The sequence below is a fragment of the Triticum aestivum genome, chromosome 5A, assembly GCF_018294505.1.
Source record: "Triticum aestivum cultivar Chinese Spring chromosome 5A, IWGSC CS RefSeq v2.1, whole genome shotgun sequence".
In the NCBI taxonomy this organism is placed as follows: Eukaryota; Viridiplantae; Streptophyta; class Magnoliopsida; order Poales; family Poaceae; genus Triticum; species Triticum aestivum.
Window position 1 is genome coordinate 330,949,025 of NC_057806.1, and position 72,089 is coordinate 331,021,113.

The following is a 72,089-nucleotide window of genomic DNA, read 5'->3' on the forward strand; positions in this document are numbered from 1 at the left end:
GAGGAGGAGTGGGACTCGGACGCCGCTGAGGATGATGATGATGATGATGACGATGATGACGATGATGATGATGATGGTGAGGACGAAGAAGAGGAGGAGGAGGAGGTCGCACCACCGCGCTCGGAAAGGCGGTCGAAGCTTGTCCATGACCCTGCGACTGAACGTGGCAAGGGGGTTGCGACTGTCACACAGTCGACCAAGCGCCCTCGGACCACCTCTCCGGCGCCGACTGAAAAGGCGTCGAAGCAGCCCAGGGCGGCCCCGTCAAAGCCGACCAAGCTCCTGCCGAAGATGAAGGTGTCCATCCCCACCATATCAGGGTAATCATGCTGCTTAAGTCTTCTTGTTTTGTATGAACTTTATCTCTGGTTGGCGCTGGAGTTAGTCGACTGATTCTTTGGAGTTGCAGTGCTGCTACTTCTGAGACCTCAGCCCGGGCTGACGACCATGAGATGGAGGATGCAGCAACCTCAAAACCTGGTACTATACTCTTAACACCGTTTCTAGTCGACTGACTCATGATCTCTGACTCTGATTCTTTTCTGTAGCTCCATCCAATGTTGTTATCACTCTCCCTGATGATGATGAAGATGAGGAACCGCTGAAGCACAGAAGGAGTAGGAAAGCGTCTGCCGGCAGGGTGCTCCAGGATGTGACGGTGCCTGAGACCCTGGTCGCGGAGGAAGAGAACACCACTCGACACACTGTGTCCTTCGCAGATCCGCTGACGAGTGCTCTGCAGCCCTCCCTCTTCACGACGCACCACGTCCCAGAGGACCAAGCTGGCGCCGCGAAGGAGGCGATACGCCAGGCAGGGATCATGATGGAGCAGTTGAAGACCATCCGGGATGCGAGCCAGGCAGCTTACGACGCCAGTTCCGCCCTTCAAAGCAATGTTCAGGTCAGTCGACCACCACTTGTTCTGTTAGGATATGCTATCAAAAACTTTTCTTTCCAGAATTTATAGTAATCACCCACTGGGTGTGTCGATTTAAACTCCGTGTTAGCGGGGGCACGCTGAGTGCACCCGCTGGGTGTAGTCCCCAAGGCTAAGGTCGACTGCTGGCAGTCGGCCTTAGGCTTTATAAGTTCAGTCTTTCCGTCATTCGACTATGGCGAATTGATTTCGCAAACCGGTGGGGGCACGCTGAGTGCACCCACTGGGTGTAGTCCCCAAGGCTAAGGTCGACTGCTGGCAGTCGGCCTTAGGCTTTATAAGTTCAGTCTCTCCGTCATTCGACTACGGCGAATGGATTTCGCAAACCGGTGGGGGCACGCTGAGTGCACCCACTGGGTGTAGTCCCCAAGGCTAAGGTCGACTGCTGGCAGTCGGCCTTAGGCTTTATAAGTTCAGTCTCTCCGTCATTCGACTACGGCGAATGGATTTCGCAAACCGGTGGGGGCACGCTGAGTGCACCCACTGGGTGTAGTCCCCGAGACTGTGGTCGACTGCTTGCAGTTGATTACAGTCTTAAAGAATACATCTTGTTTTTTTTTTGAGGTCGACTGGTCGATTCTGTCTTCAACAGGATTAGTGGGGGCACGCTGAGTGCACCCACTGGGTGTAGTCCCCGAGACTACGGTCGAATGCTTGTATTCGGCTGTAGTCTTAGAAACGCATGATTTTTCCTGTTCCACTCGGAAGTGAATTATCTTTGACATTTAGTCGATTGATTCTTCCCAGAGATCCTGTGACCTTGCGGCTCGCTACACTGAGCTGGAAAACAAGCACATTCAGCTCGAGCTGGATTTGAAGCTGGCTCAGGAGAATCTGACGAAGGCAAAGGAGGAGACCAAAGGTATGTTTGGTGAGACCTCGACGACTGCTTTTTCCCTTTATTTGTTTCAAAATCTGATCTTGCTGTAACTTGCAGGTAAGGTGAAGGAGGCCCAACAGAAAAAAGACCTTGAACTAGCTGAGAAGATCAAGCTTGCTGACGAGAAGTTAGCTTCAGTCACCAAGCTTGAACAAGAAAATACCAATCTGAAAGCTGCTCTTGAGAAGAAAAATGATCTGGAGGCCTTCCTGAATGGTCTTGCCAAGAAGCTGTTCCTTATGCTTGAAGGTAAACCTTTATGCTCAACAATCATTTTCAACTGTGATTTTTCCATTCGACCGTTGCCTTGACTCGGTGATCGCCCTTGCAGAATTTTGTCAAGACTTTGAAGAAGAGACTAGCCGGCTGGAACCAAACCTTGACCCCGTCAATTCTCCGGTGAACGACGAAGTTGCCATGAATGTTTTCCGACTGGAGTCCCGTGTCGCAGCTGTCGTGGACTATCTCGCAAGGCTGAAGGTCGCCACATCTCGCATCGACTCAACGCTCTGGCCCAGGGAGACACTCCAGCACGACCTCGAGTCGCTGATGGCTCGCTTGAACACAGTCCCTGGTCGAGTGCAGGAGTGGAAAAAGTCCTCGGCTCGGTGCGGTGCAGATGTTGCTCTGTGTCTGGCCCGAGTCCACTACAAAGATGCGCGAGAAGACAAGCTGGCGGCCCTCCGGGTGGCCAACACCAAGAAACACGACTTCAGGTCCTTTATGGAAACTTTCATTGCTGCTGCCACTCGGATCGCAGATGGAATTGATCTTGATGAGTTTGTTGCACCTTCCAGCCCTCCACAGGAGGGGTAAAAAACTTCTTTTAAGCTCGACGCTTTAAATTTGCCTCGGTATGCCGAGTGGAGTTGTAACCGATAAACCTTAACAGGCTTAGCGCCTGAGCACTTTCGGTTCCTTTAGGTATCGTTCCGAACTTGAATTTGATGTTTGAATATGATTGCTTTTGGCTTGAAATGTCTTTTGCAGGTTCAAAGCAAGACGCTCACTGCAGTCGACTTATTCCTTAATCCACTTAGGCGAGCACTGGGCTGCAGCTAAGCCCCCGAGTGAGAGGTTTGCTCTTCACTCGGTAGGATTTTTATATCTTAGGCGAGCACTGGGCTGCAGCTAAGCCCCCGAGTGAGAGGTTTGCTCTTCACTCGGTAGGATTTTTATATCTTAGGCGAGCACTGGGCTGCAGCTAAGCCCCCGAGTGAGAGGTTTGCTCTTCACTCGGTAGGATTTTTATATCTTAGGCGAGCACTGGGCTGCAGCTAAGCCCCCGAGTGAGAGGTTTGCTCTTCACTCGGTAGGATTTTTATATCTTAGGCGAGCACTGGGCTGCAGCTAAGCCCCCGAGTGAGAGGTTTGCTCTTCACTCGGTAGGATTTTTATATCTTAGGCGAGCACTGGGCTGCAGCTAAGCCCCCGAGTGAGAGGTTTGCTCTTCACTCGGTAGGATTTTTATATCTTAGGCGAGCACTGGGCTGCAGCTAAGCCCCTGAGTGAGAGGTTTGCGCTACATTCGGCAGGATTTTTATATCTTAGGCGAGAACTGGGCTGCAGCTAAGCCCCCGAGTGAGAGGTTTGCTCTTCACTCGGTAGGATTTTTATAACTTAGGCGAGTACTTGGACTGCAGCTAAGCCTCCGAGTGAGAGGTTTGCTCTTCACTCGGTAGGATTTTTATAACTTAGGCGAGTACTTGGACTGCAGCTAAGCCTCCGAGTGAGAGGTTTGGCTTACCACTCGGTAGGATTTTGATAACTTAGGCGAGCACTGGGCTGCAGCTAAGCCCCCGAGTGGAAGTCTGGCTTACCACTCGGTAGGATTTTGATAACTTAGGCGAGCACTGGGCTGCAGCTAAGCCCCGAGTGAGAGGTTTGCTCTTCACTCGGTAGGATTTTTATATCTTAGGCGAGCTGGACTGCAGCTAAGCCTCCGAGTGAGAGGTTTCTCTTCACTCGGTAGGATTTTATAACTTAGGCGAGTACTTGGACTGCAGCTAAGCTCCGAGTGGAGTTGCTTTCACTCGGTAGGATTTTTATAACTTAGGCGAGTACTTGGACTGCAGCTAAGCCTCCGAGTGAGAGGTTTCTCTTACTCGGTAGGATTTTATAACTTAGGCGAGTACTTGGACTGCAGCTAAGCCCCGAGTGGAAGTCTGGCTTACCACTCGGTAGGATTTTATAACTTAGGCGAGTACTTGGACTGCAGCTAAGCCTCCGAGTGGAAGTCTGGCTTACCACTCGGTAGGATTTTTATAACTTAGGCGAGTACTTGGACTGCAGCTAAGCCCCGAGTGGAAGTCTGGCTTACCACTCGGTAGGATTTTTATAACTTAGGCGAGTACTTGGACTGCAGCTAAGCCTCCGAGTGGAAGTCTGGCTTACCACTCGGTAGGATTTTTATAACTTAGGCGAGCACTGGGCTGCAGCTAAGCCCCCGAGTGAGAGGTTTGCTCTTCACTAGGTAGGATTTTTATATCTTAGGCGAAACGGATTCGCAGCTAAGCCTCCGAGTGGGAGTCTGGCTCACCACTCGGTAAGGATTTTTACAAACTTAGGCGAAACGGATTCGCGGCTAAGTCACCCACTGAGGGGAAAATTTTATTGGACAAAAATAAAAAGTGACAAAAATTATGGAGGAACTATGACACTATTATTTTGAAATCCATGAACTACAGGAGTACTTTATTGCAACTCATCCGAGTGATAAACTTAAGTGTAAAATGGGCGGAGTAATTCCGCGTTCCAAGCTCGGGGCTCGTCGATATTATGTTCGACGTTGTAAAGACGGTACGCCCCATTGTGGAGAACTTTGGTGACGATGAAGGGTCCTTCCCAAGAAGGAACAAGCTTGTGATGTTTCTTCTGATCCACTCGGAGAACTAAATCTCCTTGCTGGAAGGCTCGACCCCTCACATTTCTGGCGTGGAAACGACGCAAATCTTGTTGGTAGATGGTCGATCGGATCAGAGCCATCTCCCTTTCTTCCTCTAAAAGGTCGACTGCGTCCTGCCGCGCTTGTTCAGCTTCTGCTTCGTTGTAGATCTCAACTCGAGGAGCATTGTGGAGAAGATCACTCGGCAAGACTGCTTCAGCTCCGTAGACCAAGAAGAATGGAGTTCTTCCGGTCGACCGATTAGGTGTGGTCCGCAGTCCCCAAAGCACCGAGGGAAGTTCGTCGACCCACGCTCCAGCTGCATGCTTGAGATCACGCATCAGTCGGGGTTTCAATCCCTTGAGAATCAGGCCATTGGCTCGCTCTGCTTGTCCATTCGTCTGCGGATGGGCGACCGAAGCGTAGTCGACTCGTGTGCCTTGAGAGTTGCAGAAATCCCTGAATTCTTCCGAGTCAAAGTTCGACCCATTATCCGTAATGATGCTGTGCGGGACTCCATATCTGAATATCAGTTCCCTGATGAAGCTAACAGCAGCACCGGCGTCAAGGTTCTTGATTGGTTTAGCCTCAATCCACTTGGTGAACTTGTCGACTGCCACCAGTACATGCGTGAAGCCACTTCGCCCTGTTCTCAAAGGACCGACCATGTCCAACCCCCATACTGCGAAAGGCCAGACGAGTGGAATGGTCTTCAGAGCTGATGCAGGCTTGTGCGACATATTCGAGTAGAACTGACATCCCTCGCACTTATCCACTATTTCCTTTGCCATCTCATTCGCCTTTGGCCAGTAAAATCCGGCTCGGTATGCTTTGGCCACGATGGTCCGAGAGGACGCATGATGACCACAGGTTCCCGAGTGGATATCATTAAGGATGATTCGACCTTCTTCTGGTGTTATGCACTTCTGACCAACTCCAGTCGCGCTTTCTCTATATAACTGTCCTTTGATTACGGTAAAGGCTTTAGATCGACGGACGATCTGTCGAGCCTCTTCCTCATCCTCCGGAAGCTCTTTTCTCAGGATATACGCGATATACGGAACTGTCCAGTCGGGAATGACCACCAAGACCTCCATGACCAAGTCGACCACTGCTGGGACTTCAACCTCAGTCGGATCTGTGGCACTCTTGGGCTGTGGAGCTTCTTCGGTGAAAGGATCTTCTTTGACTGACGGAGTGTGTATATGCTCCAAGAACACACCACTCGGAATGGCTCCTCTCTTGGAACCTATCTTTGCTAGATCATCAGCTGCTTGATTTTTCAGTCGGGGTATATGATGGAGCTCCAACCCCTCGAACTTCTTTTCCAGCTTCCTCACTGCACTGCAGTATCCAGTCATGGCTGGGCTTCTCACGTCCCACTCCTTCATCACTTGGTTGACCACTAAATCTGAATCGCCATAGACCATCAGGCGACGGACGCCGAGTGAAATGGCCATGCGCAATCCGTATAAGAGGGCCTCATACTCTGCCTCATTGTTGGAGGAATCAAAGTGAATCTGGAGCACATATCTGAGCTTATCTCCTCTGGGGGAAACCAGGACAACCCCAGCACCGGAACCATTCAACATCTTAGAGCCATCAAAAAACATGGTCCAATGCTCCGAGTGAACTTCAGTCGGCTGCTGCTGTTCAATCCACTCGGCGAGGAAATCTGCTATTGCCTGGGACTTAATGGCTTTCTTTGCCTCAAACTTGATATCAAGGGGAAGAAGTTCAATCGCCCATTTCGCCACTCGACCAGTTGCATCTCTGTTGTGCAAAATCTCTGATAGTGGAGCGTCGCTGACGACTGTGATGGAATGATCAGAGAAATAATGAGCAACCTTCTTTGTGGTCATGTATATTCCATACACAAGCTTCTGATAATGAGGATATCTCTGCTTGGATGGAGTCAAGACTTCAGACAAATAATACACTGGGCGCTGAACTTTGAAAGCTTTTCCTTCCTCTTCCCGCTCGACCGTAAGCACTGTACTGACGACTTGTCCTGTGGCTGCGATATAAAGCAACAGAGGCTCTTTGCTGATTGGAGCAGCAAGCACCGGCTGGGTGGAGAGCAGAGCTTTTAGCTCGGCAAACGCTGCATCAGCTTCTGGAGTCCACTCGAACTTGTCTGCCTTCTTCATCAGTCGGTAAAGAGGCAATGCCTTTTCACCGAGTCGTGAGATGAATCGACTTAATGCGGCCAAGCATCCAGTAAGCTTCTGGACATCGTGCACTCGCACAGGGCGTTTCATTCGGAGAATAGTGCCGATCTTTTCTGGATTAGCGTCGATCCCTCGCTCGGAAACGAGAAAACCGAGTAACTTGCCACCAGGAACTCCGAATGTGCACTTTGATGGATTGAGCTTGATATCATACCTTCTGAGGTTGGCAAATGTTTCGGCGAGGTCAGCGAGCAGGTCGGAACCTTTTCGTGACTTGACGACGATATCATCCATATACGCTTCCACATTCCGACTGATTTGAGTGAGTAGACACTTCTGAATCATTCGCATAAATGTGGCTCCGGCATTCTTGAGGCCGAATGGCATGGTGATATAGCAGAAGCACCCGAATGGAGTGATGAAAGCTGTTTTTACCTCGTCGGGTCCGTACAGACGGATCTGGTGGTACCCGGAGTAGGCGTCTAGAAAAGACAATCTCTCGCATCCCGCGGTCGAGTCAACAATTTGATCTATGCGAGGGAGAGGAAAATGATCTTTCGGGCAGGCCCGGTTGATGTGCTTGAAATCAATGCACATTCGGAGCGATTTGTCCTTCTTAGGAACCATGACGACATTAGCGAGCCACTCGGAGTGGTATATCTCTCGGATAAATCCTGCCGCCAACAGTCGAGCCACTTCCTCACCAATGGCTTTTCTCTTCTGGACGGCGGACCGCCGAAGATGCTCTTTGACTGGTTTTGCTGATGAGTCGACTCTTAGGCGATGCTCAGCCAGTCCCCTGGGAACACCTGGCATGTCAGCGGGCTTCCATGCAAAAATGTCCCAGTTCTCACGGAGGAACTGGATGAGCGCTTCTTCCTATTTCGGGTCGAGTGTTGTGGAGATGTGGGTCGGAGCTGCATCGGGGTCGGTCGGGTGAATGTGAACAGGCTTCGTCTCACCGGACGACTGAAATGCAGATTCTGTGGCGGGTTTCTTGGATCGCAGCAAATCACTCGGATCTGCGTTTTGCTTGTATTCTTCGAACTCGACCGCTGTCACCTGGGAATCAGCAATCTTTGAGCCCTTCTGAAAGCACTCTTCTGCCTTTTTCCGATCACCGGTGACAGTGATCACTCCTTTGGGGCCGGGCATCTTCAATTTGAGGTACACGTAACATGGTCGAGCCATGAACCGTGCATAAGCTGGTCTCCCCAAAATGGCATGATATGCACTCCGAAAATCCACGACCTCAAACGTCAACTTCTCTTTGCGAAAATGTTTCGAATCACCAAACACCACGTCCAGAGCTATTTGGCCGAGTGACTCGGCTTTCTTCCCTGGTATAACTCCATGAAAGCTCATGTTACTGGTGCTCAGTCGGGACATCGGAATGCCCATTCCTTTCAGTGTGTCTGCATACAGCAAATTCAGCCCGCTACCACCGTCCATCAGCACTTTTGTCAGTCGAGTGCCTTCGACAACTGGATCGACCACCAAAGCTTGCCTCCCAGGGGTGGCAATATGAGTCGGGTGATCAGATTGGTCGAATGTGATGGGTGTTTGGGACCATTTCAGATAATTTGCTTTTGCTGGGGTAACCATGTTCACCTCGCGGTTAATGACTTTCAATCGACTCTTGCTTTCCACATCTGCAAAGATCATCAGAGTGGAGTTGACATGCGGATATCCTTCCTCACTGTCCTCCTTGTCTTCGGCCTTGTCTGACTCCTTTTCCTTGTCCTTAGACTGTTTTCCTTGAAACTGCTGGATCAGGAGTCGACATTGGCGAGTGGTATGCTTTGGGTAAATGATATTCCCTTCTTCGTCTTTCTTCGTGTGGATGTGACACGGCATATCCATCACGTCGTTCCCTTCTTTATCCTTTACCTTCTTAGGGTTCCAGGATCCTTTTGGTTTCCCTTTAAACTTTCCATGAACCACGGCCAGAGCCTCTCCAGGAGCTTCCGGTTCAGCCTTCCGCTTCTGTTTCCGACTGGTGTTTCCCTTCTCCGACTGGCTCGGCTTGTGCTTGCCGCTTCGGAGTCGGTCTTCTTCTTCACTGTTGGCGTACTTGGTAGCAATTTCCATCATCCGACTCAAGGTCATGTCACCGGTTCGACCAAATTTTAAACTCAATTCTCTGTTCTTGACGCCATCCTTGAAGGCGCAGACTGCCTGATGATCAAACACATTCTCCACAGTATGGTGCAAAGTGACCCATCTCTGAATATACTCCCTGAGAGTCTCATTGGTCTTCTGCACACAGACTTGCAGCTCCGTCAATCCAGCCGGTCGCTTGCAAGTTCCTTCAAACGTTCTGACAAACACTCGAGACAGATCTTCCCAAGTGTAAATACTGCTAGGAGGTAACTGATTCAACCACGCTCTGGCAGAACCTTCCAACATGAGGGGCAAATGCTTCATGGCCACCTCGTCATTCCCGCCACCAATCTGAACCGCCACTCGGTAGTCCTCAAGCCAAGTTTCAGGCTTAGACTCACCGGTGAACTTGCTGACTCCTGTTGCCAACCTGAAATTGGGAGGAATCACTGCGGCTCTGATAGCTCTGCTGAAACATTCCGGACCAGAAACGTGCACTCGACTGCTCGTGGGCGCATCTCTGTCGAGTCCACCTCGATGGGCTCTGTTCCGGTCGACCAAGCCTTTCACGATAATGGATCGCGCGTCGAAGCCTGGTTCCCTGGGGTCGACTGGAACTCTTCGCCCCGCACTGAGCTGACGTCTGTCATATTGCTGCCGAGGAGCGTAAGACCCACCCCTCGGAGGAGAAGTGGGCACTCGACGCCTATCATCTCGGTCGTGTCGGTCTCCATATTGGTCTCGCCGATTCTCGCGCCCCTCACGCCGCGGAGGCGATCTGGGACTGTGAGCCGACTGAACCGTATTCGCAGCAACGGGTCGACTGTGAATTCTGTTGCGTGACTGCGACACGGCTGAATTCTGATCTCCTGCTGCCCGGAGCAGATCCCTGATCTGCATCAAGCCTCTGCCAGCTTCCGACTGAGAGGGCTGGATGGACTCTGCAATACGGGTCGCAGCAGCTAAATTCTGGATTGGGGTTCGATATACCTGAGTCGGCGGGAAGAGTTGACGTCGACTGGCGTCAGGAACTCGTTGCCGCGCGCGCTCGTCGAGTGCTCGCTGAAGATTCTCCAGGCGAGCGCGTTCGGCCAAATTGGCCAAACGTGCCTCCTCCAAGGCGCGAGCCTCGGGGGTTTCTCCTGCGATGGGAGTATGCAGGGCATCCATGTTCCTGCGGCGAAGTTCCTCTCTTTGCAGAGAGTCGAGTGGCTCGGGCTGGTACTCTTTGTGGTCTCGTGCGGGGTCGCCTCCGTCGCCTGCCCCACCATCACGGGCGAAGCCAGGGGGGCTGCGAGGCCCGTCGACCATCAAGATTTCCGCTGCTGGATCACTGCTATCGCATTCGGATGCAGTCTCTACGGAGCCAGTCGACAGATCGAACAGGTCGTAGAGAGATTCATCGGGCTCGATTGCCGCAACTTGGGTGGTGGCCGTCTGGCGAGCCACCACGTGTCTCACCCACTGTTGAAGCCTCGACCGACCCGAGCGCTTGCGCTGGCGGGAGACCGGGAGGGTGGTCGATAGGGGAGTCAACCGATATGGGGTCGACGGTAGCCGCAGCAGAACGCCGCGGACACATGCACGAAAATGCGTCGCACCGCGGACGGGGAGCGCATCGACGTCGAGTGGAGCCTCCTGGAGCCAGGCGGAGTCATCGGCGACGAAGGTGAGAGCACCGAGATGAATCTCTCGACCCTCGACCAAAACTCCAGCAGCTACCATGATGAAAGTACTCGGAAGAATCGCAACTTCTCCACAAAATCGCTAAAACACCTGCCCCACGGTGGGCGCCAACTGTCGTGGATCTAAGTCTGACAGTAGAGTGGGGGGTAGGTATGGAGAGGCAAGGTCCTAGCTATGGAGAGGTTGTAAACACAAGAGATGTACGAGTTCAGGCCCTTCTCGGAGGAAGTAAAAGCCCTACGTCTCGGAGCCCGGAGGCGGTCGAGTGGATTACGTGTATATGAATTACAGGGTGCCGAACCCTTCTACCTGTGGAGGGGGGTGGCTTATATAGAGTGCGCCAGGACCCCAGCCAGCCCACGTAGGAGAGGGTTTAAGGTGCGTTAAGTCCGGGGCGTTACTGGTAACGCCCCACATAAAGTGTCTTTACTATCATAAAGTCTACTTAATTACAGACCGTTGCAGTGCAGAGTGCCTCTTGACCTTCTGGTGGTCGAGTGAGTCTTCGTGGTCGAGTCCTTCAAATCAGTCGAGTGAGTCCCTCGTAGGTCGACTGGAAGGTGATCTCTTCTAAGGATGTCCTTGGGCAGGGTACTTAGATCAGGTCTGTGACCCTACCCTAGGTACATGACTCCATCAGCGCCCCCTTCCTTCCTTCTCCTTTTCCCTTCCCTTTCCTTCTCTCCTACTCCTACTACTTGGAAGGGATCCTAGTTCTACTAGGACAGGGGGAATCCTACTCCCGGTGGGAGTAGGACTCCCCTAGGGCGCGCCATAGAGAGGGCCGGCCCCTCCCCTCCTCCACTCCTTTATATACGTGGCCAGGGAGCACCCCATAGACACAACAATTGATCTCTTGATCTCTTAGCCGTGTGCGGTGCCCCTCTACACCATAATCCACCTCGGTCATATCGTAGCGGTGCTTAGGCGAAGCCCTGCATCGGTAGAACATCATCATCGTCACCACACCGTCGTGCTGACGGAACTCTCCCTTAAAGCTCGGCTGGATTAGAGTTCGAGGGACGTCATCGAGTTGAACGTGTGCAGAACTCGGAGGTGCCGTGCGTTCGGTACTTGATCGGTCGGATCATGAAGACGTACGACTACATCAACCTCGTTGTGCTAACGCTTCCGCTTTCGGTCTACGAGGGTATGTAGACAACACTCTCCCCTCTCGTTGCTATGCATCACCATAATTTTGCGTGTGCGTAGGAAATTTTTGAAATTACTATGTTCCCCAACAGTGGCATCCGAGCCAGGTTTTATGCGTAGATGTCATATGCACGAGTAGAACACAAGTGAGTTGTGGGCGATATAAGTCATGATGCTTACCAGCATGTCATACTTTGGTTCGGCGGTATTGTTGGATGAAGTGGCCCGGACCGACATTACGCGTACGCTTACGCGAGACTGGTTTTACCGCCGTGCTATGCACACAGGTGACTAGCGGGTGTAAGTTTCTTCAACTTTAGTTGAACCGAGTGTGGCTACACTCGGTCCTTGCAAAGTTTAAAACAGCACCAACTTGACAAAGTATCGTTGTGGTTTTGATGCGTAGGTAAGAACGGTTCTTGCTAAGCCCGTAGCAGCCACGTAAAACTTGCAACAACAAAGTAGAGGACATCTAACTTGTTTTTGCAGGGCATGTTGTGATGTGATATGGTCAAGATGTGATGAGATATAAGTTGTTGTATAAGATGATCATGTTTTGTTGAAGTTATCGACAACTGGCAGAAGCCTTATGGTTGTCTCTTTATTGCATAAGATGCAAGCGCCAAATAATTGATTTACTTTATCACTATGCGATAGCAATAGTTGGCGAGACAACCATGTGACGAGACATTGATATAGATCAAGATGATGGAGATCATGGTGTCATGCCGGTGACGATGGAAATTATGACGATGCTTTGGAGATGGAGATCAAAGGCACAAGATGATGATGGCCATATCATGTCACATATTTTGATTGCATATGATGTTTGTCTTTTATACATCTTATTTTGCTTAGTTCGGCGGTAGCATTATAAGATGATCTTTCACTAAATTTCAAGATAAAAGTGTTCTCCTTGAGTACGCACCGTTGCCAAAGTTCGTTGTGCCTAGACACCACGTGATGATCGGGTGTGATAAGCTCTACGTCCATCTACAACGGGTGCAAGCCAGTTTTGCACACGCAGAATACTCAGGTTAAACTTGACGAGCCTAGCATATGCAGATATGGCCTCGGAACACTAAGACCGAAAGGTCGAGCGTGAATCATATAGTAGATATGATCAACATAATGATGTTCACCATTGAAAGCTACTCCATTTCACGTGATGATCGGTTATGGTTTAATTGATTTGGATCATGTGATCACTTAGATGATTAGAGGGATGTCTATCTAAGTGGGAGTTCTTAAGTAATATGATTAATTGAACTTTAATTTATCATGAACTTAGTCCTGGTAGTATTAGCATATCTATGTTGTAGATCAATAGCTCGCGATGTTGCTCCCCGTTTAATTTTTATATGTTCCTAGAGAAAACTAAGTTGAAAGATGTTAGTAGCAATGATGCGGATTGGATCCGTGATCTGAGGTTTATCCTCATTGCTGCACAGAAGGATTTTGTCCTTGATGCACCGCTAGGTGACAAACCTATTGCAGGAGCAGATGCAGATGTTATGAACGTTTGGCTAGCTCAATATGATGACTACTTGATAGTTTAGTGCACCATGCTTAAACGGCTTAGAATCGGGACTTCAAAGACGTTTTGAACGTCATGGACCATATGAGATGTTTCAGGAGTTGAAGTTAATATTTCAAGTAAATACCCGAGTTGAGAGATATGAAGTCTCCAACAAGTTCTATAGCTAAAAGATGGAGGAGAATAGCTCAAGCAGTGAGCATGTGCTCAGATTGTCTGGGTACTACAATTGCTTGAATCAAGTGGGAGTTAATCTTCCAGATAAAATAGTGATTGACAGAATTCTCTAGTCACCATCACCAAGTTAGTAAAACTTCGTGATGAACTATAATATGCAAGGGATAACGGAAACGATTCCCAAGCTCTTCGTGATGCTGAAATCGACGAAGGTAGAAATCAAGAAAAGCATCAAGTGTTGATGGTAAACAAAACCACTAGTTTCAAGTAAAGTGACAAAGGGAAGAAAGGGGAACTTCAAGAAGAACGGCGAGCAAGTTGCTGCTCAAGTGAAAAACCCGTCTGGACCTAAGCCTGAAATTGAGTGCTTCTACTGCAAAGGGACTGGTCACTGGAAGCGGAACTACCCCAAGAAATTGGCGGATAAGAAGGATGGAAAAGTGAACATAGGTATATTTGATATACATGTTATTGATGTGTACTTTACTAATGTTTATAGAAACCCTTTAGTATTTGATACTAGTTCAGTTGCTAAGAATAGTAACTCGAAACTGGAGTTGCAGAATGAACAGAGACTAGTTAAGGGTGAAGTGACGATGTGTATTGGAAATGGTTCCAAGATTGATATGATCATCATCGCACACTCCCTATACTTTCGGGATTAGTGTTAAACCTAAAATAAATGTTATTTAGTGTTTGCGTTGAGCATGAATATGATTGGATCATGTTTATTGCAATACAGTTATTCATGTAAGTTAGAGAATAATTGTTGTTCTGTTTATATGAATAAAACCTTCTATGGTCATACACCCAATGAAAATGGTTTGTTGGATCTCGATCGTGGTGATACACATTTTTATAATATTAAAGCCAAAAGATGCAAAGTTAATAATGATAGTGCAACTTATTTGTGGCACTGCCGTTTAGGTCATATTGGTATAAAGCGCATGAAGAAAATCCATGCTGATGGGCTTTTGGAATCACTTGATTATGAATCAGTTGATGCTTGCGAACCATGCCTCATGGGCAAGATGACTAAGACTCCGTTCTCTGAAACAATGGAGCGAGCAACCGATTTGTTGGAAATCATACATACTGATGTATGTGGTCCGATGAATATTGAGGCTCACGGCAGGTATCATTATTTTCTGATCTTCATAGATGATTTGAGTAGATATGAGTATATCTACTTGATGAAACACAAGTCTGAAACATTTGAAAAGTTCAAAGAATTTCAGAGTGAAGTGGAGAATCATCGTAACAAAAATAAAAGTTTCTACTATATGATCGCAGAAGTAAAATATTTGAGTTACGAGTTTGTGCTTCAGTTAAAACAATGTGAAATAGTTTCACTACTCATGCCACCTGGAACACCACAGTGTAATGGTGTGTCCGAACGTCGTAACTGTACTTTATTAGATATGGTGCGATTTATGATGTCTCTTACCGATTTACCACTATCGTTTTGGGTTATGCATTAGAGACAGCTACATTCACATTAAATAGGGCACCATCTAAATCCGTTGAGACGACACCGTATGAACTATGGTTTGGCAAGAAACCTAAGCTGTCGTTTCTTAAAGTTTGAGGTTGCAATGCTTATGTGAAAAAGTTTCGACCTGATAAGCTCAAACCCAAAATCGGAGAAGTGCATCTTCATAGGATACCCAAAAGAAAATGTTGGGTACACCTTCTATCACAGATCCGAAGGCAAGATATTCATTGCTGAGAATGGATCCTTTCTAGAGAAGGAGTTTCTCTCGAAAGAAGTGAGTGGGAGGAAAGTAGAACTTGATGAGGTAACTGTACCTGCTCCCTTATTGGAAAGTAGTTCATCACAGAAATCTGTTCCTGTGACTACTACACCAATTAGTGAGGAAGCTAATGATGATGATCATGTAACTTCAGATCAAGTTACTACCGAACCTCGTAGGTAAACCAGAGTGAGATCCACACCAGAGTGGTACGGTAATCCTGTTCTGGAGGTCATGTTACTTGACCATGACGAGCCTACGAACTATGAGGAAGCGATGATGAGCCCAGATTCCATGAAATGGCTTGATGCCATGAAATCTAAGATGAGATCCATGTATGAGAACAAAGTATGGACTTTGATTGACTTGCCCATTGATCGGCGAGCCATTAAGATTAAATGGATCTTCAAGAGGAAGACGGACGCTGATAGTAGTGTTACTATCTACAAAGCTAGAATTGTCGCAAAAAGGTTTTCGACAAGTTCAAGGTGTTGACTACGATGAGAGTTTCTCACTCGTATCTATGCTTAAGTCTGTCCGAATCATGTTAGCAATTGCCGCATTTTATGAAATCTGGCAAATGGATAAACAAAACTGCATTCCTTAATGGATTTATTAAAGAAGAGTTGTATATGATGCAACCAGAAGGTTTTGTCAATCCTAAAGGTACTAACAAAATATGCAAACTCCAGCGATCCATCTATGGACTGGTGCAAGCATCTCGGAGTTGGAATATACGCTTTGATAAGTTGATCAAAGCATATAGTTTTATACAGACTTGCGGTGAAGCATGTATTTACAAGAAAGTGAGTGGGAGCACTACAACATTTCTGATAAGTATATGTGAATGACATATTGTTGATCGAAGATAATGTAGAATTATTCTGCAAAGCATAAAGGAATGTTTGAAAGGAGTTTTTCAAAGAAAGACCTCGATGAAGCTGCTTACATATTGAGCATCAAGATCTACAGAGATAGATCAAGACACTTGATAAGTTTTTCAATGAGTACATACCTTGACAAGATTTTGAAGTAGTTCAAAGTGGAACAGTCAAAGAAGGAGTTCTTGCCTGTGTTACAAGGTGTGAAGTTGACTAAGACTCAAAGCCTGACCACGGCAGAAGATAGAAAGAGAATGAAAGTCATTCCCTATGCCTCAGCCATAGGTTCTATAAAGTGTGCCATGCTGTGTACCAGATCTATTGTATACCCTACACTGTTTTTTGGCAAGGGAGTACAATAGTGATCTAGGAGTAGATCACTGGACAGCGGTCAAAATTATCCTTAGAGGACTAAGGAAATATTTCTCAATTATGGAGGTGATAAAAGAGTTCATCGTAAAGAGTTACGTCGATGCAAGCTTTGACACCGATTTGGATGACTCTAAGTCTCGATCTAGATACATATTGAAAGTGGGAGCTATTAGCTAGAGTAGCTCCGTGCAGATCTTTGTAGACATAGAACTTTTCAAAATACTTACGGATCTGAATGTGACAGACCCATTAACTAAAATTATCTCACAAGAAAAACATGATCACACCTTAGTACTCTTTGGGTATTAATCACATAGCGATGTGAACTAGATTAATGACTCTAGTAAACCCTTTGGGTTTTGGTCACATGTCGATGTGAACTATGTGTGTTAACCACATAAAGATGTGAACTATTGATGTTAAATCACATGGCGATGTGATCTAGATTATTGACTCTAGTGCAAGTGGGAGACTGAAGGAAATATGCCCTAGAGGCAATAATAAAGTTATTATTTATTTCCTTATATCATGATAAATGTTTATTATTCATGCTAGAATTGTATTAACCGAAAACATGATACATGTGTGAATACATAGACAAACAGAGTGTCACTAGTATGCCTCTACTTGACTAGCTCGTTGATTAAAGATGGTTATGTTTCCTAGCCATAGACAAAGAGTTGTAATTTGATTAACGGGATCACATCATTAGGAGAATTATGTGATTGACTTGACCCATTCCGTTATCTTAGCACTTGATCGTTTAGTTTGTTGCTGTTGCTTTCTTCATGACTTATACATGTTCCTATGACTATGAGATTATGCAACTCCCGTTTACCGGAGGAACACTTTGTGTGCTACCAAACGTCACAACGTAACTGGGTGATTATAAAGGTGCTCTATAGGTGTCTCCAAAGGTACTTGTTGGGTTGGCGTATTTCGAGATTAGGATTTGTCACTCCGATTGTCGGAGAGGTATCTCTGGGCCCTCTCGGTAATGCACATCACTTAAGCCTTGCAAGCATTGCAACTAATGAGTTAGTTGCGGGATGATGTGTTACGGAACAAGTAAAGAGACTTGCCGGTAACGAGATTGAACTAGGTATTGAGATACCGACGATCGAATCTCGGGCAAGTAACATACCGATGACAAAGGGAACAACGTATGTAGTTATGCGGTCTGACCGATAAAGATCTTCGTAGAATATGTGGGAGCCAATATGAGCATCCAGGTTCCACTATTGGTTATTGATCGGAGACGTGTCTCGGTCATGTCTACATAGTTCTCGAACCCGTAGGGTCCGCATGCTTAAAGTTCGATGACGGTTATTGAGGGAGTCCTGGATTAGGGGGTGTTCGGATAGCCGGACTATACCTTCAGCCGGACTCCTGGACTATGAAGATACAAGATTGAAGACTCCGTCCCGTGTCCGGAAGGGACTTTCCTTGGCGTGGAAGGCAAGCTTGGCGATACGGATATGAAGATCTCCTACAATTGTAACTGACTTTGTGTAACCCTAACCCTCTCCGGTGTCTATATAAACTGGAGGGTTTTAGTCCGTAGGACAACGTACACATCAACAATCATACCATAGGCCAGCTTCTAGGGTTTAGCCTCCTCGATCTCATGGTAGATCTACTCTTGTACTACCCATATCATCAATATTAATCAAGCAGGACGTAGGGTTTTACCTCCATCGAGAGGGCCCGAACTTGGGTAAAACTTCGTGTCCCTTGCCTCCTGTTACCATCCGGCCTAGACGCACAGTTCAGGACCCCCTACCCGAGTTCTGTTGGTTTTGACACTAACATTGGTGCTTTCATTGAGAGTTCCTCTATGTCGTCGCCGTCAGGCTCGATGGCTCCTATGATCATCAATAGTGATGCAATCCAGGGTGAGACCTTCCTCCCCGGACAGATCTTCGTCTTTGGCGGCTTCGCACTGCGGGCCAATTCGCTTGGCCGTCTGGAGCAGATCGAAAGCTACGCCCCTGGCCGCCAGGTCAGATTTGGAAGTTTAAACTACACGGCGGACATCCGCGGGGACTTGATCTTCGACGGATTCGAGCCACTGCCGAGTGCGTCGCACTGTCACGACGAGCATGATCTAGCTCTACCACTGAACAGTGCCCTGGAGGCCGCACCCGCATCGGCTCTGACCCTTAATTCGGAGCCAACTGCGCCGATCGAGGATGGGCGGTTGGACGCCACCTCGGGGGCTGTGACCCCAACGGTGATTGAGCCGAACACCAGCCCCGTACTCTGCGAGACTCGTGACTCCAAGGAGCCGGACTCCTCTCCGGACTCCGAACCCTCCGTGCCCCTGCCGATCGAATCCGATTGGGCGCCAATCATGCAGCTCACTGCTGCGGACATCTTTCAGCACTCGCCTTTCGGCGATATCCTGAAGTCACTGAAGTCTCTCTCTTTATCAGGAGAGCCCTAGCCGGATTACGGTCAGCAAGGTTGGGGTACGGACGATAAAGAAATTCAAAGCCCACCCACCACCCACTTTGTAGCCACTGTCGACGACTTAACCGACATGCTCGACCTCGACTCCGAAGACATCGACAGTATGGACACAGATGAAGGAGACGATGAAGAACCAGCGCCTATTGGGCCCTGGAACGCCACCTCGTCACATGACGTATACATGGTGGACGCACCAAAATATGACGACGAGGAGCGGAAGGACGCACCGAAGGCTTGTTCCCTCGAAAAGCAGTCAAAGTGGCGATGCAAGCGCCGCCCCAAATCCCGCCCCGACAGAAATAGCGATCACACAGACCCAGCACTAGAGCAAGGCGAACCGCTGCCGGACAGCGGCAATCCGGATAATCAAACCAAACAAACAAATCCTATCAAGGATCATGGTCCGAACGACATAACGCCGGGCAGGCACCCGGAGCAGCAGACTGCCCGTAAAAGGCTTGTTGCCACCGCGAGGAGTCTGAGAAAGCAGAAGCAAAGGCTCAAGGCCGCGCAAGACACACTCCAAGTCAGATGGAGTAAAATACTTAACACGGCAGCAAGGTACGGCGACAATCGCCCCTACAAGAGCTACCCAAAGCGGAAGTTGCTACCCAAATTCGATGAGGAGGCCTCAGACCCCCCACAACCAAATATCAAAGCAGCCACCTGGTCGGATGGACGACCACTCTACCAACACAGAGCGGCATACAATGCCGCTCACCATACAACACGCAACCAATGCGAGGGCTCGCACCCAAAGAACGGTGCAACAAGATCAATCTATGGACCACGCAAGCGCGCCCCAGCATACAATGCAACACAACAAACATCCGAACAAGGCGGTACACCTAGCTACAGGGGTGCCGCACACCCCCTATGTTTCACCGATGAGGTGCTGGATCACGAATTTCCAGAGGGATTCAAGCCCGTAAACATAGATGCATACGACGGAACAACAGACCCTGGGGTCTGGATTGAGGACTACATCCTTCATATCCATATGGCTCGAGGAGATAATCTCCACGCCATCAAGTACCTACCCCTCAAGCTCAAAGGGCCAGCTCGTCACTGGCTCAAAGGCCTCCCCGAAAGCTCCATTGGAAGTTGGGAAGAGCTCGAAGACGCCTTTCGGGCAAATTTTCAAGGGACTTATGTCCGACCTCCGGATGCAGACGATTTGAGTCATATAACTCAATAGCTCGGAGAGTCAGCCCGAAAGCTTTGGAAAAGGTTTCTTACTAAAAAGAACCAGATTGTCGACTGTCCGGACGCCGAAGCCTTAGCAGCTTTCAAGCATAGCGTCCGTGACGAATGGCTCGCCAGACACCTCATCCAAAATAAGCCGAGAACGATGGCCGCATTAACAAACCTCATGACCCGCTTTTGCGCGGGAGAGGACAGCTGGCTAGCCAGATGCAGCACAAGTGACCCCAGTACATCTGAAGTTAGAGATGGAAACGGGAAATCACGGCGCAACAGCAATAACAAATGCCGGAATAAAGAAGACAACACGAAGGGCATGGTAGTAAATGTCGGATTCAAAAGCTCTCGGCCAGGACAAAAGCCGCCCCCTAAAGGCACCAGGGATGAATTGTCCAGCCTCAACAAAATTCTGGACCAAGTATGTCAGATTCATAGTACCCCTGGTAAACCTGCTAATCATACCTATAGGGAATGCTGGGTCTTCAAGCAGTCCGACAAGCTCAACGCCGTACATAAGGGGGAGGATATACCAAGTGAAGACGAGGACGAGCCCCCCAAGCAAGACCCGGGGGAGCAAAAGCAATTTCCACCAGAAGTCAAAACAGTAAACGTGTTACACGTAATCAAGGGAAAAAACAAGGCGGCACTCCCAGGAAAGTATACCCAAGTGCCTGTCACCACGAAGTCCTGCCACTGGTCATCTCAACCGATCACTTTCGACCATCGCGATTACTCAGCAAGTATCCAACACGCAGGATGGGCTGCCCTGGTATTAGACCCAGTAATTGGCGGATATCACTTCACAAGGGTCTTGATGGACGGCGGCAGTAGCCTAAACCTAATATATCAGGATACAATCCGCGGGATGGGGTTAGACCCAACGCAAATTCGCCATAGCAACACTACCTTTAAAGGAGTAACGCCAGGCCCAGGGGCTCGTTGTACGGGCTCCCTCCTACTACAAGTTACATTCGGCTCCTCCGATAACTTTCGTCGCGAGCATTTAACTTTCCACATCGCTCCGTTTCAAAGTGGTTATCAAGCACTGCTCGGACGCGAAGCTTTCGCTCGCTTTAACACAATACCACACTATGCCTCCCTCACACTCAAGATGCCTGGTCCACGTGGCATCATCACAGTGCACAGAAACATCTAGCGATCTCTACGCGCCGAAGAGAGTGAGGCTGCCTTGGCCGCCGCACACTAAAGGCGCCCGGACAAGCGAAAGCATCCAATAGGTCGTCAAGACCTCATATACAACTAATCAAGTCCGGCGCCGCTATTTATACGGAAATAAGTGGTCACACCCCTATTTGTCAATACAAGGGGCTCAACGCGCGCAGACAAGTGGCAATTTCTTATCATCTTGAATTATACATGGTTTCTTTGGAAACTATCCTTTTGCACGACAACTTTTTCACTTAACTTCCTTTCCTTTACAGACGATCATCGTGCTACACCCGTCCAGGATACGACACAATGGAGACACAGGCGCAGACGTGCAGCAGGGACCCGCTCCAAGGATTCTTTTTAGATTAAGACCCTGCGTAAACCTTTTTTTACTGTCTCTTGTTGATACATATCCACCGTTGAGAAGGATTCTGACGTCTTGGCATGTGGCCACGCCAGAACAATGCATGTACCTGGACACACGGGGCTTCTTACAAAGACCACTATTAAGGCCCGGTTTATACCACAAAGACCGAATATCTTAGGGAGTGTTCGGCGTCGCGAATTTGGCTCTATATGCATCAGCTCCGAATCATTGTCTTTGGTCAAATGTTGGGTTTGCCCGGCTCCTATGTTTTGGTGCCTTACGTTCCGCCTTGCTGTCTAAGGTAGCACCAGGAGACCTACTGCGATTGTGCCCTGGTTCATCCGGACGAGCACCTCAGTAGAGAAAGCCGAAAACTGACTGTCATGATATAGCGTGAGACTGGTCAACCACTCGATGACCTGTGGGAATGTTAGAATTCCTCCGCCTTAACGAAGGGCCATTTCCCAGCCAGGCATGTACGCACCCCGAGATCAGGAGAGTGCGGAGCCACCAGGGGCTATCTAGTAGCCCCACTGTCAAACTCCTATGGCTAAGTGAAAGTGCTAAAGCATTATAGTCCGGTTGCCTCGCTCGCTCCGCTATCACCTCCTTAATAGGACCAAGACGTTGGGTTAAGTGTGAATGCATGTTTTTGCGAACACCTCCGCATCATATGCATGAGGGTTGAAGCCGACGGCTGCAATCTTTCAGGTTATACACATGTATACATAAACAGCCGCCCAGGAGGCATCATATTACTTTTAGGCAAAAGTATAAAAATAGCCTCATAAAATTTTATAAAAGCATTTCGCTTACAATGAGATTACATATCACTCAAACATAATATTTTTTGAGCACTGGGTCTCTATCAAACGGGCACCCTCAAGAACTTCTTCAAAGTAGTGCTCGGCAGCCTTTCGACCTATAGCCGAATCCCGTGCTGCAACATTGGTAGCATCCATCTCCGCCCAATATTCCTTAACACGGGCAAAGGCCATCCGTGCGCCCTCTATGCACGCCGACCTCCTCATCGCATCAATGCGCGGCACCATGTCAAGGACCTGCTGCACCAAGCTGAAATAGCTGTTCGGTTTTGGCCTTCCCGGCCATAGCTGATCCACAACATACCTCATAGAGAGTCCGGACAACCTATTTAGTTCGGCCCATTCGGCTAATTGGTCAGTCAATGAAGGTGGACGCTCGGGAGAATGGAATTGTCTCCAAAACAGCTGGTCTACTCCATGGTCCGCCTGACCCTGGAAGTACTTGGCCGCATCGGCAGCGCACGCCGCCAAATCCATATACGCATCCTCCGAACTCCACAGCCGATCCAGAGGGGCATACCGTGGATCTCCGAATTTCCTCCGCAACATAAAGGATTTCCCAGCTACAATATCCCCGGCTTCCCACAGCTCCTCCTTCTTTGCCCTCATAGCAGAGCGGAGATCCTTTTTCGTCGCAGCAGCCTTCTCAAGGTCCGATGCCTTCGCTTGGTTTTCCTTTTCAAGAACCCGGCAACGGTCGGCGGTGGCTTTTAATTCTATAGCCATCTTGGCCATCTTGTCTCGGGTCTCGCCATGTGCGGCCTTCTCGGCTTGCAACTCTTCGTCCGCCTTCACAGCAGCCGCATTACCTAACCTCGCTTGTTCCTTGGCTCGGGCAAGTTCTGCCCGCAAGGCTTCAACAGTGGCAGCTCCATCTGTAGTCACAACATATTTAAGATACTGGCATCATGCTGCTCTTCCTATGTGGCGTTTACCAGATATTGACACTTACCGTGTGCCTCGTCAAGCCTTTTATTAACAAGCTCGATGTCGGCTTCTGCCCCATCCAACTGCCGTTCTAAATGGGCAAACTCACTAGTCCGGCTAGACACCGGAGCTTCCATCACCTGCACATAAAGGCAGTATGGTTATTTCCTGGAAATATGATCCTATGTTGGTCGTCATTTCTGACGACAACCAGAGTCTCAGGGGCTACTACCTACACAGGGCACACCTAGCATGTGCAGGATTATCATACATTCTTTTACGTACCTCAAAGCCTGTCAGTAGACTCATAAAAGCTTCATGCAATCCGCTTTCGGCGGACGATATTCTCTCCATCACCGTATTCATCATCACACGGTGTTCATCTGAGATGGCCGCTCGCCCCACCAACTCCCTCAGAACATCCGATCACACACTAGACGAGGCCGGACTCTTTTGTCTGCTCCTTTCGGGAGCCGGACACTGGGAGCTTCGGGGGTCAATGGGATTATCTTCTGGCCTCACCGGACTCGGAGAGGCCCTCCGCGACGACACTTCAGGGTCGCCCGCTGCTGGAGCGGAGGAGTCCGGAGGAGGCGTTTCGCTCTCCATCATCTCTGGAAGAAGATCCCCCGAAGATGAGCTCATTTGAGAAGGGCTAAGGCCCAAACTACAAAATATATGTGGTGGTTATCTTCTCAGAAGAAAAAAATGGCATATCTGTACTATTAAAGGTATTTTGGGTCACTTACGACTCGTGGGAGAATTGATCCCCCCACGGACTTTGTGCGGCAACAGCGCCCCCCAAGGTGGGACCCTCTGTGGGAGACTTCTTCTCCCGTTTGGAAGCTTCGGCTTTCGAATCCCCGGGCGCAGTCCTTTTCCTCTTCTGGTCGCCTTCCCTCATGGAGACGCTCGCTCCCTCGGCTAGAATGGGCAGCGTTGGGGGCCCGCGTCCACCCACATTATCCTCCACAGTATCTTCCTTCAAGGGCTCCGGGCAAGGTGCGGTCTGGAGCATCTTTTCCAATATCGGATTTTCCAAACCCTTAGGGAGGGAGGCCGAACACCGAATCAACTTCGCCTTTGTTAGCCAGTCCTGGTCAAAAAGCAAACTCTCAGAAATAACTTCATAACAAAGTAGAGAAAGTATGTTCGGCCGGAAGATGCCTTACCTGTTCGGCGGTGCGGTTACTACTTAGGCCCACGTCCTCGGTGATTTCCGGACACTCCTTCTGAGGTCCGAAGAATGACTTGTAAATCTCCTCGTGCGTCAGGCCGAGAAAATTTTGAATGGCACGCGGTCCCTCGGGGTTGAACTCCCACAGGCGAAGAGGCCGGTGTTTGCAAGGCTGGACTTGACGAACCAGCATAACCTGTATCACCGCAACCAAACTAAAATCTCCATTGAAGAGATCTCGAATGCGGCCTTGCGGTATAGGCACGTCCTTGACAGGACCCCAGCTCAGACCTCTGCTGATCCATGACATCAGCTGTGGTGGGGGGCCCGAGCGGAAAACAGGGGGGCCGCCCACTTGGCACTTCTAGGAGCCATGATGTAGAACCACTCCTGTTGCCAAAATTCAGACACCTCTGGGATGGAACCTTTAGGCCACGGAGCTCCCGTCATCTTGCATATTAAGGCACCTCCACACGCTGCATGTTGCCCCTCGACCAGCCTTGGCTTCACTTCAAAGGTCTTGAGCCATAGGCCAAAGTGAGGGGTAACCCGGAGGAAGGCCTCGCACACGATAATAAATGTCATGATATGAAGAAAGGAGTCCGGAGCTAGATCATGAAAATCTAGCCCGTAGTAAAACATCAAACCCCTGACGAAAGGATCCAGGGCAAGGCCTAGGCCTCGGAGGAAGTGGGAAACAAACACGACGCTCTCATTGGGTTCGGGGGTGGGGACGGCCTGCCCTCGGGGAGGCAGCCGATGCAAAATCTCGGCGGTCAGATATCTAGCCTCCCTCAACTTCTTGATGTCTTCTTCCGTGACGGTGGAAGGCATCCATCGGCCTTGAAGGCTAGATCCGGACATGACTGAAGGTTCGGGGCGCTTGACCTGAACTTCGGGCGTTTAGAGCTTGAGGTGGGGGAAGGATTCGATTGAGCACGGGGGGGGGGGGAATAAAAGCCTTGTCCCATTTATAAAGAGGGTGAATATCAAGCGTCCTCTCCGTGCCCGTTTGGACTTGCCTATAATCTAGGAGTCCTAGACGCGGTTGGGTTACCCACGCCCGTATTGATGAGAATCCCGGGATAAGGGGACACGATCTCTGCTTTAACAAGACATGCCAAGGAAATCTCCTCACATGACGCGCTGAGGTGGGATAATGAAACGACTCGGATAAAGGCTTGGCCGTGGTGTGACACGCTACGGAATACGTCAGCAGATTAGATGGGTGTAAATATTATTCTCTCTATGGCAATATGTGGAAACTTATTTTGTAGAGCCGGACGCTATCTTTGTGTTCACAATCTTCTACGAAGTACTTGGAGGAGGAACCCGCCTTGCAATGCCGAAGACAATCTGCGCGCTGGACTCGTCGTCATTGAAGCCTGGTTCAGGGGCTACTGAGGGAGTCCTGGATTAGGGGGTGTTCGGATAGCCGGACTATACCTTCAGCCGGACTCCTGGACTATGAAGATACAAGATTGAAGACTCCGTCCCGTGTCCGGAAGGGACTTTCCTTGGCGTGGAAGGCAAGCTTGGTGATACGGATATGAAGATCTCCTACCATTATAACCGACTTTGTGTAACCCTAACCCTCTCCGGTGTCTATATAAACCGGAGGGTTTTAGTCCGTAGGACAACGTACACATCAACAACCATACCATAGGCCAGCTTCTAGGGTTTAGCCTCCTCAATCTCGTGGTAGATCTACTCTTGTACTATCCATATCATCAATATTAATCAAGCAAGACGTAGGGTTTTACCTCCATCGAGAGGGCCTGAACCTGGGTAAAACTACGTGTCCCTTGCCTCCTGTTACCATCCGGCCTAGACGCACAGTTCGGGACCCCCTACTCGAGATCCGCTGGTTTTGACACCGATAGTTATATTATGAGTTTATGTGTTTTGATGTACCGAAGGAGTTCGGAGTCCCGGATGATATAGGGGACATGACGAGGAGTCTCGAAATGGTCAATACGTAAAGATCGATATATTGGACGACTATATTCGGACATCAGAAAGGTTCCGAGTGATTCGGGTATTTTCGGGAGTACCGGGGAGTTATGGGAATTCGTATTGGGCCTTAATGGGCCATACGGGAAAGGAGAGAAAGGCCTCAAAGGGTGGCCGCACCCCTCCCCATGGGCTGGTCCGAATTGGACTAGGGAGGGGGGGCGCCCCCTTCCCCCCTTCTCCTTTTCCCTTCCCTTTCCTTCTCTCCTACTCCTACTAATTGGAAGGGATCCTAGTTCTACTAGGAAAGGGGGAATCCTACTCCCGGTGGGTGTAGGACTCCCCTAGGGCGCGCCATAGAGAGGGCCGGCCCCTCCCCTCCTCCACTCCTTTATGTACGTGGCCAGGGGGCACCCCATAGACACAACAATTGATCTCTTGATCTCTTAGCCGTGTGCGGTGCCCCTCTCCACCATAATCCACCTCGGTCATATTGTAGCGGTGCTTAGGCGAAGCCCTACGTCGGTAGAACACCATCATCGTCACCACGCCGTCGTGCTGACGGAACTCTCCCTCAAAGCTCGGCTGGATCGAAGTTCAAGGGACGTCATCGACTTGAACGTGTGCAGAACTCGGAGGTGCCGTGCGTTCGGTACTTGATCGGTCGGATCGTGAAGACGTACGACTAGATCAACCGCATTATGCTAACGCTTCTGCTTTCGGTCTATGAGGGTACGTAGACAACACTCTCCCCTCTCGTTGCTATGCATCACCATGATCTTGCGTGTGCGTAGGAAATTTTTGAAATTACTACGTTCCCCAACACTAAGTTGGGACACCCCTGCAGGGATTTGAACTTTCAAAAGCCGTGCCCGCGGTTATGGGCAGATGGGAATTTATTAATGTCCGGTTGTAGAAAACATGACACTTTAATTTAATTAAAATGCATCAATCGCGTGTGTAACTGTGATGGTCTCTTCTCGGTGGAGTCCGGGAAGTGAACACGGTGTTGGAGTAATGCTTGATGTAGGTTGTTCTAGGATCACTTCTTGATCATAGTTGTTCGACCGTGCTTTGCCTTCTCTTCTCGCTCGCTTTTGCATATGTTAGCCACCATATATGCTAGTGCTTGCTGCAGCTCCACCTCACATACCTTTTACCTACCCATAAGCTTAAATAGTCTTGATCGCGAGGGTGTGAGATTGTTGAGTCCCCGTGACTCACAGATACTTCCAAAACCAGTTTGCAGGTGCCAAGGATACCGTGTAGGTGACGCAACCGAGCTCAAGGAGGAGCTCGATGAAGATCTCGTTCATTGGTTGTTTCGTTCTAGTTGATCAGTAGTGGAGCCCAGTTGGGGTCGATCGGGGATCTGTGTAGCATTTGGGATAGTCTTCTTTTATTTTGGGTTCCGTAGTCAGACCTTGATTGTATCTGGATGATGTAATGCTTTATTCATGTATTGTGTGAAGTGGCGATTGTAAGCCAACTATGTATCTCTTTCCCTTATGTATTACATGGGTTGTGTGAAGATTACCACACTTGCGACATTGCTTACAATGCGGTTATGCCTCTAAGTCGTGCTTCGACACGTGGGAGATATAGCCGCATCATGGGCGTTACACTTGGGGATGCTATGTTTGATGAAAATGACATGTTTGAGAATTTATTTGCTGCAATTAATGTTTGTCCCAAGCTTGGGGATGCTATGATTAATGAAGATGATATTTTTAGTCTCCCAAGTTTTGATGAGCAAATTTACTATGATGATAGCATGCCTCCTATTTATGATGGTTATATTGATGAAAGTGGGTATGGAAGAGTGTCAACTTTAGGAAGTAATGATCCCACTATTTTGGAGGGTGTTTAATCTTATTTTGACAATTATAAAAGTGGATTTGGAGAGGTTATGACTTTATTTAGTAATGATTCCACTATCTTGGAAGAGGTTTCTATCGATTATGATGAGAACAAAGTTGCTACTTATGATAATTATTGTGATGATACTTATGCTATAAAAAGTAGTGATGATTATATTTATAAAACTTGTCATGATTATGATTACCCTTTTTCTGAACATTACTCTTTTAATGTGGAAACAATTTATAGTATTTGAGTTTCTTATGATACTCCCACTATTCCGAACGAGAAGAATTTTGCTTATGTGGAGAGTATTAAAATTTCTATGTTTGTAGATCATGAAAAAAATGCTTTATGTGATGGTTATATTGTTGAATTCATTCATGATGCTACTTAAAATTATTATTAGGGAGGAATATATGCTTGTAGGAATTGCAATAATATCAAGTTTCCTCTCTATGTGCTTAAAGTTTTAAAGTTATGCTTGTTTTACCTTCCTATGCAAGTTGATTCTTGTTCCCACAAGTTGTTTGCTAAAAAAATCCCTATGCATAGGAAGTGGGTTATACTTAAATGTGCTAGTCATATTCTTCATGATGCTCTCTTTATGTTACAATTCTTATCTTTCATGTGAACATCATTGAAATTATCTTGCCTAGCTAGGGGCGTTAAACGATAGCGCTTGTTCGGAGGCAACCCAATTTTATTTTTGTTCCTTGCTTTTTGTTCCTGTTTAGTAATAAATAATTCATCTAGCCACTGTTTAGATGTGGTTTTATGTTTTAATTAGTGTTTGTGCCAAGTAGAACCTTTGGGAAGACTTGGGTGAAGTCTTTGTGATCTTGCTGTAAAAAACAGAAACTTTAGCGCTCACGAGATTAGCTACCATTTTTCACTGGAGAGTGCTATTAAGTTGATTCTTTTTGAAGATGATTAATAGACAAATTACTCACGTCCACCAATTTATTTCATAATTTTATGATTTCCATAAGTATATGTTTGATACAGATTACTACAGACTATTCTGTTTTTGACAGATTCTGTTTTCTATCTGTTGTTTGCTTATTTTGATGAATCTATGAGTAGTATCGGAGGGTATGAACCATAGAGAAGTTTTAATACAATATATATTATACTAATATGAATTTATAATGAGTTCACAACAATACCTAAGTGGCTATTTATTTTCTTATACTAACAGAGCTTACGAGTTTTCTGTTAGGTTTTGTGTTGTGAAGTTTTCAAGTTTTGGGTAAAAATTCGATGGACTATGGAATAAGGAGTAGCAAGAGCCTAAGTTTGGGGATTCCCAAGGCACCCCAAGGTAATATTCAAGGACAACCAAGATCCTAAGATTGGGGATGCCCCGGATGGCATCCCCTCTTTCGTCTTCGTTGATCGGTAACTTTACTTGGAGCTATATTTTTATTCACCACATGATATGTGTTTTGCATGGATCGTCATTTTATTTTCTTTTATTTTTCTTGCTGTTTGAATAAAATACCAAGATCTTAAATTATTAAATGTTATAGAGTCTTCACATAGTTGCATAATTATTCGACTACTCATTGATCTTCACTTGTATCTTTCGGAGTAGTTTGTCATTTGCTCTAGTGCTTCACTTATATCCTTTTAGAGCACGGCGGTGGTTTTATTTTGAAGAAATAGATGAACTCTCATGCTTCACTTATATTATTTTGAGAGTCTTTTAGAACATCATGGTAATTTGCTTTGGTTATGAATTTAGTCCTAATATGATGGGCATCCAAGAGGGGTATAATAAAAACTTTCATATAAGTGCATTGAATACTATGCAAAGTTAGATACTTGATGATTGTTTTGAGATATGAAGATGGTGATATTAGAGTTGTGATAGTTGAGTAGTTGTGAATTTGAGAAATACTTGTGTTGAAGATTGCAAGTCTCGTATCATGCACGTATGGTAACCGTTGTGTAACAAATTTGAAACATGAGGTGTTCTTTGATTGTCTTCCTTATGAGTGGCGGTCGGGGACGAGCGATGGTCTTTTCCTATCAATCTATCCCCCTAGGAGCATGCACGTAGTGCTTGGTTTTTGATGACTTGTAGATTTTTGCAATAAGTATGTGAGTTCTTTATGACTAATGTTGAGTCCATGGATTATACGCACTCTCACATTTCCATCATTGCTAGCCTCTTCGGTACCGTGCATTGCCCTTTCTCACCTCGAGAGTTGGTGCAAACTTCACCGGTGCATCCAAACCCCGTGATATGATACGCTCTGTCACACATAAACCTCCTTATATCTTCCTCAAAACAGCCACCATACCTACCTATTATGGCATTTGCATAGCCATTCCGAGATATATTGCCATGCAACTTTCCGCCGTTTCATTAATTATGACACGCTTCATCATTGTCATATTGCCTTGCATTATCATGTAGTTGACGTCGTATTTGTGGCAAGGCCACCATGCATAATTTATCATACATGTCACTCTTGATTCATTGACCATCCCGGTACACCGCCGGAGGCATTCATATAGAGTCATACTTTGTTCTAGTATCGAGTTGTAATATTTGAGTTGTAAATAAATAGAAGTGTGATGATCATCATTAATCGAGAATTGTCCCAAAAAAAGAGAAAGGCCAAATAAAAAAAGGCCCAAAAAAGAAAAAGAAATAAAAAGGGGGCAATGCTACTATAATTTTTCCACACTTGTGCTTCAAAGTAGCACCATGATCTTCATGATAGAGAGTCTCTTATATTGTCACTTTCATATACTAGTGAGAATTTTTCATTATAGAACTTGGCTTGTATATTCCAACAATGGGCCTCCTCAAGAGCCCTAGGTCCTCGTGAGCAAGCAAGTTGGATTCACACCCACTTAGTTTCTTTTGTTGAGCTTTCATACATTTATAGCTCTAGTGCATCCGTTGCATGGCAATTCCTACTCCTTGCATTGACATCAATTGATGGGCATCTCCCTAGCCCGTTGATTAGCCGCGTCAATTTGAGACTTTCTCATTTTTTGTCTTCTCCACACAACCCCAACATTATATTCTATTCCACCCATAGTGCTATATCCATGGCTCACGCTCATGTATTGCGTGAAAGTTGAAAAAAGTTTGAGATTACTAAAGTATGAAACAATTGCTTGGCTTGTCATCGGGGTTGTGCATGATGAGAGCATTTTTGTGTGACGAAATAGAGCATGACCAAACTATATGATTTTGTAGCGATGAATTTTCTTTGGCCATGTTATTTTGAGAAGACATGATTGCTTAGTTAGTATGCTTGAAGTATTATTATTTTTATGTAAATATTAAAATTTTGTCTTGAATCTTATGGATCTGAATATTATTTCCACAATAAAAAGAATTACATGGATAAATATGTTAGGTATCATTCCACATCAAAAATTATGTTTTTATCATTTACCTACTCGAGGACGAGCAGGAATTAAGCTTGGGCATGCTTGATACGTCTCCAACGTATCTATAATTTTTGATTATTCCATGCTATTATATTATCAACCTTGGATGTTTTATATGCATTTATATGCTATTTTATATGATTTTAGGGACTAACCTATTAACCTAGAGCCCAGTGCCAGTTTCTGTTTTTTCGTTGTTTCTGAGTATGGCAGAAAAGGAAAACAAAACGGAGTCCGATTGACCTGAAACTTCACGGAACTTATTTTTGGACTAGAAGAAGGCCATGGAGTAAAAGAGTTGGGCCAGAAGAGTCCCGGGCTGCCCATGAGGGTAGGGGGCGCGCCCACCCCCCTGGGCGTGCCTCCCTACCTCGTGGACAGCCCAGAAACCCCCTGACTTGTTCTCGACGCCAAAACCTCTTATATATACTGAAACTTCCAGAAAGAAACCTACAACGGGAGTTCCGCCACCAGAAGCCTCCGTAGCCACCGAAAACCAATCTAGACCCGTTCCGGCACCTTGCCGGAGGGCGGGCATCCCTCTCTGGTGGCCATCTTCATCATCTCGGTGCTCTCCATGACAAGGAGGGAGTAGTTCACCCTCGGGGCTGAGGGTATGTACCAATAGCTATGTGTTTGATCTCTCTCTCTCTCTCTCTCGTGTTCTTGATTCGGCACGATCTTGATGTATCGCGAGCTTTGCTATTATAGCTAGATCTTATGGTGTTTCTCCCCCTCTACTCTCTTGTAATGGATTGAGTTTTCCCTTTGAAGTTATCTTATCGGATTGAGTCTTTAAGGATTTGAGAACACTTGATGTATGTCTTGCATGTGCTTATCTGTGGTGACAATGGGATATCATGTGATCCACTTGATGTATGTTTTGGTGATCAACTTGCGAGTTCTATCACCTCGTGAACTTATGCATAGGGGTTGGCACACGTTTTCGTCTTGACTCTCCGGTAGAAACTTTGGGGCACTCTTTGAAGTTCTTTGTGTTGGTTGAATAGATGAATATGAGATTGTGTGATGCACATCGTATAATCATACCCACGGATACTTGAGGTGACATTGGAGTATCTAGCTGACATTAAGGTTTTCATTGATTTGTGTCTTAAGGTGTTATTCTAGTACGAAATCTATGATAGATTGAACGGAAAGAATAGCTTCGTGTTATTTTTACTACGGACTCTTGAATAGATCGATCAAAAAGGATAACTTTGAGGTGGTTTCGTACCCTACAATAATCTCTTTGTTTGTTCTCCTCTATTAGTGACTTTGGAGTGACTCTTTGTTGCATGTTGAGGGATAGTTATATGATCCAATTATTTTATTATTGTTGAGAGAACTTGCACTAGTGAAAGTATGAACCCTAGGCCTTGTTTCAACACATTGCAATACCGTTACGCTCACTTTTACCACTTGCTACCTTGCTGTTTTTATATTTTTAGATTAAAAAAACCTATATCTACCATCCATATTGCACTTGTATCACCATCTCTTCGCCGAACTAGTGCACCTATACAATTTACCATTGTATTGGGTGTGTTGGGAACACAAGAGACTCTTTGTTATTTGCTTGCAGGGTTGCTTGAGAGAGACCATGCTCATCCTATGCCTCCCACGGATTGATAAACCTTAGGTCATCCACTTGAGGGAAATTTGCTATTGTCCTACAAACCTCTGCACTTTGAGGCCCAACAACGTCTACAAGAAGAAGGTTGTGTAGTAGACATCACTATCGAAAGGACTATGATAGATCCCCTATACTTGTGGGTCATCAGCTTCCGCCCCACAAGCACCGACGAGGAGGAGCAGTGGCAGCTTGCGGCAATCGCTCATGAGTCCTGATGGCTCGAGAATTTGTGACTTTTTATAAGAGGCTTTGACTTGGTTTTCATTGGGTTTTCATTATTTTCGGTTATTTCTAATGCTAAACCTTCGTGAGAGAATAAAACTCGTTTTTTCATTGTTTGGCAGGAAAAATGATTTATGAAAGAAAACCAAGGAAAATTACACCAAATTAAACCAAATGGGGCAACTTCAATGTTGAGAATTTCACCACCAGGTGCACCAGAACAAAAAACGGCTAACCATATGAGCGCATGCGCCGTACCAGGCGCCAAGGATTTATTATCATCTATGGGAATTGGGAACAACTTCTATGAAGGCAACAGACGCATCAGAGAGATCTAGCCACCGCCACTTCATCCAGAACAAAGAGAGAAGCGATCCGGAGAAGAAGAACCGCCGAAGATTCTTCTTACTTTGTTCTTCCACCCTCATACTCAACTCCATTTCATCATCACCATTGTAAGAGTAATTCCAAGTTGTAAGATCAAGGTGTATAATTCTATTTATACTCATGTGGAGATTGAGACTTGTCGAATCAGGATCTTCACGGTATTATTGATATGGTTTTCATGGATTTATTCTATATGATGATCAGTTATTCTCTTCCGGTGTGTGAGTAATTCCCCTAGGCGTGGGAGATGTATGTGAATGGTAAGACTCATTTGTGTCTATTCAATATGTCGTCATTTGTGTTCATATTCTTATAATTTGTCTACTACGTTGTTATACTATGGTGAATGCTATGCATGTTGTCCAATTTAAGGGCCTAGACAACATGATCTAAAGACCTAAACAAGTAACACATATTGTTTAGGAAACATGCGACCTCTGACGTGATAGGTGGAGACATCTATGAGGATCGAAGAAAATATGAGATAACGTTGATCCATCAAACTTAATGCAGGGTTTCGGTTTAACAACCTTAATTGTGAAGGCGACCACGTTGTGGCAACGTCGAAGGAGGACCATGGTGTGGAATGTAATCCCGCGATGAGGAGTTCCATAAGCCAATGGTGATCCGCCTACCAAATAAGCAAATCAAATACTAAACTCATGGTACAAGGTAACTGGGATTACCGTCGCACTAACACATTTGAGGTATACCTTGATCCGAAGTTTCTCCACACCTAATCTCTCTATTACAGAAAAAACGCTTTTACTTTCCGTCTTTAATTTATGTTCTTTAAAGTCGTTATTATTCTCGATGCAACCATCTCATTATATTCACTACTCTGGTTCATTTGACTCTCAGAACACTAATAGCTTCTGCAGGATCACCAGCAGTTACTTCACATAAGAACTGTGACAACTTGTGTGTGACAGAAACTTTACTCATAAGTACTCTCCTCCGCTTTTTGTTGGGAGGATAACTATTTGGTATACTTAAATGAAAGTGCTACATTACCCTGTGTGTCTTGCAGGCCATTATGTCCAACCCCTACACCTTTTCCACAATCTCTCAGATGAGGAGGACGGCGACTAGATGGCGCCGACGCCGGCGGTACTGTAGGTAGTAGTACGTAGCTATGTCGAATAGCAACATTGCATATTTTTAAGATGTCGCTTAACGATGTTTTGAGTCGCAAAAAATACATAATGTGACGACTTTATCGTGTCTGATTATTTGAACTCGTTTGGTTTGATTAAATGTACCTTAAACTAAATATACAAAATTGAAGCAAACAAAAAAAAGGCATCAATATGGAGACCGCATTACAACCACTCTTCTTGTGTGCATCACCTCCGCAACCTAAAAATGCATTGCACATACGGCAATTCTATTAGAGTTACTCTTATAAGTGAAACGTCGTACATTTGGAGTTTAGGACATTAGAGACATTTGGTTAGAAAATTTACTTTCATGCATCTTTTCCTTTCCCTCACACATAGGCGCTAGGGCATAGTTCTCTTCCCCTCCAAGCTCCACTGACGAGCCTGTGGATTTTCCTTCCCTTTGCCCACTGTTCTGACGGATGGTGGCAGGGAGAGGAATTCTGGTGCCTTGTATCCGGTTAGTAGTTTTTTTTAAAAATAATTAGGGAACATCCCATGGCATCTGCATTGAGTGGTACACACAACCTTTTATTTATCATATCAAAGTTCATCATCCGACCATAATACAGCTCAGCAAATAAATTGTTGCACATGGCTACCCCAAATTAGACTTTTTTCAGTCCTCACAGGGACAATGCTTCATCTTCGAGCTGGTGTTTTAAACTTCGATTCTCCTCGGATTCGTACGTCAAGACAGAGTCGACGGAGCACTGACATAAATTCATTTTGTCTCCTTAGAGTTTTGAGGCTATGGTTTCTTGTTGTACGTGACGGTGACAAGATCTTGTGTCAGACACTTCAGTTCGATTCAGGGGTTCAACGACAACGCGGCTCTAGGGCACTGGTCCTTAGGGGCACGTGCACTAAGACTTCCCGGGTATCATCAAAAATGTCATGCTGACTCCGGTATGGCAGCGACGACAATTGCGTGTCGACATCGTTCTAGCCACGGCCGATGGTAGTGGTCATTCGGTGGTAAGGAATCTTGGTGTAATTTCTATTATGTTCGGTGTGCTTTGAACTTTCGATGCACTTTTCAATAGATCCGTGCTCTTTTGAAGAAAAAAAATACTCTTTGTTTGAGAATTCAAGAAAAATGCTAACTGGACAACGGTTGAAAAGAACTTGACTGCGGTTTCTTAAATGGGGCGGCTTTAAGAAGAATGAGAGTATGTGGTAAGGAACTCTGGCCTTTAACTTACAAACATGTTTTATTTTTCTGCGAATGAACTTGCACGCAAGTTGTATAAGTAGCCCATGTGTCTAGACGCAAGACCCTTCAAAATCATTGTTACGAATTAATGTCCAGGCCCAGCCTTGATTTTGATTAGAAAAAATAAAAAAAGAACAAAATTTATTTTCTTAACAACCTATCAAACCCAGCAAGGCACCTTCCATTTGGTACATATACAGCTATATACGCGTAGCACAATCCATGTACTTCAAGGACACCAAGCTTGGAGCAATGGCAGAAGCAGAGATGGAGAGCTCGCCGAGATCTCAGCCCAAGCCATCAGACCAAGAAGAAGAAAGGCAAGCGAAAGGAGAGGCGAAGCAAGGAGGATGGATCACCCTCCCCTTCATAGCTGGTTCGTGATCTCTCCCTCATTTCCTCTCTTCCCCACACAATTAACTCTCTCCCGAGGGGGAAAAAACATGTGTACATGCGTGTGTTTTGTGTGAGCATGCACGCAGGGAGCATGGTTGGGCTGGGGCTGGCCATCAACGGCACCACCAGCAACCTGCAGATTTACCTCATCAAGGAGTACAACGTGGAGAGCATCGACGCGGCGCAGATCGCCAACATCGTCCGCGGCTCGCTCAACCTCGTCCCCGTCGCCGGAGCCATCCTCTCCGACTCCTACTTGGGCTGCTTCCCGGTCATCCTCGCCGGCGCGGCCATCAACGTTCTGGTGCGTGCGTGCACGTGACGTGCTTCCTCTGTTCAAAGCTTGTGCAGACTGCAGTATACATTTTGGAATTTGAAGTAGTGCATAGGCTGGAGCAGATCCACTATAATCCTTTAGCAAATACTCCTCCCGTCTCATAATATAAGATGTTTTCACAGTTCAATATGAACTGAAAAACATCTTACATTATCGGACGTAGGTAGTGCGTAGCAAACTACCTGTATGGATTAGGTTTGATATCATTTTGTCTAGGTGATTTATCTCATTGTTGATCAAATGACTAACATGCCTAAAAAGTAGCCTCGGAAGCATGAAAGAAACTCTTTAGCTGAATGATAAAAGAGTGAAATATCTCATTAATCCATTAACTCAAAGTATTTGCACAATTTAAGCTAAAAACTCAAAAAAATGATCAGATTTAGACTATAAACTCATTTATGCAACAATGAGGCCAAAAATGGTTTAGGAGGGGGAAAAAAGTCCATCCACATGGCTGCCAGGTGAGCGTACCTTTTACCACTCGCACTAGAGTTCATGTTTATAGGACATGTGAAGAAACAAAGTAGCTCGTAGCGGGTTTCAAAAAATTGAGAGCCTTAAGGAAAGGACCATCATGTTGGCGGTAGAACGCGATGTGGTTTATTTGTAAAGCGGGTTACATAAATATTCTGGTGAGTAATAAAACTTCATGTTTGGAACTGCTTAACTTTCATTTCTCATGGTTTGAATGCACAATTCCAAAGCTCAACTTTTGTTTCTCATAAACGAGCAAAATTTGGTTGAGGGAGCAGGTTTTCATAATTTACGCCAATGCCAATATGGATGGGATTAGTTACGTGAAATCACCACTTCTGTTTTTAGAAGAAGTATAGATATAGAGTATTGTTTGATGTGCAACACACATAATTAAAGCTTGAAATCAATACCAGTAGACATTATAGACTTAGTAGTTGTCATGTCTCACTCTCTCCACAAAACAACCACACGTAATTATACAAACAAGACCACTTGACATTGATGCGATGACGTTGACAACTAACAATATCAATTATGTTTCTGGCAACAACGTCCATGGGTATGCTCCTTTCATTTCCAACAACCAATGATTTTTATTTATTTATTTTGCGGGGGAACAACCAACGATTTGTTACCAGTGCGACCATTTCAATCTAACACTAGTTAGTACGATGGATCACGTGCACCGTTGGATTGCATCATCTTTATTACGATGTGTCAAAAACAATTGGTACGGATTTCATCGTGTGGCTCACAGTGGTGTCGTATCAAAATCAGACTTCAAAACATCATATGCACATCAGTTTTGTTCTACATAAAACAATTCTTGAGCATTGCCATTTATAGCGGATATGACATGGAAACGAAGTTTTGATGGAAACCGGTGAAAACCACGTGAAAGTGATATTTTGAAGTTTCAAAAAAAATCTCAAAAAGGAAAAAGAAAAACAGAATGTTAAGAGCATGTGAAATTCCCGAACACATTATCATTTACATGGTACAAAAAAAACAGCATTGAATAGCGTCGTGCAACAATTAAACATCGATATTCATTGCTGAATTTGCTCTTTTCATAGCTCCAGTAATGTGTTTGAACTTGGAATTTCGCATGCAATAGAACATCCACAACATCCTTTTTTTTCAAAATTTTCCAAAACTTTCAAAGTGGTTTTCCACAAAATTTTATCTCAGCTTGGTTTCGATGTGATATTCTCTCTTGAACAATTGTTTATTCTTGCCGCAAAAAAAGAACAATTGTTTATTCAATTAGTGCTTGTTTTTTAGAGCACTGTTAATAATTAATTACGTGCCCATCCAATGTCATTTTCCAGTCCTTCGTGCTGTTCACTCTCTCAGCGGCCCTGCCGTCCCTGCGGCCGCCGTACTGCCCGGCGCCGTCCGCCGTGTGCCAGCGCGGAACGGCCGGGCAGCTCGCCGTGCTGTACGCCGCGGTGTCCCTTCTAGCCATCGGCACCGGCGGGACGCGTTTCAACGTGGCCACGATGGGCGCGGACCAGTTCGGCGGCGCGCGCGACCAGGACACCTTCTTCAACTGGTACTTCGTCTTCCTCTACGCTTCCTTCCTGATCGGCGACACGGCCATCGTCTACATCCAGGACGGCGTGTCCTGGGCCCTGGGCTTCGCCATCTGCCTCGCCGCGACGGCGTTCAGTCTGGTCCTGTTTCTCCTCGGCGCGCGGTACTACCGGATGCCCGCGCCAAACGGCAGCCCATACTCCGAGCTGGCCCGCGTCGTCGTGGCCGCCGTGCGCAAGGCTCGCGTCCATGTCGGCGCGCTAGGTCCCGTGCCGTACTACGTGGGAGACAATGCTGTCGTGGACTCGGCCGGCGAGGGCGCTCCAAGCAAACGATTAAGGTTGGCGGCATTCCCGTATTCCAATTTCTGGAAGAAAGATGAGTAGCGTTGGTACGTGCTGACCACTCGTGTTCATGGCATCTTGCTTGCAGCTTTCTTAATCGTGCCGCCATGATCACCGCCACCGAGGACCCCATTGATGATGCGTCTGGCGGCCGTTGTGCAAGCGGCTGGCGGCTGTGCAGGGTGCAGCAAGTGGAGGATCTCAAGTCTCTGCTCGGCGTCCTCCCGCTGTGGTCGTCTGGTATAATGCTCAGCGTGTCCATCGGGGTGATGATCGGCATGATCATCCTGCAGGCTCTCGCCATGGACCGCTCGCTCGGACCGCGCTTCAAGATCCCAGCAGGATCCATCACCGTCTGCTCGCTCGTGGCCTTCATCGCCGTGACCCCGGTCCTTGACCGTGCCGTCTTCCCGCTCTGGCGCAGGATCACCGGCATGCCGCCGTCGCCGCTGCAGCGCGTGGGGCTCGGCCACGTCGTGAACATTGCGGGCATGGTGGTCGCGGCTCTGGTGGAGCGCCGAAGACTGAGCGTCGTGCACGCGCACGGCGGCGCCGATGCGCCGGCCGGCTGGGTCACCCCCATGTCCGTACTGTGGCTCCTGCTCCCTCTTGGTGTCGTGGGGATCGGGGAGGCCCTCCACTTCCCCGGAAACATGGCCTTCTACTATCTGGAGTTCCCCAAGACGTTGCGGAGCTTGGCGACGGCCATGGCGCCGCTGCTCATCGCCATGGGGTTCTACCTCAGCACGGTGTTCGTCGACGTGGTGAGGCATGTCACGGCGTGGCTGCCGGGGAACGTAAACCAGGCGAGGCTGGACAACGTGTACTGGACCGTGGCTGTGGCAGTGACTGTGAACTTTGGCTATTTCCTCGTTTGTGCCAGCCGATATAAGTATCAAAACCAATCGACCACCGTGGTAATGTAAAAAAGGATTTGCAGGCTGAGTCTTGAGCTATTATTTTCATGATGAAGTGCCTGATTTCCTTTTTCCTTTTGAGAAATTATGAGGGCTTTTTTCTTTGAGAAATTATGAGGTGCCTGGTTAGATTTGGTTTGTCTTCTTCTTGTCTTAGCCTGATGGGCTTCGTTTGTGGCGAAACACAGGAATCCATTTTTGAGCCCGAGCTCATCTGAGTTTTTTTCTTTTTGCATGAAAAATGTTTGAATGCGTGAGGTCCATTTCAATTTTCAGCTTGTTCAGACATTTGCGTAGCTCTCAGTAAAAAAAGAACGGTGTTAGTGAGTAAGCAGACATGCAGCGAATAGCAACTGCTGAGTTGGTACCTGCAGGCTGTTCACTGACTGCTGGTTTGATCATGTTTTTGTGTGTAATGGCTTGAAACAAATGAAAAAAAAATTCCACATATGAGGTCGAAAATTGTGGCTAGAACATGCAGCAAAAAAATAATGGCCCATGAAGGTCTCGAACCTGCGACCTTCGCGTTATTAGCACGACGCTCTAACCAGCTGAGCTAATAGGCCAACGTGATAACGGAATGAAATTAGACTGGCTTTAGTAACGCAAGAACAGTCCTAACTACAAACTATGCAAGGTTTAAATTTGTTTTTAGAGAGAGATTACGCTCAAATTCAAATTAATAAAGCTCCAAACTGGTACGTACAAATTTGTGGCTGGATCTGGATGTAGTAAAAGTAAAAGATCTATCGGTCGCGCCAGATGATCCACGAAGACACAACCATGAAGTCCTGAACCATCGTCCGGTCAGCGCCGGCGGTCCCTCCTTCGTCTCAACCAGAGGAAGAAGAAGACAGAAGCGAAGAGGAGCGCAAAGACGACGACGAATAGCAGCAGCATGAGCTCCCCATGCGACTTGTAGCTCCTCTCATCGTCCACCATCTGCGGCAGCGTGCTGCCGTACTCTGCCGCCGGAGCAGACGACGGCGCCTGGGCCTGGCCACCGCCGGAGACCATGGCTTCTACGCTAGCTAGTGCTCCTGATCCTGTGATATGAACACATATCTTGTAAGTACATGAGCAGCTGGAGAGAGACCCATCACAAGTTGGACGGAGTTACGTGAACTGTTGGGATTGATGAGAGGAGAGCGAGTGAGTGGGCGACTGACCTGCGTGGTCGTTTCGTGTCGCCAAACACAGCCATATCTAGTCATCCATCTACATCAGGATGGCGACCCATCTCATGAGCCACTCCGCTCCATACAACATTAATTAATCTACTTTGTTTTGCGAATGAATTTACTATTAACCTTGGGCATTTTTATCTGGATCCGACCCACAAGCTAAAAAAGCATACGGGGTTTCAGTGATTAACACTATGAAAAGGCACATATATACATTAAGCTAGGCTATCGTTTTTTTCTTGACCCTGTGACCGTAGAACAATTGTTCTACGGTATTTTATATAATATAAACAAAGTACAAAGTACAAGACCACACAACAAATCACCCAATGCATGTTCTAGGTATCATAATAAAAAGAATTACAGAGTCTGTTCAATCCACTGGTCTATCTTTGCGGCCTTGGCTTCCTTTGATCTGAGTTTGATGTGTTGAATGCCTTCTTGAACATAGAATTTCCAGGAGTTCAAACTAGGAGGTGAAGATGTGAAAATCTTGACATTCCTGACCATCCAGATGGCCCAGCAGCCCATGATAATGATCTCCATAGCCAAATCCTGGGGAAGAAGCGTAATCATCATTCCAATCTCATCGTAGGTCGAAATACCACTCTGTTTGTTTGGGAGGATACAGTTCCAACAGTTTAATGCAAAGTGGCAGTCCCAGAACAGGTGAATTAAAGTTTCTTGTGTCCTGTCCAAGCAAAGAGCACAGTTGTAGTCTGGCAAATACATGTTTTTTCTGTGTAGCATGTTCCTTGTACTAACTCTGTCATAGAGTAGCATCCAGAAGAAAATCTTGTGTCTTAGTCTGCAATTCGATTTCCATAGCTGCCTGAAGATGAAGTGAGCCCCATTCTTGGCAAACAGATGTTTGTACATCTTCATTGCAGAGTAGTTTGGTGAGGCCCAAGTGTATGTCCACTTATCAGAGTCATCAGTGAGAGTCAGACCATGCAGTTGATCTTGAAGGATGTTGAATTGAGTAAACGCTTGTTGTGAGAGAGGTCGGTGGAAGCACTTCTCCAGTGCCTGGTGTTCATGCATCTGATTTCAGTGTGATATCTTTGTTGATGGCAAAAGAATAGAGCTCAGGCATCTTTAGATGAAGTGGTAGGTCCGACCAATTGTCGTGCTACAGCAGAATAGTCTCCCCCTTTCCTGGAATACATCTAGAATGCTTCTTATATTCAGGCAATGTCTGCAGAATGCCTTTCCACCAGAATGAGCCCACCAATTTGTTACATGGCAGACCATCTTGATAATATGTTTCCCATATAATCCTGACCCAAGGTGTGTCATCTTTGTTGAAGAATTTGTGCAAGAATTTCATGAGCAGAGCCTGATTATGCTTATATAAATCAAGGACTCCCGGGCCACCATGAGATTTGGGCTGACAAACTTTATCCCAAGAAACCAGAACCATTCCTCTATCCTGGGTACCAAATTTTCTCCAAAAATAGTTCATGAGATAAGAATTGATCTGCTTGACCACTGTTTTAGGGATCCAAAGAGTGCACATGAAAAAAGTGGGCATACTGGTGAAGACAGATTTGATGAGGGTCAATTTGTCACCAGTTGATAGCAAGGTAGAGCAGCTCAGTAGCCTTGATTCAATCCTTTGTAACATAGGGAGAAAATCCACAATTTGGGCTTAGAATGACACAAAGGAAGACCTAGATATTTGTGTGGCAAAGTTCCAATTTGACAGCCCAATAATTGAGAAAGTGTGTTCATCTTGTCCATGGGGATGTTGATAGCAATGAGAGTTGACTTTGAGTAGTTTACTTTGAGCCCGGTGTATGCAGCATAGTGGAGTAGGAGATTTTTGATATGTTCCAGCTGCCTGCTATCAGCATTGGCCACCAAAATAGTGTCATCAGCATACTGAATTATAGGGTAGTCAGGGCATGAATGATGTACCGATGGAGATTGTATTAAATTGTTGTGCATGGCTTCATTCATCATGGATTGAAGAAGATCAGCAGCAAACACAAAGATGAGGGGTGATAATGGATCACCTTGTCTAACACCCTTCTTATAGAGAAACTATTTACCTAGAACTCCATTGAGAAGTACAGAGGAAACCCAAACCCATAGATCATTTGTATCCAGTGAATCCACCTTGGACCAAAACCTTTAGCTCTCATGATCTGAATGATGGTCTCATGATTAAGCATGTCAAATGCCTTCTCAAAGTCAAGCTCCAATAGGACCAGTTCTTTTTTACTATGGAAGCATTGGTGGATATATTCATAAGACCATGCAAGGCAATCCTGGATGCATCTATTGTTTAAGAAACCATACTGGTTGGTGTGGACCAAATTTAGGATAACTTTCTGCAATCTATTTGCCAGCAACTTGGTAATGATCTTGAGTCTGCAGTTGAGCAAAGAGATGGGTCTAAAATCAGATGGTCTAGCTGCAACATCAATTTTGGGGATGAGAGTGATAAAGGAGTAATTGATGCTTTGTATATTGACATTGCCATTGTAGAAATCATGAATGAGTCTGTAAAAATCCGCAGTCACAATATCCCAACATGACTTAAGGAAAGCAGCATTAAAACCATCTGGCCCAGGTGACTTGTCTGATGGCATATGATTGACCACCTCATCAATCTCCTTGTTTGTAAATGGGAGTTCTAGCTCTGCTAGATCAACTGGAGGATGCAGCAGCTCATGAAGATTGAGGGGATTTTCAGAAGGTACTTTTGTTCCCAACCTATTTCTGAAAGCTCTGAACAGGATGGCAGCCTTGGCCTGGTGATCATGAAATTCATTATCAGATTCATCTATGAGCATAGCAATACAATTATTTCTGTGTTTAATGGTGGCCTTGGCTTGAAAATATCTAGTATTTGCCTCCCCCATCTGAATTTGCCTAATGGTAGCTCTCTGCTTCCAATAAATTCTATGATGATCCAGTAGCTGAGCAATATGATCCTTAAGGATTTTCCTCCCATTTGTTTCCTCTGTGGTGAGTGGTCTGAATTCTTCAAAATGATCATAGCAGAGTATAAGGAAATTAGTATCTGCAATAGTACTTTTCATGTCAGAGAGTTGTCTGGCCCAAATCTTAAGCCCTTTTCTTAATCTCTTGAATTTGGCCGCAATAATTTTAGCACTATCCAACTCATTCACATCTTGTGACCAGATAGATTTGACCACCTCTTTAAACTGAGGATGTTTGATCCAAAAAAATTTAAATCTGAAGATGTTGGATCTAGGGATAGAGGAGCCAATTTTAATGTTGATGAGCACATGATCAGAGGTAGTCTTGGCCAATGGGTAAGCAAATGTGGAAGGATATTGTAAGGTCCATGATTCTAAAGTAAAACACCAATCCAACTTTTCCAACAATGGAGCATCTTGCATGCTACTCCAGGTATAGTTTCTGCCCTTAAGTGGAACTTCAATCAAAGCTTGTTTATTAATGGCCTCATTAAATGTGAGCATGTCCTCAATGCAACCATCCCCTCTATTCCTGTCATGAGGATATCTGATATAGTTAAAATCCCCCAAAATAATCCAACTCTTATCATCTGGAATGTGAAAGTTTTTGAACCAGTCAATGAAAAGCAGTCTCTCTTGAGATTCACATGGCCCATATACATTGGTGAGAATTCATTGTTCCCCATTGTGCTTAGAGGTGAATTGGATAGAGAGAGCATAGCTGTTACTGTGAATAACCTGCCCCCCCCCCCCAAAGATATGCTCATTCCATGCAACAAGCATACCACCTGCCGCTCCCACAGAGGGAAGATATTCAAATTTACCAATCCTCCTTGGACAGAAATTCTTGAGATATGAACTGTCAAAAGTCTCTCTTTTAGTTTCTTGAAGACATACAATAGCACATTGAGACTTCAATTTTGTTATTAAACGCAGTCCATTTCTTGGGGTCATTAATGCCTCTGATATTCCAATTTAGGATATTCCATTCTTTGTTCATGATGAGTAGAAGTGCAGAACTATAACAGAAATTTGCAGGGAGCCCATCAAACAGTCATACATAGGAGATAGTAGCATCTTATACATATAAAAGCATGGCCCCTTTTCCATAGTCCCCCAAAAGAACAGAACTGTTCCAAAGTTCATACTGATACACATAGCAGCAGATATGAGAAGTCTATTACAAAAATATTTTGTTAACACCACCCACTGGATACTAACTGTAGCAGCCAGTTCAGCACCCACAAGGCTACTACTGAGAAAAAGAGGGAATGGAGTTATATCCATTTCTTCCCAGGCTCCTTGGAGTTCTTGCTTCCCTCCTGCAGTGAGCATGCACCCTTGGACTTCTTGGGATTTTTGGACATGATTTCTTTAGTGGTGTCTTTGTCAGTCACCTTGCAGAAAGAGGTATTCAGACTTTTAACCACTTTAGCAGAGATAGTGGATGGCTTAGTAGAACAAGCAAGCCAATCTTTATCCAAACATACTGATTGTTTATAACCCTTAGCTAGCTTTAGGAGTCTACAACTTCTCCTTACCTCTGTGTCAACCAGTGGGATTTTCTCCTTCCTCTTTTTCTTGTTTTGCAACCCTGAAGTGGAGGAGGCAGATGTCACTTCGGTTGGGTCAGCTTCTGTAGAGGTGGCCTGCTCAGACAGAAATGAAGAGCCTGTGAGATTGACAGGACCTGGGCATTTCTCAGGGATAACAAAAGGCAGAGAGGTAGGACAAGTGGATCCTTGTACAATGATAGTCCATACTTTGGAGGTAACAAAAGTCTTTGCCCAATCAAACTTTCCTGCTGATAAGAAATTAACTGCCAAAAAATTTACCCAGTCAGATGGAATATGAAAAGTTTCCTTGCTGTTGAGGAGAAGGAGCAAAGTGGGTTCTCCAAATCTTAGCACCTGTAGTTCCAAGAAGATCCACCTCTATCTGAATTGCAGTGGCAATGTCCTGTGGTGCAGCCTAAACAGTCTTGTCAGTCCTATGGACTGTCCCTGAGCATATAGTATGAGCCTTGTAAACCAATGGCCCCAACCAGGCATGGGTGCCTCCTCTGCCTCATCAACTTCAGGATCTTCCACTGCTTGGTTTACAATAGCATTATTAAGTGCCAACTGCAGGTTAACCTCAGGAAAATCATTTTGGGGGTGAAGATCATCATGCTCATGCTGCTGGAGTGGGCCCATGAAGTGATTATGCTGATTGGGGTGAAAATTCACTTGAGGAGGGGCTGGATGTGGGTTCCCATGAGGTAGGATGGGATCTTCATCAGGTGGAATAGCTCCAAGAATCTGGTGATGCAGAATAACTACAGGAACAGTAAGTGAGCCAGACTGAAATCTATCTCCTTCCCCAAACACAATACTGACAGGAATGTCTGATAACTCCTCAACTCTCACCTGGACCATGAGATTGGCCCTAGTGCTTCTAACTCTGTCCCACATAAGAAATTTGCCAAATTTGTTGCATGCATTGCTAACTTCCTGAATAGATCTTCTATCAAAAGGATAACCACAGAGAAAAATCCAAACATCTCTATTTAGGACCAAACTTCTCCAATTTAGCCCTTGATTGTGTTTCTGGAAGATGACATGAACATCTGTGAAGAGATGTGGACTATTCGTGACTTGAGCATCCCCATCGAAGACACTATTGAATCTAACATAAGCTTGTCCGAATGGGCAAGGCTCAATCTCAGAAAACCCCAGTCCTCTCTCTATCAGAAAATCAGTGAGTACCTCACGAATGGTGTTGAAGGCGACCGGCAGATTTGGCATCGGCACAATGGTGGCAATCGCCCAGTCCTCATGTGTGGCAGGGGCCGCACCAGTAATGACACGAACCCTAGCGGGTCGGCCCGCCACCTGAATGCTCTGATGGTTAGGAGGAAGGAAAGGTGTCGGATCAAAGGGGAATGTGGCCATGGGTGAAGTGGTGTTGGTGGTCAGAACTGAAGGATTTGGTGGCGACAGAGGGGAGGGGTTGGGCGGCGCGGGCTGGATGACCGCAGCTAGGAGACGCTGGGATATGGAGTTTTGGGTAGTCTGGTGATGGTGGCTGTGTATCGGGGAAGGGCGTGGAGGAGCATTAACTGGAGGATCCTGGTTGGTCGGTTGATGGGATGGCTGTGTAGTCACAATCGCGGGAATAGTGTAATCTTGCCTTGGAAACTCAATCGTCCGGTGGGCTACCGGGCTGGGAGCATGTGGTGGGCTTTGATGAAGGGCCGAGGAGTGGCAATCCTTGGCAATGTGGCCCCAACGTTTATAAGACCGACACTTAATGCGATTCGTACAGCTGGGCCTGTTATGGCCCGAGAGGAGGCAATGGACGCAGAACAATTTTTGAACTTGTGAGGATCCCGCCTTTGTGGCATTAACGTGCCCATTGAAGGCATTGATGTTCGATGATCGAGCCGGCACCAAAGATGGTGCGCGGTTTGAAAAATTCTCATGGGTCCTAGGAGAACCAATGTTCCTGGGGACTGAATCCGAATAGATCGCCGGAGATCTAAGAGCTTGCAGATAAGATTTGCGAGGATGCTTGTGAAATATGTGAGTCCACTCATCCTCTTTTTCTTGGAGGTATTGATCAAGTTCCTAGCTCGAGTTCGGACCTCCATTGCCCCAAAGAAGGAAGTTGATATTGAGTAAGGCTATAGAGATGTTACCTCCTCTGATGATTGAAAAACCCACCTCTTTAGATGAGACCGAAAATTTAAACGACCAATTTTGCAAGCGCTTGACCTTAAAAAGAGATGCACGACCACCAAAGAAAGCAAGAAGGATGGTGCTTACGGATTCATTGGTGAGACGGATTTGCGATCTCTTAAATTCAGCCACTAGGAGGAATTCCTCATGATCTTTATCAGCTTCATAGTTGATTGGCACTCCCCATTTCCTCCAAACTTTAGTGGCGAAATCTTGCCCCACGTCAAATTTTAGATCAGCGAGAGCCATGGCCAGATCATGGGCATCGTGGATGACACCGACAGGCGAGCAGGGAGGTGGAAGCCGGGACCGGAGCGGCCACCGGCGGGGCTAGGAGCGGGGGCTAGGAGACAGTTTACACTAATGTTCAAAGTCAAGCTATCATTTCCCCCTTCTTTTGATATTTTTTACTGATCCCCAAAGATTTACGGTCGGTGGATGTCATCGGCAGCCAAGTTACTATTTGTACGCAGCCTGGGCAAGTTTCCATTATGACATTTTGTAGCAGATTTTTTATGCCTCCTTCAACGGAAAGTGCATGGATGAACCCAGGTACATATGAACCCACTTTGAAAAACATATTTCTAAATGCAATTTTTTTTTGAAAATGGCGGCATGGGTGTGTATTCATGTTCTATGTGCGTGCATAAAGTTTCACGGGAAAATAACTTTTTTTGTGGCCTGTGCAAAAAAGACAAAAAATTGTGTCGTGAAACGCTATTTAGAAGCACTGAAATTGATCTTTTTTGCGGAGACAAAACGAACAGACATTTTTCACAAAACTTTGCGCCGCGCACACACATTTGTGAACATGTATGCATGGATTTTTCTTTTGATTTTTTAGATTTTAAAACATACTTAAAATGCATTTTTTGGAAAGTGGGTGCAGATGCCCCTGGGTTCAGATCGTCCCCACTCCTCCTTCAATGCATCATTTAGCTTTGTCCATGATTACACAAGAAATGTTTTTCTTGCTCCCTTGGTTAGAGACTCCCGTCCGCCTCCCCTCCCCTCCGCCTCCTCTCCCGCCGCCGCTGGATCCCGACTGGGCAAAGCCCGTGCGGAGGGATGATGGCGGCGGTGGGGCGTCCCTCTGTGATGTGACCTCCTCTACCTTTGACTGTCTTCATCGTCGGCCCAAAAGGATCTAGTCGATGGGTGTTGCCTAGCGGTGGCTTTTCGGCGGCGGATCAAGTGGAGGAGGAGATGGTGACCTAACTGCCGAAGTGGGTGAGGATGCCACCATTGTCAGCGATGCCCGTGGGTGTCATTTTCCTCGTTGAAGGCGATGGTGGGGGCATCCCTCGCTCCATTGCTTCCGGGGGAAACCATAGATATGGAGGAGGATATCACTGACGACGGCGGCCGTGGGCATCGTAGCCCTCGTTGGAGGCGTTGAGGGGCCTCCTGGATCGGATGATGGCGACGTATTCATCATCAACCCCATGGAGGCATCATCTTTGGAGACATTAATCGGCTGGACGAACACGCGGACAGCTTGGTGGTTGGGCGTCAGTAGATGGTGGAGTAGTGCTTCATCCTACATGTCGATGGTGGTGGATCTCGGCAGCATGATGCAGTGGAGACTCAGCGTCCGATGGTGGTGATGGACTCGTGCAGGAGGACGATGTTGTCTAGCATCATGCTGGCGTCGATGGCAGAGAGGCCTGGCAAGATCGATGCGTCAGTATTTGATCTGAGGATGGATCAATGGATGAAGGTGGTGACGGTCCTTGCAGCATGCACATGTGGTGCCCACTGAAAGTGCGCCGGATCGGTGTGTAACTCAGCTCAGGTATTGTGGCTTGGATGGGGCATCCGACATTAGATGTTAGGTGTTGGTGCGATGTCTGTTTGATATTAGGTTCGGACATTCGGCACCCCTTCATCACGGATAGGGATAGTGACATGTGTTGCCAAGATGATGGCTTCCGACTTACTCATGTATTACCTTGCAAGGGCTTTGTGAATAATTAATAAAATAGTTACATGCATCGTCTAGATGCAGAGGTGATACATCCTCCTTTTCAAGAAAACAAAAAGAATTTTTTTTCTGTATGTTTTTATTTGGTGTTACTCTAGACAATGTGTTAGACGTAAGCTGCATCCAAACTTAAGTAGTTCTACCATGTCTGCATATGAAGAAACAAGAAAGCAGACAGGTTTCTGTTGTTTCTAACTGGTAGTTCTTAGAGTATCTCTAGCAGACCCCGCATCCTGCCGGCCCGCAAAACGTGTTTGCAGTTTGCGGAAAAACGGCTTTGCGGGCAGGCGTGGACGGCCGCAGAGGCAGACCCCCAAACGGACCATATAAAAGGATATTCGTGGAGTATACTTTTTTACGGGTTGGCTTCGCGGGGTCTGCTCTTGCGCCACTGCATCCCGTTGGTCGGTAAATATCAATACGACACCACAAAAATAAAACAAACATCCACACTACAAAATAATTATTCAAATCACTGAAGCAAACTAAATAATTATTCAATACCAACACAATACAACAACCTTGGCGGACATAGTTCGGCCAAGGTTCTCCTGAAGTTTTAACCTAAGATGCCTCTCCACCCACCCTCCCACCCTTCCCACCCACGGCCTAGGTTTTCCGGCGATCTACACTTCTAGCCTGCATTTTGTGGATCTCTTCCTCCCATCTTCTCCGGCGTCATTGGATCTACACGTCTATACCCATCTCACATGGGTACCTCTGGTGGATCAACGTTGGATTTAGATTTCTCGGCGGGCTCCATCTTTGCTGACAAAGTTTTCATTTCTTGCAGAAGATCTATTCACCCCTCGGATGATGCAAACCACTTCATCATGGTTGTGTCCTTTAGCCTACATATTTTACATCTTAATGAGGATTCTCTGGCGGCTGCATTGGAATCAGCGATTGGAGGCTCGGCCATTGATTTGTCGGTCCAACTCATCAAGGGTAAGGTATTTTCTTTCATTGTTTCCTGCAAGCAAGTTGGCCTTTGCATTCTCAAGTTGAGATCGTTTGCATGCCCCCATTTCAAATGTTATTTTCACCTTTGGGGAAATGGTGGTCCAAATTGGAGACGTGAGTTAGAGATCTGGAGAAAGGAATGTGACGCTGAGTGGATTCTGGTTAGTCCCTCTGAAAAGCGTGCAACTTTGGGTTTGATTGCTATGCATAAACCTCCATCAAAGTCTTCTCTTAGATCGGGTTCTTTGACAAGGAAGAAAATCTCCTTTGCCACGTTCCATCAGTATCCTGCTTGTAAGGGTTATAGATACCCAGCTACTCAGCTCCTTGTTGACACGATTGCTGAGGCCGTCTATGAAATTAACCCTACTGAGAAGGTGATCTTGCCATCACCGCCGGTGAAAAATCTCCAAAGGACGGTGGCGACGCCACCCATCTCTTTCGGAACGATCAACGTCCCTGCCAAGAATACTGCCGTCATTTCCGGAACAACACCAATCTGTTTAGGCAATGTGTTGCAAGACACGCAAGATGTTGTGTCATCTGTTTGCGTTGCACTGGAACTTCAGGCCCAACATGGACCTCCGGCTCAACATGGTGATCTGGCACCCTGCACGGCTTCTATGGCCCAAGTTGCGGCCCAACCATCAGTACCGCTTTTGGATAAGGTGGTTTCTTCGTCTGGAAATTATTCTCAACTGATTATGGACTCTGCTGGGGATTCTGCTAGGGTTAATGATATTATTAATGATATTGTTTTCAACATTTGGAAGTGTCAGAACTGTTTATCTATGTTGCACCACACCAGTTCGTGCACCAAGCAGGTCAGATGCCGTCGATGCTTTAGATCGGGCCACAGAGCCAAGGGGTGCTCTGGCTCTGCGCCTTCCCCAACTTACAGGTGGGTCCCACGAGCCAATTCGGTTTCTTCGGAATGGTCAGCGGAGATATACTCGCCTGGCGCCTCGGTTTCCCCCCTGGGGTCTCTACCCAGTCCTATCACGCCTGCCACCCCATCGCTTCCGCCATTGCCCGCAGAGCCACCGCCCATCACGCCTCCGCCACCTACCTCAACGCCGCCGCCCACCACACCGCCAGCTCCATCGTCACCGCCGCCCAGCTTGCCGCCATCCTCCAAGACTCCATCCTCGCCAACAGCGCTTGCTCTGAATCCAACAATGGCCACCTTTGCTCTCGACCCCACGCCGTTCGTCCCGCATGGTTTCGAGATCATCGATGGTGGTCCGCGGTGACTCCCGCGCACCTTCTACGCTCCTGCTATGGCTCCTGGTCGTCAGCATGAAGACTACGCCATTGCCATCGTCGAGCCTGCTCCTCTGCCTGAAGAAGCTCTCATCTTCAGAAATATGGTCAGTGATTTTGTAGTTAACAATCTTGGCCGCGCTGTTCTTGATGCTCAGCCTTGGATTAAAGGAGTTGGTCTCTTTTATTTCAATAGCCCGTTTGCTAGGCAAGCTCTAGTAGATCATCCTCCATTCGATCTTGGCAATTATAGATTTGTTCGATTTGTGCCGCACGATGAGGGTATTAACTACAGAGCTATCCAAGATTTTCGTCGGGGCTGGGTTATGATTGTTGGAATACCTCTGGATTATAGGCGCACATAGTTTATTTCAGATGCTATCAGCACTTTTGGCCGTTTTCATCACTGGCACCAGGATGATCCTCTGCTTGTTCGTACTCTGGCGTATGTTTGTTTTCCTGCAACCACCTTAGTGCCACGGGATGTTGTGTATCGGGAGTTTGCTGACTTTGGTGGTTCCCGCATATCTTGGTCTGCTCCGATATACATCTTTTTTGCAGACTTTGCTGATATTCTGCCAGCCGATGAGGACCCTATGCCCTTTGATGGCAACCCGCATCCTCTCCCTGGACACCTGCAGTTTCATAATCATAACTGGGTTATGCCTGAATTTCCTGAGATTGGCTGGGATGAGTTACCACCACCAGAGCATAACCATGCGCCACAACACCAGGATGCTCCACATGATGACCCGCATGATGTGCAAGAGGAGCTTGTGGATGACAATCAAGTTGTTGTGGATCAATCGCAAGAGTCGATGGTCCTGCAAGTTTCAGATGATTCAGTTAATAATCAGCCAGTGAATGATATGATCATTTTTCAGCAACATGGGGCTCCCTTGCAGCCTCCTCTGCATATTGGACAGGTGCTCACTGTCTTTGGGCCTGTCCTGCCTCCTGACATGTTGTGGCAACGCTCATTTGAGAAGATGATGCCCTCTCTCTGCTTTGCTGAAATCCCAAAGCTCACATTTAAGTCTGGTTTTGGGTTACTCTTGCTTTCTAACAAGTCTTGGGATGTTTGCTATAATGGATATGATCTCAGCATTGTTCTGCCACCTGTGCCTGCTTCTTCCGGTATCAGTTCTCGCCTTATTTCTCCAGCAAAAAGGCCAGTTGCTCGGGCCCTCTGTTTTGATGATATTTCTGAACCCATCACTGAATCTTTTGAGTTCACTGCTGCACCAAAGGTGACTCTGAAACGTGACCGCAAGCAAAAGTCTGCAGCTTTGGTGGACACTGAGGTTCGTCGCAGTGCACGGCTCAGTGCTTTACGAGATGGCTACCGTAATTTACCATGCAGTGGCACCAGCAAATCTAAAGGTCTAAACAGGTCACCTCACACTCTGAAGAAGCGCAAGACCAAGTCGGCTCAGTCTGATGGAGCTTCGACAGTTCCACCACCAACTGCCATCGCCGACCTCCAGCATATTGGGGCTCGCCTGCGCATCGCTCCGGAGAAGATCACCGTGGATAAGCTTGTTGCTAATCCGGCACAATCTACCAGCAGCAAGAGTTCTGATGATTGATTGCATACGTCTGCTTTCTAGTCCATGGCGTACCACCTTAAACATCATCTATCTTTATTTATGTCTTTATGTTTTGAACTCTGTCATTTTGCTATGCTTAGCTGGACTATGTGTAGTCTACTTTTGCTGCAACTTCCTATGGTTTGTAATGAGTCAGACTGGGTTTAAAGAATGGAAGGTTCTGTGTTGGAACGTGCGTGGCCTTAATTCTGAAGCACGACAGCTTGCTGTTAAACAGAAAATTGATGAAAGTGGTTGCTATGTGGTTTGCCTACAAGAAACTAAGTGTATGCATATTAATCATAGGTTCATTAGAAAGTTCTGTCCTCGACGTTTTGACAATTTTGCTTATGTGCCTTCGGTCGGTGCATCAGCTGGTATGGTTGTTATTTGGAATTCTTCTTTTTTTGAGGGCAAGTTAATTGAGGCCAAACCTTTTGGTATTATTGTGGAGTTCCTTTCCAAACATACATCTGAAGTTTGGAAGCTAGTGACTGTCTATGGTCCTTGCCAGAGTCCTGCCCGTGATAAGTTCGTGCAGTGGTTATATAATCTGGACATTAATTGTGATGTCAAATGGCTTCTTTTGGGGGATTTTAACTTTTTGAGATCGCTTGAAAACCGTAACCTGCCTGGTGGTAATGTCAACGACATCTTCCTGTTTAATGAAATCATAGGTCATTTGGGTCTTGTTGAGCTGCCAATTAAGGGAAGGCAATTTACTTGGTCTAATATGCAATCTCAGCCTTTTCTTGAACAACTTGACTAGTTTTTCACTTTGGTTGCTTGGACTTCGGATCATCCAAACACTTTGGTCTTGCCTCTTGCGCGATCGACATCGGATCATGTTCCTTGTGTGGTCACAATTGCCACGGCCATTCCTAAAGCTAAAGTTTTTCGTTTCAAAAATTATTGGGTTGACTTACCTGGCTGTAATGAGTGTGTTTCTCAGGTTTGGGGCAGGACGGTGCGTAAACCAATGGCTGCTTTAACGATATCCTCCAAGTTCAAAGCGCTCAGTCATGCATTAAAGAAATGGCATTTAAAGTTATCCACAGTTAAGGCGCTAATTTCTAATTGTAACAAAGTAATTCTGTTCTTTGATCAGATGGAGGAGATTCGGCCATTAAGTTGGCCTGAATTCAATTTCAGGCGAATAGTTAAGTTGCATCTACAGAATATTCTGCACTGGCAGTATGTTTATTGGAAACAACGCTGTACGATCAGAAGCATTAAGGTGGGGGAGGAAAATTCTAAATTTTTTCATGCTATGGCCACCGAAAGGTACTGAAGGAATACGATTTCTTCAATCAAGAATTTGGCGGGTGAGGTGGTTTCTGATCATCAAATGTTGGCGGGCATGTTTTGGTCTAATTTCAATCAGCGTATGGGCCATGCAAAAGGAATACAAATGGGTTTTGATCTGCACAGTTTAATTCAGAGAATTGATGGTCTGGAAGATTTATCTTTGCCGTTCATGGATTCTGAGGTTGATGCTATAATTAAGAACATGCCGTGCGACCGTGCTCCAGGCCCCGATGGCTTTATAGGTCTTTTCTTAAAGAGGTGCTGGTCTATTCTCAAGGAGGATTTTATGCAACTTGTCAACGAGTTTTATGAGGGGAGGTGTAATTTGGAATGTCTTAATACTTCCTTAATCACCCTTGTCCCCAAGAAGCTAAGCCCAAAAGTGGTTGGAGATTTCAGGCCCATATCCTTGACCAACACGTGTTTGAAGTTTTTGACTAAGCTGCTGGCCAATCAGCTACAAAAAGTGATCCTGAGATGTATACATCACAACCAGTATGGTTTTCTTCATTGCCGCTCTATCCAGGATTGTCTAGCCTGGTGCTTCGAATATATTCATCAATGTAAAGCATCTAAACGGCCCATCATCCTCCTTAAGCTTGATTTCACGAAGGCCTTCGATACAATTGAGCATGAAGCCATCCTCAGAATCTTACAATGCAAGGGTTTTGATGCTCTTTGGACTGGCTAGATTGATAGCATTTTGTCCACGGGTTCTTCTTCTGTCCTCTTAAATGGAGTGCCAGGTAATCATTTTGTCTGCAGATCTAGAGTACGCCAAGGAGACCCACTCTCTCCGTTATTATTTGTCATTGCGGTGGACTTGCTTCAGTCGGTAGTCAATGAGATGTGCTCGAGAAACATACTGACTCTGCCAATACCAACAAACTCCAATGACTACCCGATCGTACAATATGCGGATGACACACTCATTGTTTTGCCTGTGATTGATGACCAGCTGATCGCCTTCAAGGACATGCTTAACACCTTTGCAGCATCAACTGGTTTATGTGTCAACTTCAGTAAGTCATCTCTTATTCCAATCAATATGAGTGATGAGGAGGGCGCTAGGGTCGCCAACCTACTAGGTTGTGATGTGAGATATATGCCTTTCACATATCTAGGGTTACCCATGGGTACTTCCAGGCCCATGATCTATGATCTACTACCTCTTGTTGATCGTATTGAACGCCGGTTATCTGCTTCCTCGTGTCTGCTGAATCAAGGAAGTCGACTGCAACTGATTCAGTCAGTGCTTTGCTCAATGCCAATCTACTTCCTGTGTACACTATCTCTCCCCAAGGGCATCTTGCAACAAATTGAGAGAATCATGCGTCAATGCCTATGGAGAGGCAACACAGATAATCCTCGACAATCCTTAGCTGCATGGGATCTGGTCTGCCGACCCAAGAAGTGTGGTGGTTTGGGTGTGCTTAATTTGGGACTTCAAAATGAAGCCTTGTTACTCAAACATCTTTTCAAGTTTTTTAACAGATTGGACGTGCCTTGTGTCACATTAATTTGGGACACCTATTATGCTGCTTCGCCACCACAGGTCACTCAGAGTTGTGGCTCATTTTGGTGGAGGGATGGCATGAGCTTGTACACCAACTTCTGCAAGTTAGCCGTCCCACAAGTACATGCTGGCAACACGGTGGTCTTTTGGCTTGATGGCTGGCAACTGGGTAATAATGTGGTTCTTTTGAGCGCGCATTTCCCTAGGCTTCATTCTCTTGTCATTGATGACATGATCACAGTTAGAGAGTTTATGGAGCTTCCAGAGATCTCGGAACACTTCCATCTGCCACTGTCATAAGAGGCCTATACTGAACTAACTCAGCTTCAAGATTTGCTGTCTTTAGTCAGCTTGAACGGGGAGAGTAAGGACATATGAAGTGGCCATCTAAAACTGGGGAGTTTAAATCAAAGATATATTATGATTCTTGCTTCTCCCATCAGGTGGTTGATCCCATCTTCAAATGGATTTGGAAGTGTGCTTGCACGCTCAAGTTTAAAGTGTTTGGATGACTTCTTCTAATGGACCGTTTGAACACTAGGGATATGATGCAACGCAGGAACTGGATCATCCAAGATGATACATGTGTCCTTTGCCTCTGTGCACATCTTTTCTTTGCTTGCAACTTCAGCCAAAGGGTTTGGAATTACCTTGGGATTTCTTGGAATGCTCAACCCAACCAGAATACATATGAGATGGCTCTTGCTACTAGGAGGGATTTTGGTCATCCTTTCTTCACTGAGGTGGTTTTTACTGCTACTTGGAATATCTGGACACAAAGGAATGGGAAAATCTTTAGAAATGAGAGACCTACCTTCATTTCTTGGAGGAGAAATTTCATACATGATATTTCCCTATTAGCTCATAGAATCAAATGTAAATATAAGGATAGCTTAGTCTCCTGGATAGCCTCTCTCTCATAGGCCTCTTGTAAGTATATTCTTTTCTTTGTTTTGTGGTACACTGTAATTATGTAACCCTCTTGTTAATTTAATAAAGCAATGTGATGTTGTTGCCTTGCAGTACATAGTCAAAGAAAATCATCCACATTACAAATAATTATTCAAATCACAGAAGCAAACTAAATAATGCAATACAAAACTTGTCCCGAATACAAATACAAATGAATAGAAAAATGAGTTTGTTACTGTCCAACCCTTTGCCAATGGTGCTCAATGAGATCCCCCTGAAGCTGAAAGTGGGAGTTTGCATTTTCAATCTCCTTGTATGTTTGAAGAAAAGCTCTAATGCGGTTAGGGTCTCTACCTGGTTTGACACGGCTACCCACATTGTCGTATCACGAGACTTGCATCATGAGACTTGCCACAATTGTTGCATCACGAGACTTGCCACAATACATTCCCTGCCATGCCTTCACGCAATTTTTCCAAGTCCAATGCATACAATCAATGCTACATAGCATGCCAGGCCAAACTCTCCTCCCATTAGATGCCATCAATTTCTTTGTGTCATCCTCATTGGGTGCCCGAAGATATTCATGACCAAAGACACGGATGATCACTTTGGCAAATCTACGCACTGACTCAATTGTGGTATCTTCACCAATGCGAAGGTACTCATCGGCATAGTCAGCCGGAATGCCATATGCAATCACCCGCATAGCTGCAGAGATTTTCTGATATGCACTAAATCCCTTCAACCCCGCAACATTTCTCCTTTGGGTAAAATACCAACAATTTGCCTCGCAAGCTTGAACAATTTTCACAAAGAGGGATCGGCGCATTCGGTACCTTCTCCAGAAGAGGTGCGGTGGATATGTTGGATTCTCCACAAAGTAGTCTTGCATCAACATCTCGTTCCCGAGATGGCGATTCCGAGGAATGCAAAGACGCCCGACGGTCGATCCTCGCCGCCACTTTCAGTTCTCGTCTTCGTGCTCCTTCACGGCAAGAGCCATCACCAACATCTACTACCGAAAGTTTGAAAGCATCGTCTCAACATCCGAGTCATCCAGATTGGACGAATCGGAGAGCAAAAATTCTCGCATGGGCTCAATTCCATCTACACGAACAAGAATCGCACACGCGCGTCAACCAACTATGCATAGCGCTCAGCACAAAGCATAAACAAAACACTAACCGGCGGCTCGTGGGGCAGTGATCCTAGGCAGCGACAAGGGGCGGCTCGAGGGCAGTCGATCCCCGGCGGCGACAGTGACGAAGGACGGCTCTATGCGCCGGATCCGGGGGCGGTGCAGCGTATCGGTGGTGGAGGGTGGTGAAGGAAATATGCCCTAGAGGCAATAATAAAGTTGTTATTTATATTTCCTTATATCATGATAAATGTTTATTATTCATGCTAGAATTGTATTAACCGGAAACTTAGTACATGTGTGAATACATAGACAAACAGAGTGTCCCTAGTATGCCTCTACTAGACTAGCTCCTTAATCAAACATGGTTAAGTTTCCTAACCATAGGCATGTGTTGTCATTTGATCAACGGGATCACATCATTAGAGAATGATGTGATGGACAAGACCAATCCGTTAGCTTAGCATAATGATCGTTTAGTTTTATTGTTATTGCTTTCATCCTGACTTATACATGTTCCTCTGACTATGAGATTATGCAACTCCCGAATACTGGAGAAACACCTTGTGTGCTATCAAACGTCACAACGTAACTGGGTGATTATAAAGATGCTCTACAGGTGCCTCCGATGGTGTTTGTTGAGTTGGCATAGATCGAGATTAGGATTTGTCACTCCGTGTATTGGAGAGGTATCTCTAGGCCCGCTCGGTAATGCTCATCACTATACGCCTTGCAAGCAATGTGACTAATGAGTTAGTTGGAGGATGATGCATTATAGAACGAGTAAAGAGACTTGCCGGTAACAATATTGAACTAGGTATGATGATACCAACGATCGAATCTCGGGCAAGTAACATACCGATGACAAAGGGAATGACGTATGTTGTTATGCGGTTTGACCGATAAAGATCTTCGTAGAATATGTAGGAACCAATATGAGCATCCAAGTTCCGCCATTGGTTATTGACCGGAGATGTGTCTCGGTCATGTATACATAGTTCTCGAACCCGTAGGGTCCGCACGCTTAACGTTCGATGACGATTTATATTATGGGTTATGTGATTTGATGTACCGAAGGTTGTTCGGTGTCCCGGATGAGATCATGGACGTGACGAGGAGTATCAAAATGGCCGATACATATATATTCATATATTGGAAGGTTACATTAGGACACGGGAATGGTTCAGGTCGTTTCGGATGATTTTCAGAGTACCGGGGTTATCGGTGTTGGAGAACGCAGTAATTTCAAAAAAAAACCTTCGCACACGCAAGATCATGGTGATGCATAGCAACGAGAGGGGAGAGTATCGTCTACGTACCCTCGTAGACCGTAAGCGGAAGCGTTATGACAACACGGTTGATGTAGTCGTACGTCTTCACGATCGACCGATCCTAGTACAGAAAGTATGGCACCTCCACGATCTGCACACATTCGGCTCAGTGACATCTCACGAACTCATGATCCAGCAGAGTCTCGAGGGAGAGCTTCGTCAGCATGATGGCGTGATGACGGTGATGATGATGCTACCGGAATAGGGCTTCGCCTAAGCACCGCTACGATATGACCGAGGTGGATTATGGTGGAGGGGGGCACCGCACACGGCTAAGAGATCAATGATCAACTTGTGTGTTCTAGGGTGCCCCCTGCCCCCGTATATAAAGGAGCAAGAGGGAGGCCGGCCGGCCCTTGGGGCGCGCCAAAGGAGGGGAGGAGTCCTCCTCCTAGTAGGAGTAGGACTCCCCCTTTCCTAGTCCAACTAGGAGGAGGAAGGAAGAATGAAGGAGAGGAGAAGGGAGAAGGAAAGGGGGGCGCCGCCCCCCCCTTCCCTAGTCCAATTTGGACTAGAGGGGGAGGGGTGTGCGGCCCTGGCTTGGCCGGCCCTCTCTCTCTCCACTAAGGTCCATGTGGCCCATTAGTTCCCCGGGGGGTTCCGGTAACCCTCCGGCACTCCGGTTTTCTACGAAATCACCCGGAACACTCCCAGTGTCCGAATATAGCCGTACAATATATCAATCTTTATGTCTCGACCATTTCGAGACTCCTTGTCATGTCCATGATCACATCTGGGACTCCGAACTATCTTCGGTACATCAAAACACATAAACTCATAATACTGATCGTCACCGAACGTTAAGCGTGTGGACCCTACGGGTTCGAGAACTATGTAGACATGACCGAGACACATCTCCAGTCAATAACCAATAGCGTAACCTGGATGTTCATATTGGCTCCCACATATTCTATGAAGATCTTTATCGGTCAAACTGCATAACGATATACGTTGTTCCCTTTGTCATCGGTATGTTACTTGCCCGAGATTCTATCGTCGGTATCTCAATACCTAGTTCAATCTCATTACCGGCAAGTCTCTTTACTCGTTCCGTAATGCTACATCCTGTAACTAACTCATTAGTTACATTTCTTGCAAGGCTTATAGTGATGTGCATTGCCGAGAGGGCCCAGAGATACCTCTCCGACAATCGGAGTGACAAATCCTAATCTCGATCTATGCCAACTCGACAAACACCATCGGAAACACCTGTAGATCACCTTTATAATCACCCAGTTACGTTGTGACGTTTGGTAGCACACAAAGTGTTCCTCTGGTATTCGGGGGTTGCATGATCTCATAGTCATAGGAACATGTATAAGTTATGGAGAAAGCAATAGCAACAAACTAAATAATCATCGTGCTAAGCTAATGGATGGGTCAAGTTAATCACATCATTCTCTAATGGTGTGATCCTGTTAATCAAATGAGAACTCATGTCTATGTTTAGGAAACGTAACCATCATTGATTCAACGAGCTAGTCAAGTAGAGGAATACTAGTGACATTCTGTTTGTCTATGTATTCACACATTTACTAAGTTTCCGATTAATACAATTCTAGCATGAATAATAAACATTTATCATGATATAAGGAAATATAAATAACAACTTTATTATTGCCTCTAGGGCATATTTCCTTTAGCCTCCCACTTGCACTAGAGTCAATAATCTAGATTACATGTGAGAGAGGCTTAGTCTTGGTGCTAACACCCATGGAGTCTTGGTGCTGATCATGTTTTGCTTGTGAGAGAGGCTTAGTCAATGGGTCTGTAACATTCAGACCAGTATGTATCTTGCAAATCTCTATATCTCCCTCCTTGACTTGATCGCGGATGGAATTGAAGCGTCTCTTGATGTGCTTGGTTCTCTTGTGAAATCTGCATTCCTTTGCCAAGGCAATTGCACCAGTATTGTCATAAAAGATTTTCATTGGACCCGATGCACTAGGTATGACACCTTGATTGGATATGAACTCCTTTATCCAGACTCCTTCATTTGCTGCTTCCGAAGCAGCTATGTATTCCGCTTCACACGTAGATCCCTCCATGACGCTTTGCTTGGAACTGCACCAACTGACAGCTCCACCATTTAATAGAAACACGTATCCGGTTTGTGACTTAGAGTCATCCGGATTAGTGTCAAAGCTTGCCTCGACGTAACCGTTTACGATGAGATGTTTGTCACCTCCATATACGAGAAACATATCCTTAGTCCTTTTCAAGTATTTCAGGATGTTCTTGACCGTTGTCCAGTGATCCACTCCTGGATTACTTTGCTACCTCCCTGCTAGACTGATAGCAAGGCACACATCAGGTCTGGTACACAGCATTGCATACATGATAGAGCCTATGGTTGAAGCATAGGGAACACCTTTCATTTTCTCTCTATCTTCTGCAGTGGTCGGGCATTGAGTCTGACTCAACTTCACACCTTGTAACACAGGCAAGAACCCTTTCTTTGCTTGATCCATTTTGAACTTCTTCAAAACTTTATCAAGGTATGTGCTTTGTGAAAGTAAAATTAAGCATCTTGATCTATCTCTATAGATCTTGAAGCCCAATATATAAGCAGCTTCACCGAGATCTTTCATTGAAAAATTCTTATTCAAGTATCCTTTCATGCTATTCATAAATTCAGTATCATTTCTGATCAGCAATATGTCATCCACATATAATATCAAAAATGCTACAGAGCTCCCTGATGACCCATAAGTGTAGGGGATCTATCATAGACTTTTTGATAAGTAAGAGTCTCGAACCCAACGAGGAGCAGAAGGAAAAGATAAGCGGTTTTCAGCAAGGTATTCTCTGCAAGCACTGAAATTATCGGTAATAGATAGTTTTGTGATAAGGTAATTCGTAACGGGTAACAAGTAATAAAAGTAAATAAGGTGCAACAAAATGGCCCAATCCTTTTTGTAGAAAAGGACAAGCCTGGACAAACTCTTATATAAAGGAAAGCACTCCCGAGGACACATGGGAATTATCATCAAGCTAGTTTTCATCACGTTCATACGATTCACGTTCGGTACTTTGATAATTTGATATGTGGGTGGACCAGTGCTTGGGTACTGCCCGTACTTGGACAAGCATCCCACTTATGATTAACCCCTATTGCAAGCATCCGCAACTACAACAGAAGTATTAAGGTAAACCTAACCATAGCATGAAACATATGGATCCAAATCAGCCCCTTACGAAGCAACGCATAAACTAGGGTTTAAGCTTATATCACTCTAGCAACCCATCATCTACTTATTACTTCCCAATGCCTTCCTCTAGGTCCAAACAATGGTGAAGTGTCATGTAGTCGACATTCACATGACACCACTAGAGGAAATACAACATACATCTCATCAAAATATCGAACGAATACCAAATTCACACGACTACTTATAGCAAGACTTCTCCCATGTCCTCAGGAACAAACGTGACTACTCACAAAGCATATTCATGTTTATAATCAGAGGGGTATTAATATGCATAATGGATCTGAACATATGATCTTCCACCAAGTAAACCAACTAGCATCAACTACAAGGAGTAATCAACACTACTAGCAACCCACAGGTGCCAATTTGATGTTTGGATACAAAGATTGGATACAAGAGATGAACTAGGGTTTGAGATGAGATGGTGCTGGTGAAGATGTTGATGGAGATTGGCCCCCTCCCGATGAGAGGATCATTGGTGATGACGATGGTGATGATTTCCCTCTCCCGAAGGGAAGTTTCCCCGGCAGAACAACTCCACTGGAGCCCTAGATTGGTTCCGCCAAGGTTCCGCCTGGTGGCGGCGGAGTTCCGTCCCGTGAGCTTGCTTATGATTTTTTCCTCGACGAAAGACTCTATATAGCCAAAGATGGGCAATGGAGCCCCGTTCCCCCACCCTCGTGGACGGTGGGTGGCCCCCCTCTAGTACTTCTTTCACCCAATATTTTTTATATATTCTGAAAATAATTCCCGTGGAGTTTCAGGATTTTGGAGATGTGCGGAATAGGTCTCTAATATTTTATCCTTTTCCAGCCTAGAATTCCAGCTGTCGGCATTCCCCCTCTTCATGTAAACCTTGTAAAATAAGAGAGAAAAGGCATACGTATTGTGACATAATGTGTAATAATAGACCATAATGCAACAAATATCGATATAAAAGCATGATGCAAAATGGACATATCAACTCCCCCAAGCTTAGACATCGCTTGTCCTCAAGCGAAAGCCAAAATCAAAAAATATGTGCACATGTTTAGAGGTAGAGGTGTCGATAAAATAAAATACGGACATGAGGGCATCATGGTCATTATTAGAACAGCAACATACTCAAGTATGAATCAGAAACTTCATTGAAAACCAAAAAACTATAATCTCAGTCATTGAAGCAATTGCAATTTATCATAACATAGGAAAGAGTCAATATAAGAGCTTCTCAGCAAGTACACATACTCAACCATCATTTAGTCTTTCATAATTGCTAACACTCATGCAATATTTATGGTTATGAACTTTTAATCGAACATAGAGAAAGATAGGGGCTTATAGTTTTGCCTCCCAACTTTTTACCTCAAGGGTAATGTTAACAATAATAGTTCATGAAAACCCACATCCAATTAGCCATATATATCAGGATATTTCCAACACACTGTGCTTGCCAAAGGATAAAATGTAAAAAGGAAAGGTGAAGATCACCGTGACTCTTGCATGAAGTATAAGACAAGAATAAAAGATAAGCCCTTCGCAGAGGGAAGCAGAGGTTGTCATGTGCTTTTATGGTTGGATGCACAAAATCTTAATGCGAAAGAACGTCACTTTATATTGCCACTTGTGATATGGATCTTTATTATGTAGTCCATCACTTTTATTTCTTCCACATCACAATATCGTATAAAGCTTATTTTCTCCACACTAATAAATCATACATATTTAGAGAGCAATTTTTATTGCTTGCAACGATGACAACTTACTTGAAGGATCTTACTCAATCCATAGGTAGATATGGTGGACTCTCATGGCAAAACTAGGTTTAAGGATATTTGGAAGCACAAGTAGTATCTCTACTTGGTACAAAGAATTTGGCTAGCATGAGAGGGAAAGGCAAGCTCAACATGTTGGATGATCCATGACAATATAATTTATCTCAAGATTAAGAAAACATAACCCATTACGTTGTCTTCCTTGTCCAACGTCAACTCTTTAGCATATCATACTTTAATGAGTGCTCACAATCATAAAAGATGTCCAAGATAGTATATTTATATGTGAAAACCTCTCTTTCTTTTTTACTTCCTATTAATTGCAACGATGACCAAAACTATGTCTGTCAACTCTCAACAACTTTTATTCATCATACTCTTTATATGTGAAGTCATTACTCTCCATAAGATCCATATGATCTCTTTATTTCTTTTTATTTCTTCTCTTTTATTCTATTCCCTCAAGATCATAGCAAGATAATCAAGCCCTTGACTCAACACTAATCTTTATTATATATAGCTCACGGACTCGATTACATAGAAGGATCATAAAGCAAAACTAAAGACTAGATCATACCAAAACTTTATTCTACTAGATCAAGATATTACCAAAAGGATCGAACTAAGAAAACGGTAAAGATAAAAGTGTGATGGTGATACGATACCGGGGCACTCCCCCAAGCTTGGCGGTTGCCAAGGGGAGTGCCCATACCCATGTGTTTATGTTTCCTTCCTCGGAGGTGGTGATGATGGAGTTGTTGATGATGTAGGCCTGTCATCCATCTTCCAAGGCATAGGCTCATCATCATAGAAGGATGATCGAGTCTCCGGGATCCTTAAATCTGCAGCCAAACTCATCCTCTTGAATCTATATTCATACTCATAGTTTTGGTTTTGCAGGTCATAGATCTGGGCTTGGAGGCGCTCGATTTTCTCGTGAAGCTTGAAGATGGCCTCCCCAATGTTCTTGTCATCCAGCTTGTGGTTGTTGGTGAACTCCATGATCATTATATGATTGGAGTCGAGTCCACGTTCCAATGCCTTGAACCTTGTCTCCATGCCTCCGGTCCTCCTTGGTCCCTCAACATCGCGGATGTGCAGCAACCCCTCACGCATCTCAATGGTTTGAGGGTGTTGCAGCACCTCCGCGAGGTAGGGGTTGATGACCTTCTCGAAGAACTTGTCCTTGGGGGCACTTGAAGACGCCATGGCGATCTAGATCTGTCAGAAAAATAGCTCGAAACAAAGACAGAAGATATTTGCGTGATACGATGGACAAAACCTTCGGGAGATTATATAGTGAATTTTTGCCGACTAAAAGAAGTATCGTGCAAGAAAACAGAGTCCGGAGAGCACATGAGGTGCCCACGAGGCAGGGGGCGCACCCTCCACCCTCGTGGAAACCTCGTGTCCTTCCCGGACTACTTCTTATTTTCCTATTTTCTTAAATATTCCAAAACGGAGAAAAATTGCCATTAGAACTGTTTTGGAGTCGGTTTACTTACCGTACCACGTACCTATTCCTTTTTGGGGGTCTAAAACGTTCTGGAAAGTGTCCCTTATGTATTCCTTCGAGGTTACGGTTTCAATAACATTAGTTTCAACATTTATGGGATTACCTGAGATATAATGTTTGATTCTTTGACCGTTCACCACCCTTGGATTTGTGCCTTCAAAGTTGTTGATTTTTATGGCACCGGAATAATAGACCTCCTCGATGACGTAAGGACCTTCCCATTTAGAGAGGAGTTTGCCTTATGTGCAGTTCTGTCTCTAGCATGGTGTCCTCCATAATCCTCGGAGTGGCACTTGCGCAGGATCTGTTCATGTTCATGCTCAGGTACACAACGTCTAATAACACCATCTACTCCTTCTTTATAAAGATGTGGGTCATCCCAGAAGTAATGTCTTAAATCATAGAAGAACTTTTTGTTTTGCTAGTATGTGAAACTAGGTGGTATAAATTTAGCAACAATGTAATTAGTATAATTAGCATACCATGGAGCAGTACGAGAAGCATTTATGACAGCTAATTGTTCATCAGGAAAGCTATCATCAATAGGTAGTGGGTCATCAAGAACATTTTCTAACCTAGACAAGTTGTCTGCAACGAGGTTGTCAGCTCCCTTTCTATCAATAATATGCAAATCAAATTCTTGAAGCAAGAGAACCCATCTAATAAGTCTAGGTTTAGCATCTTTCTTTTCCATAAGATACTTAATAGCAGCATGATCAGTGTGAACAGTTACTTTAGAATCAACAATATAAGGTCTGAACTTATCACAAGCAAATACAACTGCTAAAAATTCTTTTCCAGTAGTAGCATGATTTCTTTGGGCACTATCTAGAGTTTTACTAGCATATTGAATAACATTTAATTTCTTATCAACTCTTTGTCCTAGAACAGCCCCTACAGCATAATCACTAGCATCACACATAATTTCAAATGGTAAATTCCAATCAGGAGGCTGAACAATAGGTGCAGAAATCAAAGCTTTCTTAAGTATTTCAAATGCCTCTACACAATCATCATCAAAAACAAAAGGAACATCTTTTTGTAAGAGATTAGTCAGAGGCCGAGAAATTTTGGAAAAGTCCTTAATGAACCTCCTATAAAAACCGGCATGACCAAGGAAACTTCTTATACCTTTAATGTCCTTAGGACACGACATCTTTTTAATAGCATCAACTTTAGCTTTATCAACTTCAATACCTCTTTCAGAAATTTTATGCCCCAAGACAATACCTTCATTAACCATAAAGTGGAACTTCTCCCAATTCAAAACAAGATTAGTTTCTTCACATCTCTGCAAAACTCGATCAAGGTTGCTTAAGCAATCATCAAAAGAAGTCCGATAAACGGAGAAATCATCCATGAATACCTCAACAATATTTTCACAAAAGTCAGAGAATATAGCATTCATACATCTTTGAAAGGTAGCAGGTGCATTACATAAACCAAAAGGCATACGTCTATAAGCAAAGGTACCGAAAGGGCAAGTAAAAGTTGTCTTTTATTGATCCTCTTTTGACACGGGTATTTGGAAGAAACCAGAATAACCATCTAGAAAGCAAAAATGTGTATATTTGGATAATCTTTCTAGCATTTGATCAATAAAAGGTAAAGGGTAATGATCCTTTTTAGTAGCTTTATTTAATTTGCGGAAATCAATTACCATTCTATAACCTATGACAATTCTTTGTGGGATCATTTCATCTTTATCATTAGGAACAACAGTAATACCTCCCTTCTTAGGAACACAATGGATAGGACTTACCCAATGACTATCAGCAATGGGATAAATTATACCTGCCTCGAGAAGCTTTAGTATTTCTTTTCTTACCACTTCTTTCATCTTAGGATTTAACCATCGTTGGTGATCAACAACTGGTTTAGCATCTTTCTCCAGCTTTATTTTGTGCTGGCATAGAGTGGCACTAATTCCCTTAAGATCATCAAGAGTATATCCAACAGCAGCACGGTGCTTCTTCAGAGTTTTCAATAATTTCTTTTCTTCATGCTCTAAAAGTTTAGCACTAATAATAACAGGATATATCTCTTTCTCATCAAGATCAGCATATTTAAGAGTATCAGGTAAAGGTTTAAGCTCAAACACAGGATCACCCTTAGGTGGAGGGGGATCCCCTAAGATTCTAACAGGCAAATTGTGTTTCAATATAGGTCCCTGTTTAAAGAATACTTCATCTATTTCCCTTCTTTCATTCATAAACATATCATTTTCATGGTCTAGCAAATATTGTTCTAAAGGATCACTAGGAGGCATGACAATAGAAGCAAGACCAATAATTTCATCTTTACTAGGCAATTCTTTATCATGGGCTTGTCTATGAAATTTGGCAAAATTAAACTCATGATATATATCCCCTAAACCAACAGAAACAATATCCTTATTGCAGTCTATCTTAGCATTAACAATATTCAAGAAGGGTCTACCAAATATAATGGGACAAAAGTCATCTTCTGGGGAACCAAGAACAAGAAAATCAGCAGGATATTTAACTTTCCCACACAAGACTTCAACATCTCTAACAATCCCAACTGGTGAAATAATATCTCTATTGGCAAGCTTAATTGTAACATCAATCTCTTCTATCTCAGCAGGTGCAATATCATGCATAATTTCTTTGTATAAGGAATGAGGTATTGCACTTGCACTAGCACCCATATCACATAAGCCATGATAGCAATGATCTCCTATTTTAACAGAAATAACAGGCATGCCTACAACAGGTCTATATTTATTTTTAGTATCAGGTCTAGCAATTCTAGCAGATTCATTGCAGAAGTAAATAACATGCCCATCATTATTATCGGCCAAGAGATCTTTAACCATAGCAACACTAGGTTCAACTTTAATTTTCTCAGGGGGTCTAGTGTCTTAATATTACTTTTGTTAACCACTGTTGAAGCTTTAGCATGATCCTTTATTATAACAGGGAAAGGTGGTTTCTCAATATAAGTAGTAGGAACAATAGGATCATTATAAGTGATAGTCTTTTTTTCAACTTTAATAGGTGCAACTACTTTTACTTCAATGGGTGGATTATATTTAAACCACTTCTCCTTAGGGAGGTCAACATGAGTAGCAAAGGATTCACAGAAACAAGCTACTATCTTAGAGTCAAGTCCATATTTAGTGCTAAATTCATGGAAAGCATCGGTACCCATAAAAGATTTAACACAATCAAACTTAGGTGTTATAACTGACTCCTTACCTTCGTCAAGGTCCCAATCTTCAGAGTTGCGTTTAATTCTTTCCAACAAATCCCATTTGAATTCAATAGTCTTCATCATAAAAGATCAAGTACAAGAAGTATCGAGCATGGAGCGATTACTGAGAGAAAGCCGAGCATAAAAATTTTGTATAATCATTTCTTTTGAGAGCTCATGATTGGGGTATGAATATAACATTGAATTAAGCCTCCCCCAAGCTTGAGCGATGCTTTCTCCTTCGCGAGGCCAAAAATTATATATATAATTACGATCAAGATGAACAAGATGCATAGGATAAAACTTCTAATGAAATTCCAATTTCAATCGGTTGTAGTTCCATGATCCCATATCATCACATAGCCTAAACCATGTCAATGCCTCTCCCTTCAAATATAAAGGGAAGACCTTCTTATTGATAACATCCTCGGGCATACCTGCAAGCTTAAATAATCCACAAACTTCATCCACATAGATTAGGTGCAAATCAGGATGTAATGTTCCGTCACCTGTGAAAGGATTAGCTAGCAGTATCTCTATCATACCCGAAGGAATTTCAAAGTAAACATTTTCAGTAGGTTCAGTAGATTGAGGAGCAACTCTTTTCTCTATTGGTCGGGGTGAAGATACCCCGAACAAGCCCCTCAAAGGATTATGTTCCATAGTAACAAGTGACAGTAAATTTCAGCACACTATATAAATTTTTCCTTACCAAATTCCACCTACCAAAGGCGCTTCACTCCCCGGCAACGGCGCTAGAAAAGAGTCTTGATGACCTACAAGTGTACGGGATCTATCGTAGCCTTTTCGATAAGTAAGAGTGTCAAACCCAACAAGGAGCAGAAAGAAATGATAAGCGGTTTTCAGCAAGGTATTCTCTGCAAGCACTGAAATTATCGGTAACAAATAGTTTTGTGATAAGGTAAATCGTAACGGGTAACAAGTAATAAAAGTAAATAAGGTGCAACAAGATGTCCCAATCCTATTTGTAGCAAAGGACAAGCCTAGACAAACTCTTATATAAAAGGAAAGCGCTCCCGAGGACACATGGGAATTATCGTCAAGCTAGTTTTCATCACGTTCATATGATTCGTGTTCGGTACTTTGATAATTTGATATGTGGGTGGACTAGTGCTTGGGTACTGCCCTTACTTGGACAAGCATCCCACTTATGATTAACCCCTATTGCAAGCATCCGCAACTACAAAATAAGTATTAAGGTAAACCTAACCATAGCATGAAACATATGGATCCAAATCATCCCCTTACGAAGCAACACATAAACTAGGGTATAAGCTTCTGTCACTCTAGCAACCCATCATCTACTTATTACTTCCCAATGCCTTCATATAGGCCCAAACAATGGTGAAGTGTCATGTAGTCGACGTTCACATGACACCACTAGTGGAAAGACAACATACATCTCATCAAAATATCGAACGAATACCAAATTCACATGACTACTTATAGCAAGACTTCTCCCATGTCCTCAGGAACAAACATAACTACTCACAAATCATATTCATGTTCATAATCAGAGGGGTATTAATATGCATAATTGATCTGAACATATGATCTTCCACCAAGTAAACCAACTAGCATCAACTACAAGGAGTAATCAACACTACTAGCAACCCACAGGTACCAATCTGAGGTTTGGATACAAAGATTGGATACAAGAGACAGGCTAGGGTTTGAGATGATATGGTGCTGGTGAAGATGTTGATGGAGATTGACCCCCTCCCGATGAGAGGATCGTTGGTGATGACGATGGTGATGATTTCCCCCTCCCGGAGGGAAGTTTCCCCGGCAGAACAGCTCTGCCGGAGCCCTAGATTGGTTCCGCCTCGTGGCGGCGGAGTTTCGTCCCGTGAGCTTGCTTATGATTTTTTTTCCTTGATGAAAGACTCCATATAGCCAAAGATGGGCATCGGAGGGCCACTAGGGGGCCCACAAGGCAGGGGGCGCGCCCAGGGGGTAGGGCGTGCCCCCACC

The 72,089-nt window shown here is 45.3% G+C and overlaps 1 protein-coding gene and 1 non-coding gene across 2 annotated transcripts; one reads left to right on the forward strand and one right to left on the reverse strand.

Moving 5' to 3' along the window:
• The first annotated feature begins 36,597 nt into the window (after positions 1-36,597).
• Positions 36,598-40,753, forward strand: LOC123103214 (protein NRT1/ PTR FAMILY 2.3). The gene is made up of 4 exons (XM_044524728.1): positions 36,598-36,901; positions 37,008-37,225; positions 39,070-39,614; positions 39,707-40,753. Exons 1-4 carry the CDS (start codon positions 36,748-36,750, stop codon positions 40,542-40,544), a joined length of 1,755 nt encoding a protein of 584 aa, XP_044380663.1. The 5' UTR covers positions 36,598-36,747; the 3' UTR covers positions 40,545-40,753.
• A 274-nt stretch (positions 40,754-41,027) lies between these two features.
• Positions 41,028-41,101, reverse strand: TRNAI-AAU (transfer RNA isoleucine (anticodon AAU)). The gene has a single exon. It is a non-coding gene; the product is annotated as a tRNA-Ile (tRNA).
• Positions 41,102-72,089: the final 30,988 nt, after the last annotated feature.

What these genes read in the sequence shown, in the direction of transcription:
- LOC123103214 (XM_044524728.1), top strand. Translation starts at nt 36,748, where the DNA reads ATGTACTTCAAGGACACCAAGCTTGGAGCAATGGCAGAAGCAGAGATG. An exon ending in CACCCTCCCCTTCATAGCTG is followed by an intron (nt 36,902 to 37,007) that starts GTTCGTGATCTC and finishes GCATGCACGCAG; the next exon opens with GGAGCATGGTTGGGCTGGGG. An exon ending in GCGCGGCCATCAACGTTCTG is followed by an intron (nt 37,226 to 39,069) that starts GTGCGTGCGTGC and finishes GTCATTTTCCAG; the next exon opens with TCCTTCGTGCTGTTCACTCT.